The following is a 72,089-nucleotide window of genomic DNA, read 5'->3' on the forward strand; positions in this document are numbered from 1 at the left end:
GTCGGTACGGCATCCCCGAAAGGATCATCACTGACAATGGCACGAATCTAAACAACAAAATGATTACTGAACTCTGCACGCAGTTCCAGATCAAACATCATAATTCTTCTCCATATCGACCAAAGATGAACGGCGCTGTCGAAGCCGCCAACAAAAACATCAAGAAAATCATACAAAAGATGACAGTAACCTACAAAGACTGGCATGAGATGTTACCTTTTGCTCTTCATGGTTATCGCACATCTGCGCGTACTTCAACAGGGGCAACTCCATTCTCGTTAGTCTACGGTATGGAAGCAGTTCTCCCAATCGAAATCCAGATTCCTTCCTTAAGGATCATGAAAGAAGCCGATCTAGACGAAGACGATTGGATTCAAACTCGATTCGACCAAATACACTTGATCGATGAGAAAAGACTTGCAGCTATCTGTCATGGCCAGCTATACCAAAAGCGCATGATCAAAGCATTCAACAAGAAAGTCAAAAGTCAAGCATACCAAACTGGTGGCTTGGTTATCAAACGCATCATCTTACCACAAGGTGATCCCAGAGGCAAATGGACCCCCACCTACGAGGGACCATTCATAATCAAGAAAATATTCTCCGGCGGTGCCATGTTGCTTACCACCATGGATGGCGAGGATTTCCCACACCCTGTGAATGCGGACATAGTCAAAAAGTACTTTGCTTAAAAAAAAAAAATAAAAAAATACAGCTCGCTAAGTTGAAAACCTGAAAGGGCAACTTAGGCAAAAATGAGCGTCTCGGTGGATTGAAAACCCGAAAGGGCGATCCAGGCAAAAATTAGAGACAAAACAAATACAATCCCGGTAGGCTGAAAACCTGAAAGGGCAGCCTAGGCAAAAATTAGGGAATAAAGCATACAACTATGTCCCGCTCAGCTGCCTACTCACCGACAAGGTTCAACACCTCAAAGACACCGATCAGTCCAATCACTTTCTTCCAACAAGTGAGGGATGAGATGCTCGAAGACAGATTGGCAATAGCAGAATTGAAACTTGACTGGATCGTTCTCACATAGCTATTTCTTTTCATAAATACTTTTCAAAACTTTCTGACAATTTCCTACTTCTAGGATTGTTGTCTCCCTATACTAATCCGCCTATCACGGCACCTTTTCAAAAATCAATGCAGCTTATAACTAACATTTTCATTTTTTCTGTTTTGAATACGCGAGCATCCCAATGATATTTTGAATGAACATATGCATTTGAATATGATTGATGTTTACCAGGAAAAACAGGAATAGCATTCCGGACATGTCCCAATTATTTGGACATTATCCTAAACCAGCATCAGAAGGAAGTTTCCCCAATGGAGACACATTCCTCAACAAATCCCTCAAAAAGATTTTTCTTTCGAAAGAAGTCTTATTCCCCAGCAGGGTTGTTCCAGATTACTGTCTTCAGAAGGTGTGATCTCCGCACCCAAACTTGGTCAGATAGTGCATCGGAGGATTATGCATCTTCCTCATTCCCACTCCAAAGGGCGTCACAGTCCGAACTCTCAAAACTACTGTTCATCCCCGAGCAGTAATCAAAGATCCTTCAATAGAACATCCTGGTTCTCAAAGAATTTCCCCAACCCAGGGTACTCAAGCGAGACAGAAGATCATCAACAACCACGATGCCTTCACTTCCAAATGGCTAGCAGGGATTTATTTTCCCAATCACAATGCCTTCATTTCTTGACGATTGAGCTGGGATTTATTTTCCCAATCAGGAGCTTGACACGCTCTAAGCTGCATAAACCATGCATCACATTCACACTCATATTCACATTCACAATCATGCATCATACGCATATTCATACACAACATAACTTGCATATTTCTCCTCTAGCTCGAGGATCTCATATCATACATGCATCATAGACATCGCATATTATTAACTTGATTTTTTTCAGGTAGACAGATGTCTTCAGCAAAGATGTTCTCACTCACATGCAGTGTTCATCCTGAATCTTATTCAGACAAGCAGTCCTTTCAGATACAATCAAACCAAAGATTCACTCTAAAGAACTCTCATTCTCAACTCATTTATCATCTAACATTGCTAGTCTAAGGCGATACCTCAGACGGTTCCAAAACGATCTAGCATTTCAGATCTAAGGCGATACCTCAGACGGTTCCAGAACGATCTAGCATTGCAGATCTAAGACGATACCTCCGACGGTTCCAGAACGATCTAGCATTGCAGATCTAAGACGATACCTCCGACGGTTCCAGAACGATCTAGCGTTGCAGATCTAAGACGATACCTCCGACGGTTCCAGAACGATCTAGCATTGCAGATCTAAGACGATACCTCCGACGGTTCCAGAACGATCTAGCATTGCAGATCTAAGACGATACCTCCGACGGTTCCAGAACGATCTAGCATTTCAGATCTAAGACGATACCTCCGACGGTTCCAGAACGATCTAGCATTTCAGATCTAAGGCGATACCTCCGACGGTTCCAGAACGATCTAGCATTTCAGATCTAAGGCGAAACCTCAGACGGTTCCAGAACGATCTAACATTGCAGATCTAAAGTGATACCTCAAACGGTTCCACAATGATCAACTTTCAAATCCTTCATCAAGATATAATCAACAGATTCATTCTGATGAACAAACCATCAACACATTGTCCAGGTGGCATCCGAAAGCCCATCTCAGGTAATGTTTCAATCTGCCAACAACATTTCACAGACAACATTCAAATGCAACTTCCAACATCTCTGCTGATCAAGGTAAGTGCAAATTTTCAGGGCATCTATTTATTCAATCATCTTCTACCTTCAGATTTCAGACAATCTCTTCAGGTTTAAGAAGATTGAATAGGGGCAACTGTTATACCCCAAAATTTGCCCACATCTTTTTTCAAGAAAACTCCAATCTGAAAATTAAGAGTTTCATATAATCATGGATTTTTATTTCAAATATCCTAGCATATGAAGTACTTAAATTTCAGAAACTTTTCTTATACAGTAGCTTGGCTTACAGAGGAATTTATTCTTACGCAAACGCCAAATACTGTTCATTACATCACAAATACTATTTATTTATTTACAGATAAATAGTACTAACACAATCATGCAGAGTTAATTCTTTTTGCAGGCGCAAAAGCAGGAAACTCACACTGTACTGGTAACAATTGTTTTTGGTTTCCCACTAATTTTTGTACTATATTCCATTATTTTCAAAATCTTTTCAAATCTCTTTTTCAAAAATCAAATCTTAACTTGTGTGTTTTCTGCCAGTCAAATATTTCTATTTCTGTGCAGTAAACAATTTTCAGGTTATTATCGGTAATTTTGCCCGCATACCGTAAATATCAGTTATTTATTATGTTTCTGTTTCTAACAAGTCATGTAAATAAATTTTCATGCTTCACACAAAACAAAGACAAAAATAACAACAAAAAAGAAAAGAAAATTAACTTTGACAGTTGACTTTTTCACTTTAACTGCTGTTTCAGTACACGAACAGTCAGTTGACAGCCAGACTGCAGACAGTACAATTCTCAGTGATTTGTACAATCAATCAAATCAATCATTCACAATTCAAATTTCCAAGATTTTTGTGTTAGAAGTCTTCTGAATATCACGCGATTAGCAGAAACTCAGCACTGCACAAAAATCAGGTACGCTTAACTGCCTCCTATACAGACAGTCCCTAATCAGGGTTTTTCTTGTTTTAACAGGAGCAACAAGTTTTGAGAGCTCAAATGGATTTCATATACATCCATACATCTCAAAGTACCATCATACAAATTTTCAAACTTCAATTCACTCAGACGCACCGTCAGCAGCTCAAACAGTCAACAGACGACCCGTTTGACCAAAAAAGTCAACTGACAGTCAAAAATGAAATTTTTTGCCAAAGTCCATATTTTGTCAAAGGATTCAACATTTGATCATTGGATGATCACAATTCATCAAGGAAAGATCAAAAATCAACAAAACCCTAAGATTCAAAATTAGGGTTTTTGCCTGAAAAGTCAACTCAACTTTGACTGATCATAACTCTCTCATCCTTCATCCAAAAAATGTCAACCAAAGCTCATTTTGAAGGAAATTCAATTATCTTTCAAATGCAATTGATCCCATGGTCATAGCATTCACCATTTGAAAAATATGGCCAAAGACATTACAGGTCATTTTCAAAGTCAACAAAAAGACACTTTTTTCAAATGGACACACAAGGAGAACCAAAAATCATTTTGATATGAGACCAAAGACATTGGTTAGAGGACTCTTTGAGGTTTCCAAAAAGTGCAAGATCTCCTTCATATGACAAAAATTGAAGGATTCACACCTTGTTGAAGTTGGCTAAATTTTGGGAAAATGCATGAAATCAACATTGCTCAAAAATGTTTTTTTTCCAAAAGATGCCAAGTTTTTATGGTCCAAACATCTTTGCCATGTTACTATGGGCCTCCCACGACCAAGACAAAGCCCACATCTATATTATCCATTTTTGACATAATTTTATCTTATTTTAAGATTAAAATTAAAAAGAAAATGCATGGATAATGGTTGCTTGGTCTCCAAGCATGACTCACCACAAAGAATCTCTGATTTTTGCAGAAGATTGGAGAGCAAGGCAAGTGCATTGAAGGCAAGTCAAGACTTGGTCAAAAATTCAAGGTTTTTAATATTTAAAAACCAAACTTTCAACAAAGGCAACAAGGCAACTTAGCTTCAATTATAAGCATTCAAATGCTTATATATAGCTTAGCATACTTCAATAACAGAAGAGAGACAAGTTCAGAACCAAAGAATAGTGTATAACATACTTGTACTCACTTGTTCTTTTTTCAAGGAAATTTAAAATTCGAATTTTAATTTCCAGCTTGTTTCAATTCAAACTAAACACTTAAACATCATCCTCAAGTATCATTGAACGTATCTCAATCATTTCCAAGTCCTAAAACTCACTGAATCGAGCTATATAGGCCACGGTTTGTTCAAACAAAAACTTACTCATATCTGATCATACACGCATATTTAACAAGATGTAGATATATAATCATGTTTGGTTTGAAGCTCTGGTCGTTTCTGGAGCTTTAATTAGGTTTTCATGGTTGTTTGAAGCATGTACCATTTTAGGGTTTTATGACCTCAAAACGGGGGTTTTCTTTCAAGGCAAAATCAGAAGAAAATAAGGCCATAGTTGTGTTCAGTGGATCATTTGCAGTTGATCCATGGTCTCATATTGCATTTATCTTGCCTATTTCGTAATTTTTAAGTTTGCAGGGGCTTTAGCGACGGAAAATGACTGTAGGTAAAGGTTTTACCTACGGTTGCAGAGATTTGAACGAAGAAGATGATGCGTGGCAAGCTCTGGTTGGCCAGCCAAGCGCGCGCGTTTTTTAAATCTTTCTCTAATCACGTGTGTTGCAGGTCCACTGAATCCCATGCCCCCTCACAACCAGAGCCATCTGATTTCATTTAAATCTCATCCAACGCATCACAACACGCCTACACACCATGGACTCTCAGCCATACCACACCAGATCATATCCTTTTTATATTTTCTATTTTATTTTATTTTTATTGCAAAAATAATTAAAAATAGTTTTAAATTCCAAAAAATTCCACAAAAAATATTTTAAACTTCTAAAATAATATATTATTTTCTGAAATAAAAATATTTTATTTTTCTTCAAAAAATCAATATTTTATATAATTAATTAGTATGTATTTATATATTTGCTTATTAATTATTTTAATTAGTCAAAAAATCACAAAAAAAATTATTCTTTGTGTTAAATATTGTTTATATATCATGAACTAATTTTGTACATATTTAGAATAATTTTCCCTTTAAGTTTTAATTATTTGTGTAATTATTTGCATAATTATGTTTTAATTAAACTTAAAAAATCCAAAAAAACAATTTCAAAAATTCCAAAAAAATTAATTTTGTTCTAAAATCAATTAACAAACCTTTTGTACATATTTTTAAACTTATTTGCTAGGTTTAATCATATTTCCATCTTTTCTTTATTTTAAATTAATTAATAATGCATTAATTATATTTAAAATAAATCACAAAAATACAAAAATATGCCTTTTATTTCTTGCAATTTAAAATTCCTAGATAAATGTATAGGATGTCAAATTCATGTAAATAGGCTAGTTTACATTTCCCGCACAATCGATGTAATAGCGTAGATTTACTTTCCGCACTTTACATTTCTGCATTTTAATTTCCAGCACCCATATAAACTGCGTGTATGTCAAAGATAAAACTGAACCGTCAGATCACTAACTTCAAAGATAAATACCTGAATTCAATCACAATCACATTTGCACCTCCTAGGGTAACCCCTTTTCACTCTTTTCAAAATCAAAGTTACATTTCTACTGTTTCGAGTACAAAATCGAACCTTTTGTTTATATCCGACGAATGGATAGATTTTTAAAGGGAACAAGGATAAAGACCTCCTAACTCAGGGTAGACCTCCTAGTTTGCTTGCTCAAAAATCAAAACAAACAAAATTCTCATACACTGTTGTTTTTTTAAAACGAATTTTCCAAAAGACAATATTTTGTATACATCCAAACACGGATCATTACAGAATTAACGATCTTTTCAAAACATCTTTCGAAAGATAAACAAGCATTTGTATATATCCGCACAAGGATCATTACAAATTCTATTTGCAAAGGTATTTCAAAAACACAGGTAAAGCATTCCGAATCAATTGAAAAGTAAAGCAAATGAGCTAAGCAAACTAAAGAGCCCATGGATAACCATGGATACAAAGGGTGCTAACACCTTCCCTTTGTATAACCTACCCCCTTACCCAGAATCTCTCAAAGGTCTTTTTTCTGTTTCTTTTATAAACCTTTCCTTCATTGGATAAAATAAAAGGTCGGTGGCGACTCTGTAAACTTTTTTTCAAAAGCGACGCGAAAGCGTCCGATCGACAAAAAAGAGTCAGTTCACGTATCCCACCCACGGGAGGGGGGTATGGCCCGAAAAGACGGTCCACAGGTTGTTTTAGCCTAAATTTTCTAAAAGGGGAGGTTGTTAGTTCTATGGTTTTGGGGTTGGCAACAATTTTTCTAAAACATGGTTCTTGACAGATGCTAAGCAAGATGTCACAACATCTTGATTATACTGATACAACACAATTTGAGCTTATATTGAAGACAGATGCTCTAACAAATGTTATGACATTCTGAACCAGAACATCAGTACATGCTGTTTTAAATTTTGACAGATTTGATTTGATTTTGTTATTTCTTTCAGATATATCTCAATAGTATTCGCAGGTCAAGAAGATTTAATCTGGAACTAAAGAACAAATCTCCAACATAATTAAAGTTTCTAAATATGGATGATTGGACAATTTAGGAAGCTTGAAGATTTGTTCCAAGATTAGAAGAGATTTCTCTGCAGACTTGTTGCAGTTCTCAGCGTGTGCGTCAAGTAATATTTGGGCAAAGGTTTCGAAGTCCATGAACTACTGAACATTATTTAAAGAGAACCTTAACCTAATGTAAAAACAACTTACACAATTGTAAAATTAGGGGAAGTCCTGGGTATGCAGTTTTGAGAGTCTCTGGTGAGTATGCAAGTCACCGTTGTATCTTTTAATACTTGTGGTAGACGTTATGTTCCCACTCAGAAGCCTTTAGATGATGAGTTGAGTAGCATTCTCATTCTTGAAGCTTTTAAGCAAGAGAGTTGAGTATTGTTCTTGATCGAAGCTTTTAAGTAAGATCAAGTATTGTTCTTAGTTGAAGCTATGAAGCAAGACTAAGTATTTTGTTTGAAAGGGTGGTCTTCTTTTATCACTAGTTTGTGATTGATTTTGTCACTGGAATTGTGACTTGTTTTGAAATAGTCATTTTGATTGGGACTGTTTTGTTTATCACTACAGTGATTGGAGGTGAGATGTCAATTTCTCTTATCTAGATGCTGATTTCTAGGTAGAAGTTGCATGTTAAGTGCCAAAATGTAGTTATTTTGTATATATGTTTTGTCGCACTTATCGATACTTTTTGTTAATACCGTTCGAATAATACCCCGTTTTGTGTATAAATACGTATACTTTGTGAATAGATGTATTTTCATATACTTTTATACTTTTTGATAGTTTTCTATTCATTTTGTAGGTATTGAGGCGTATTTGGAGCATGAGCAATAACGTGTCGAAGACACGGCTTCAAACGCGCGTTTTTGAGCGACGAAACCAACTCGTCAACGAATAAAGCTCAAAATCAAAGAATAATAAATCACCAATTTGGTTTATATGTTGTCATTGTTAGATAGTAAATTGAATAAGCTTTCCAACGCTTCGAACCGGGCACAAATCAGAGTTACGGTTCTCAAGTTACGTCATTTTTACTAAAAGCTATTTTTTCAAGTCCGCGTGTTTGGCGCGACGCGCGCTGGACAGAACTCAAAATTGTATCAATAGGCGAAAATCAGATTTCTTAGGTTATGTTTTGGGTAATTTTGAACCCCAACTCATCTTAGGTCATTTTTGGGTAGATTTAGCTTGGAAACACCATTGGAGCTTGCAATCGGATGATCCGGAGTCGAAGCTTCTTTGCTCGTGATTGACACCGCAAAAGATTTGGTTTTTTTCTTCTTCTCTTCTCTTTGTATTTCTCTTTTGGTGAGTTTGTATGTAAATACTCTAAACCCATGGATGTTTGTTACTCTTTCTACTAGTTGTATAAAGTTTGCTTTACAAATCTAATCGGTGTTTCCTTGATCTTTTTGCTTAAATGTTTTGGATTTGTGTTGTTGTAGAAATAGACATCACAAATCTTGATTAGGGGGATATCTGTTAGCTTTTGATTCTAGACATAGGATTGGGGTTAACATCCACTTAATATCTGAGTTCAATGCTTCTGTGTTGTTCGATCGGTTGAGACATCGTCGAAAGAGCAATATAGTTGAACTCTGTCGGTGTTGCAGACATGAACATTGATGTGAGGGATATGTGGTGATTCTGACGAGTATTGTAGATTGAGTACGGCGGAGTGATAAATCTAAGTTTGTGAGGAGTAGTTTAGATTCGAACCAGATAAGTTATTCTCTATCAAGAATGTATTCTTTTTATGTTCATATGTTATATTTTTCCTTTTTACTTAAAACCCATTGAACCCAAACTCAAGAACTAAGAATCCGTCGAACGGCAGTTCAATAGCACTAATCTCTGTGGACACGATAAATTCCCGGATAAATAATTCCAAAACTTTTGTTGCTTGCCGCTTTACCGCTCCAACATTGCATTGGGTAGGGATTAAGCGAGAAGTTGTAAATTGAGACTGTTTAGGCTTTAAACTAATACTACTAATAGTAGATTTCCTTCTTGGCTCGGTAGCCTCCAAATTAGGTGTTGGTGCACTGAATTGGATTAACAATTCCACTATGTTATTTATCATTCTGCAAGTGTTTTCTACATATCTCTCTGTTTGGTAAATATGTGTTCTGTCGCCAGATAATGTCAAGACATCTGTCTTGACATTATTGTTTGAGTTGAGACATTGATCTTAACTTATGATTTTTGTTGGTTTCCATTCTTTGATATATTTGTTTGCAAAAGTTACAAGTGAATGTTATTATTCTGTATCTGGAGCAGATGCCATAACGTTTGTCTTAATGTCATGTTCTAATGTTGGAACATCAATATTAACATGTGTTGACCCTGTACTCGATAACTTCAGCCTCTACTTGAAATCTCACACAAAAACATCCTTAACCCAAGTTCCAAAAGACCAATCACCTAAGTTTTTTGCTTAGAAATAAGAAACATCCTTTATAAGGACTCACTTAAATAACTCTGACACTTCTATAAATTTAGCCAAAAGCGGGTTTGTAGACTATTACCCATCACCTTATTGATATTATTGGCAGACCAATTGTCACATCATTCCTCTTGGAGCCAAATATGGAAACGTCTCCCCACCACAAATAAGCTCTCCTGATACCTTTAATGAGACCACAAATGGACGACATGGCCTTTAGGGAGCCATACCTAGAAAAAAATAAAATCACTTCACAAATTAAGGCTTTCCACAAGAAACCTTAAATGTCACCTACACAAAAGGACTAGGTTGACATGCCTCAAAACCCTAACCCTAAGCTACTTAGTGCCATAGTGTTACACATATCTTATCACCTAACCCAAGTAACCATCTCCCCTTCTTTGGTGCTACCCTAGAGAAAGCGCCTCTACAGACCAATAATCTTCCTTTAGACCAAACTGACATCTTTATAAAACAGAGAAAAAAATATAGAAATAACAATCAAAATTAATTTGAGAAGAATGATCATCCCGCCAAGTTTGAAAAACGTATTCCGTCGGGAAGAAATTCTATTAGTGAAAAGTTTGACCAATGACTCCCAAGTCGCTGCCCTCATTGGATTTGCACCCACCAGCATGTATAAATACTTTAAAGGGAGATAACTTACTCTACAATGAAGGAAAATATCATCCAATTCTAAGAAAAATCCTTCCACATTAATACCATAGAGACAATTCTTAAAGAAATTCCCCCTTCAACTCCATGTCAGCCTAAAAAATTTGAAGATTTATTTAATAGTCCAAGATTCTCAACAGACACCTCCCCCACAAAATAACTAACAAACTTTTTTTAATATGGATAAAATGTATCTTGGAGTTTTTTATATAGAGACAGAAGATGTACTACGATAAATAATTGTGAATAGTTTATCCAATAACAATAAAAATTAATGGCAAAATACCCTTTTATGTCCCTTAACTTTATCTCGGAGTCCAATTTGGTCCCTTAATTTTTAAAAAGACCAATGTAATCCTTTATGTCTTTAAATAGCGTCATTTAAATCTTTTCCGTCTAATTTTTACAAACGCTGTTTATGTTTGTATGTGTGACATCCAACGTGGCATCTGACACGTCATATATTCATACCAAGGTCATCAAAATTCCAAGCAAAATGTCAAAATTTTGCCTCAACCAAGAATCAAACTAGTGACTTCAACCAAGAGACGAAACACCTCCACCAACTGGGCTATTGCACACTTGTGAAATAAAAAACTCATTATATTGAATTAAACTATCCTTCAAAAGTTTCACCAACTGAACATGAACACAACATTATGTTTTAGAAATAATTGGAAAACGCGATAGCTACTGCACCATGAGTTTTTCTAGAATTTGTGCCTTCATGTGATACGTTGTTAATAATATTCCATCAGACAAAGCTCCCAAATTTCGACACATTTTAAACATGTCTCACATCATTATGTATTATTATGGAAAATTTATCTTTACCTTTAAGAAATCTGGGTCACCATGAATATCAAGAGCAGAGAAGATTTCTGGTATTTTACTTCGTAGGAACACTTTTTAGCATAACCTTCTTTCTCTTTTCAATAATCTTTACTTGGTGGTTCATGTTTCTTATTCTAAAAACCACCTCCACCACTAGTACCACTTTGTCAACATCGCCACCACATCAAACTCACCGCCGCCAAAGCCAATACCGATCAAGCCGACGTCTTCATTCTTATCGCTCCCGTCGAAAGCTTTTAGATTTCAACATCACAAATATGAATCACCATTAGATCCAGATTTGGATACCATGACTATAAATTTTCAAATCTGCAAGTGTTCTAATAAATTTATAACTAAATTCAATCAATAGAACTTTGAGATTCAATTAAAGGATTAAGGTTGAATACTTGGGAACTTGGTGTTTGAATTTGGTTTCTAATAGTCTGTATGTAGTTTAAAGGATTAAGGTTGAATACCAAAACATTAGAAAAATATTAAACAGACTAAAAAAAATAACGATGACCAAAATGAAAATAGTATTATTTGGAACTTGGTGTTTCAATTTATGGGTTTGTTTGTTTCAATTTCAGGGTTTGTATTATTAAGAACACTTGGTTTCAAATGATTTCTAACATAGTATAATTTCTTGGTTTCAAATAATATCAAAAAGGGTGAAGTGTCTGAGTGGTATAATATCTTGTCAAGCAACCAACTTGACAGTGGTTCAAATCCATGTGGAAGGCAACATTTTATATTTTTTCTTCGAATTTTGATGGCCTGGTAATGAGTGTCATACCCTAATTTTTGACCCCCCTGAGATGGCATATCTTCAGGATTTTTCATCAGGTCAAGACAAGTTCCCAGAGCAGTTACTTCTCCATCTGGTATCTAATTGAGGATGCTCAAAGACAAGAAAGCTCAGGCAAAGGATCAATCAATACAAGGATTAGTCCCTAATACAATCATGGGGCTCAAGGACTTCATTTTTCTCATCTATGATTGATTAGACATCCAGTCATCTGAGTACAGGTTTACTCAGGTCACCAAACTAGGGTTTTGAGCCTATCAAGGACTGAAATCAGGGATCACATTTGGGAAGCCCTAAAAAACCTCAGGGGATCATTCAAAGACATCAATCATCTTCAAATATCTCATATTACAAGATCCACCGGACATCACACTTCAATTCAAAGTCTACAGTCATTATTTTCACATGGTCGACAAATTAGGGTTTTGACCTAATTCACCAAGATAGTGGACTTTTAATCAGGGCATGAATCCAAAACTCAAGACATGATTCAAAAATCTCTACTACCTCAATATAATCCATTTACATCATTCATTTGAGGAAAAGATCTTGTTTCTACACAAAAGCCCAAAAATTCACTTTGTCAGGGAAAAGTCAACTGTGAAGGATCATCATTGACTTTTAAGGTTTTTGGTCAAATAATGATTTTCAAAGATCAATATCATCAATATATGGATGTCAAAGTCATTTGACCAAAGAAATTCAAAGAAATTCATCAAGGAACAAAAAGTCGGGAATTAGGGTTTTTGAAGGCATGGTGAGAACTCAAAATTTCACCTACACAACTCAAAAAACTTCCAACATGAAAGTTGTAGATCTTGCAAAATAAAACAACATCTTACAAGGGAACTTTTTTCAAAAGATCAACCATTTATGAAGTTTTGGAAATTTTGAAGTTTAGGTCATAAACACTTAGAAATTTTTCTAAGTGTTTTAACCTAGTTTTCATCCAACTTTGGGCTCATTTTTCACAAATTTCCCAAATGATTCTGAAGAAGACATAAACTAATGATTTGAAGTAGATGTTTAGGGCTTTCCAAATTGTGTTCAACCTTCTCCAAATTCAATTTGAGCTAGGAGTTATGCTTGTTCAAAGTTGGCCTCATGAAGTAAAATTATAGGTCATGTGCAAATTGGAACTTTGCAATTTTGTGCATTTTGCTTCATGAATGGATGCTACACGACCCATAACATGTCTGAAACAATACCATGCATTCATTTTCACCATGGCATGAAAATTGAAGAAGATTCCCAAAAGCAAGAACATGTGATTATGTAATCATTACTTTTGAGAATTTATGATAAGCAATGATTCACCAATTGGAATCTTCTCCTAAGCCAATAGAAACTTGCTACATATCAAAAATGTTCCCTAAGATCCTGCAAGATCAATGGATAGGGGAAGCTAGCCCGAAAATGCATCATTGCATTTTGGAGATTCTTTGAATTTCTTCATGGCTAAGAAACCAAACTCACTACACTAAGCAAGCTCACCACAGCCAATTGATCTGCATCCATTTGCCTATAAATAGAGGCCTCATTCTCATTCAAAAAACACACCAAAGCAACAGAATTCTTGCTTTCTCTTTTCTTTCTTCATACTTAGTTTTTTCAAAGGTCCTTTGGCAAGAAGACTCGGATTCTTCAAACCAAAGCTCTCTCTTTGAAAATAAGTATTCAAACACATTGAGGGAGGCATTTGGAGGTGATCCAAACCTCTGGAACACTGCCGGGCGTGGAGAATCATCATCTCCACCTCTCATTTGGAGCACTTGCAGTTGGAGGACCACAGAACAATTCAGGAGGTTTCAAGCCAAGCCAATCATCCAGGCACACTCCTCAGGTCATAGTGAAGCTAACCAGATGGCTGCAGCTCATCTGTAACTCCAAATTCAACAACCTCCATGTTCACTTGAAGCTGAAATCGAGGGAGGTCCATAGAACACTTCAGAAGGATTCAGGCTACAATAAGCATCCAGTTAGCATCATTGAGTCTCAGGGAAGCTATTGAGATCATTCATTCAAGCCCAGGTGGTCTCTATCATCCTCACGACCTCCATTTTCAGAGGTAAGTTTCTGAACCTCACTTCTCTAATTTAAGTACTCTTTGTGAAATAGCTCGATTCTATCTTGTTCAGCATCATCAGAGGATTGAAAACCCTCTATCATCATCCATTTATCTTTCAGTATAGTCATTTAATTTGATTTTGAAATTTTAGGGTTCTTCACGATTTCTGGTAAATTAGTTAGATGTAGTTAATATTAATTCATGTTAGTTACATATTTAGAATCGTGAGTGAATTTAGAGCAAGTTTCATGTTTACATCATTGCAAATGGTTGAGAGTTGAGAGAGTTCAGAAATTTGAATTGATGGAGCTTGAGGTTGAAGACGAAGATGGAGGGTGGCGCCATTTTTCAAATCTCTGAGCGAAGTTTGTTTTATTTTTAATGATAGGCGTTTCCTTAACGAATGAATAACTTGCCCTAGTGGCCACACATGCGCTCTTAGTCTCCTCATGCCCAAGGTCTGGGGTTCGAATCCCCCTCGCCTCAGACCTTTTGATTTTATTTTCTTTTTTCCACTCTATGCACTAGACAACACACATATTGCAATGAAATGCCCTCTATAACACCATGCGCGCGTTGGCTGGTTGGTGTGTGTTTTGATTTTGGGCTTCAAGGGCGTGGGTTCAAACCATGGTGAGGCCAAAATATTTTTTTATCACTTTTTCTTTTCATTTTCTTCACAACTTCACATAATTAATTCACTTATCAAATTAAATCATTTTCACTTCATTTTTCACACACTTTTTATTTAACATATCTATTTTGTGAATAATCAAAAAAATCATAAAAATATTATTTATTTCATGTATTTTTATTAAGTTTAAAATAGTATGTTTTAGGTGTTTTCTTAAATACTTTAATACATATTTTCACTTTGTTTTAACCTAAATCATTTTGTAAATAAAGTTTATGATAAAACCCTAATTGTTTAGGTCTTAATTAAGTAAAAAATCTTTATTTTTACCTTAATTAAGTTGACTTTTGTCAATTCTCAAAACTGTTTTCAATCTCCGAATAAATCAAATGATTAGGGTTTTCAAACAACAAAACCTTGTATCATTCAAAATCATTTTCAATTGCTTTTACACCAGTACTGTAAAGTACTGGGCCTCTAATAGAGTGTAAGTCCCAAAAACCTTCTCTTCTTAGCTTGTTTTCAAAACTATATTTTCAAAATCTTCTTTCTGTTTTCAAAACATTCTTCTGGTATTTGAAGGGCATTATTCCCGGTGAAACTCTTCAGATACCTATGTGACCTTTGTCCATCTTCACTTCTTCTGTTTTCAAAAACCATTAACTGTTTATCATATATTCAACTGTCATCAACAAAACAACAAAAATTACTGTTGAGGCTCTGTACATACTTCTTCAATGGCCTCCACTCCATCCAGGTTAGGCTTTACAAGCTTTCAATTTACAGTCTTTATTTAAATTACTGTCAAATATAAACTGTGCATATATATATTAGTTTAGAACTACGTTTGAGTATAAACCCTAGGACAATTAAACTATATATATATTATAGGAATATGGCCTAGGATTGAGAATGTCTTCCCGGTGAAGGCTCTTTCCTAATTAGAGATCTGTAGTTCAAACCCCCAAGATGAATTATTCCCGGTGAAACATCTTGGTAAAAACCTTAGAATCCAAATAATAGGACACATCCACCCAAAGAGGAATTATTCCCGGTGAAACCTCTTACCCATTTGCTTAGAGCCAAAATAAGTTCAAAACTACATAGCTTTCTCTTGTGCTATAACAAGGACCCTCGATTAGCCTCCTCTTGGGCTTTGTACAAGGACCCACAGGCTTCTTAAAAGCATTTCCAGCTTCCTCTTGAGCTTGTATACAAGGACCCATCAGGTTTCTTATAAACATAGGAACAGGTCTTTAGCCACCTTTTAGCCTACCCTGGTGAGTTTCTTCCAATTTAAACCAGACTTTAAACAAGCTAAGTTTGTCTCAATTTTGCATTGAGTACACCTTTTGGAATGAGAGACATGGACAGTCTCTGTCACCCTTATCTTCATCAATCTTCCTTAGCAGAGTCTAGGATCCATGCTTTGGGTCATCCTCAGCATTGAGTCAGCCTTCATCTTGGGCTTTAAACAAGAAGTCTCCATTAGATAATCTTTCTGCCATTCATTTTCAACAAAACCCCTGGAAAGGGTTAGCCTCCAAAGTCAATTAAAATCAACCTCCATTTCAATAAATCCCTGGAAAGGGTTAGCTTCCACACATTCTTTCATTTTTAATAATACCCCTGGAAAGGGTTAGCCTCCAAAGTCAATTAATAAAAACGTCAAAAAAATAAAGATTCATTTCTCTTAGGAGATAATTTCCCCAAAAGAGTCAAAACCCCTGGAAAGGGTCAGCCTCCAAAAAACATGATAAAGTCAGTCTTTTAACAGACAAATTCACCAGCTGTGTCAAAATCCCTGGAAAGGGTTAGCTTCCAAAGAAAAACAATCTTTTAATAAATAAAATCTCCTCAGTAGAGTCAAAACCAACAAAAACAGTTAGCCTCAACCTTGGGCTTCATACAAGGCACCCAAACAATAAAACTCCCCTGTTAAGAGTCAGCCTCAACCTTGGGCATTGTACAAGGCAGATAATAGAGTCTCCCCAGTGAGTTCTTCATCATTCAGTAGCCACAACCTTGGGCTTTGTACAAGGCAGATAAACCATACTTTCATGTGTCAAAGATTCCTAACACCTGGGATCTTTTCCCCTTAGAGTCATCCATACTCAATTCATTTATTTAAGAGTCTGCCACAACCTTGGGCTTTGTACAAGGCAGAAAATAATGTTTTCCCTAGCTAGAGTTAGCCACAACCTTGGGCTTTGTACAAGGCACACAAAATAGAGTCATTCATAGTCTCAAAAAATTCAAATATCCTCAGCAGTCAGCCACAACCTTGGGCTTTGTACAAGGCACACAAATAGAGTCTCCCTAAGTAGAGTCAGCCTCAATTCTGGGCTTTGTACAGAACACAAAAATACCCTGTAGTTAATCCCCAGTGGAGCCATCTCCCAAAGTCAATAATAATTAATAAGTCAATCAAAAAGCCTCAAGCTTGGGCCTCATACAAGCCAGCTAAAGTCAAAACTTTCATATAGTAAATAGACATAGCTTATCTCTATAGAGAGATATTTTTACTACTCTACCACATTCAAACAAACAAGCATTTCAATTTCAATTTCAATCAAAGTCTCCCATTTAGGACTCTGAAAGACATGCTCTGGCACATCCCCAGACTTGTACACTTTCCCTAATTTGGATGAGCATCTTTCTTTCATTTTAGAGGCACGATGGCTGTCATACTTGATCAACCAAGTAGACTCCCCTCTTGAATGAAATGAATCCAGTTATTCTGTCACTCCTTTAAATGTTTGTGGTAGAATAGTACAAATACCTCTCTGTAGAGATGATTTCATGTCTCTTTACTGTAAACAGAGATTTAATTCCAAGCTTCAACCTTGAGCTTCAAGCAAGGCACAAAAAAAACAATTAATTTCCCTAGTTAGTTCCCCGAACTACATTAAGCTCTGACTTCCACTAGGGATATGTAGGCATGAGGTTCACAAGGAATCTCAGCGAGCTAATAAAATACCAAAAATAGTCAGTCAGTCTGTCTGTCTGTCTTTTCAAATCAAATCAATTCCTTCTCCTAACACAAAGGAGAAACTTTCCCAATCATTAGCAGCAAACACAATCACAAATGACACAGAGAAGGTTCCTGTAGAGTACTACAGATATGTAGGGTGTTTAAACACTTCCCTATGTATAACCGACCCCCCGGACTCCAGAATTTCTAGTCTAGGTGAAATCCCCACACTTAGCAAACTCCTAGGGTTTAGTTGAGATCTTTTTTCCCCTTTCCTACTCGTAGGACCAATAAGAAAGTTCATGTGATATCGTAGGAAGAACTGAAATAAAATTCATCCCACCACGGGCGCATTCTCCTTCCAAATTTCGCGTGAAGGGTTTAGCGTGCCGTCCTCCCAAGTGAAACGGGGAGGTAAAGAAAACGACACCACAATGAGCATATGCCACATCAGCGCCAAATTGTCCTTTATTATGACTTTGACTAACATACCTGACGGAAAGCACTAACGTGGAACTCTTTGAAAACTTAAGGGATCAAATCGGTATTTAAAAAAATTAAGGGACCAAAATGAACTTTTAGGTAAAGATAAAGAATAAAAAAGGGGTATTTTGCTAAAATTAATCGTTACTTGTAATTTATAAATATGGTAAAGATAAAGAATAAAAAAGGGTGTTTGCTAGCAACACTCTCTCAAACATTCACTTTCTTATTAGTTGAAACATGCGTGGATCCCTTGCTTTAGAAATAGGCCCCACATAAAATGGTAGGACCTGTCATACCCCAATTTTTTATCCTAAGATTTCCTAATCATTTGCATCCTTACCTCATGTCAAGATCACAATCTTTAGGTTCAAACTTTAGCTTTGTGTCCACCACACTTTTAGGGGGATCACCAAGCACCCATGTTTGTTTAAATTTGTGAATATTTCCTTGTTATGTTATACTAACCAAAATACAAAAAATATGTCTTTTCCTTTTAAATCTTTGTGTATTGTAGGTGATTGAATCAAGTGCATCCACACCTCTCCTAAAGCTAGGGTTTGGAGGATCGACCCTTAACCAATTGATCATTCTTGGAAGCTAAATGACTTAGACCTCAAGGGAAATATCCTCATCATAAAGTGTCATATCTCAAGTATCTCTCCACTTCATTTGATCAAGTATATCTCAAGATCATTTGGCTTGATTCATCAAGAAACTACATAGGTTCATGTGTTTATTTCCATGCCTTCTTCGACAAGTTTCCTCAAGCCATGAGCCTTACAATCAAGTATACTTCAATGTAACATCATTTCAAGGTCTTATGTACCTCCTGATGCTTTATCATGCATTAAAAGTTCAAGAGATTCAAAGTTGATTAAAGGTGTTTGGCCTAATTTGACAAGTTCTTGATCTTATGATCAAAAGGGCATAAATCCTTCAATTTTCAACATTTTTTGAGTGCTTATTTTTTCAAATTATTATCCTTGACATCTTCAACAACTTCTATTCACAAGTCAAAAGAAAATTTTATGAAGAAAGTCATCAAAAGTGAAAAGACATCATAGGTCTCCTTTGAAAGTTCAAGGAATTGTGTGTCCTCTTCAAAGGATCATAACTTGCTCATTTTTTTAATCATTTTTAGCCTATTATTTTTGCATAATAATCTTGAATTAGTCTACTTCAATAATCTTTTAATATCAATAGAAAAATCTTAGTGAAAGACCATGAAAGAATGCAAAACATTATAGGTCATGTTGTGGACTTAATGGATTTTTCAAGTATGGCATGCCAATCTTCAAAAGTTCATAGCTCTCTCAATTTTCAACATTTTTGGGAGGTTATTTTTGCCAAATGTTCATCTTGGATAAAAGAACATTTCATATTCAAATTTCCAACCCAAATTCATGCTCTAAGGCATTCAAAAATTGCAAGCCCTTTGTGCACAAAACTTAGGCATGACCTGTTCGATGCAATGCATAGCCCAAGCTTTCAAGGTTTTTCCTTAAAACCTTATGATCATAACTCTCTCCTTAAGCATCCAATTGCTTCAATTATTTTTGCATTGTGTTCCTCATGACAAGGAGAGTGTTTGGCTCAAAGAAAATCAAGTAACGCACGGGCTAATTTTAAATAGCCTTGGTTCAAACATGGTACCTTAACTCTAAAGTAAACACATGATCAGTTTGGCCAATACTCAAATTAATTGAAATTAAACTAATGTGACCTTCCAGAAGTTGTTTAGTGCACTAAAACACAAGTTTTGGTTGAGTTTTGAGGAAATTACAAGTAACACATTTCATGCTTTGACCTTCACACAAATTCACTCAATTCTTGATCATTTCACTCGCTTTTTGATTCCATGAGCTTAGCTATAAATAGAGGATCACATTCCATTCATTTCCCAAGCTTTTGAGAGCCAAAATAACCATGTTCAGATTCCACATGAACTCTGAATCCGTATTTCCGTTTTCTTCATTCCTCACCTTAATTCACCAAATTCTCCACTCTGTTAGCTTCCTCGACCTTCATTGAAGCTAACCAGATTGTTTGCAAGTCAAATCGTGTCTCCATTTAAGCTTCTCACTTCAGTTTTCAGAAGCTTTTTAGTGAACTTCACTCAGGTAGAAATCTCTACCAAATCAGCTCAAATTTGTTGCTAACGTGAAGCTCTTGACTCACTGAAACTAATTACACAATTAATTTCAAAGTTTGGTTTGGTTTAATGCATCTATTCTTAAGATTTTTTAGATTTTAACCTGTCTGGTTTTCTTCAAATCGAGTGAGCTACACTTTAAATAAATGTTTCGTGATGATGTGGTTGAGATCGTCCAAGAGAGACGAATCCAATGATACAACTAGCATTTGATTTGGTTACGCTTTAAGGGATTCACAAATCTCTGCAGATTCCTTTGAATCTTTGAGGCTTAAGGTTGAAGATGATGAGTTGTCACCATCTGACCAATGATAGCGTGGCATTTGTTTTATTTTGATTGGTTTGACCTTTTAATACAACCTGCACGCATTTTGACTTGTTTCCACCATGAACCATAGCCTGAGCGCCTTTGGATCTGTCATCTCAATTAATGAGTGTAGATCTAACGTTCCAGGTTTTCTCAGATTTAATTTCTTTTTCTTATTTTTGTTTTATTTTCATTTAACTTCAAAAATTCATATCTCCTTCATTTTAATTCCAAAACTTATGAAAAAATACCAAAAATATTGTGATTTATTTCTAATTTTATGATAATTTTTCCATATTTTTATTTTATCATTTGATATTTTTAATATTTTTCCTTATTTTCCTTGAGTTTTAATTGGTTTAAAAATTGTTTTGAGCATTATAAAATTTTGAAAAAAATTTGGAAACGATCCCATGATAGGCCTTGACTTATGGTGATCCTTTATCTTAGAACTCCATATAAGACAAGAGAACCTATGCTCACTCCCTAGTGATACCTAACTGCTACAACCCTGCAACAGCTATTTAAACAATTAACAACTAACACTAACTTGATCTTGCTTCACAGCTTCTATCAAGAACATAATACTCAACTCTTACCTACAGGTTTCGAGTGAGAACACTAACTTCTCTTACCTACAGGTTTCGAGAAGGACATGGCAGCCATCCCACAGCCTGGGTGGTCTACCTATACAAACCCTAATGACTACATCTTTCCAATACAAGGTTTGCTTACATTCGTCTTAAACTACGTTACAAAGGTTTCTATTTATAACCTATTCCTAATTGGACTTGGGCTTACAAATCGCATCACTCCTGGCTGTTACAAATCTTCAGATATCTTCTGCAAAAAGAAAGGTCTTCAATCACAAGTTTCCTAATTTATCTCCTAAATTAGAAACTGCTGAATCTTCAATATTCTGATTTGATTCTTTAATATTCTGACTTGATTCTATTGACCTTTAAATCCGCGCCACATTAGATTACATAATATTCATAGAATATTCTGTATTTGTTGAGAATCAAACTGAATCTTCATTCCAGTTCTGCAGGCACGATGTCATGATTTGATGTCATGATTTGATGTCATGACATTCCATATAACATCTTGCTTGTACGTGTTTTGTTCTTTTAAATTTGCAAGATTTATACATTGCATTATATTTTGCTGCTATTATGTTTTAGCCAAACATATATGTCAATCAGCCAATAAAAACATCAACATTAATATTTTATTTTATTTTCTCCCTCCCTCTATTTTCTTTTGATTTGTGGGTGTAAGTATTGATAAATCTATTGTGTAGAGGTTATGACTTTATCATTCTTTTGATGGATTATTAAGATAAAATCCCATGATGATCAAAAGAATTCATCTGGACATCTTGGTTTTAATTTCAATCCATTCCCCTCCCTCTTCATCTCAATCCCATTTTTGTTTTGTTTTTTATTTTACATGTGTTGCAAGTTGTTAGAGAACTATCTTCTATATCATTTCTCTAACTTTATCTTAAATATGTAAATTGTTATTGACCGGCCTCGTTGTAGGGTGACTTCTATATACGTTACTTGGCGATTGCTTTAGCGCTAAATTTGTCCCGTGTCGAAAAATGATCATTCATGGCAAAAACCTATGTTTATAAGCCTAAGGATGGTTGTTTATTTGACAATTGGTTCAAGACCTTTGGAAATTTGTTGTGTAGAGGTTTTGATTCTATCAATCCTCTGGTGAATTTTCATTAACTTTGACCTAAGTTCATTATTCAACCATTATTGACCATTAACATTGAGAATCAACTTTTAACTTTATTTTATGCTTCATTTATTATTTTTCTTTCTTTTATTTCTGAATTTGCTTTATGCTTTATATTACCATTCATCATCCCTTATCATGTTTATGTTTATGCTCATTTTTTCTTTGTCCATTTGGACATATGTTTATGCTTATGCACTTTTACTTTGTAAATTTGGACCTTTTATCTTGTTCTCAAAACATTAATAATCAAACTTGAGCCATAAAAAACTTAATGTGGACTTGGACTTTGGTTACTATACCCTGAACATGGAGGATGGACTAGTGGACTGAGACCTTGATACTTTGATTGTATTATGTTTGTATTCTAGAAGTCCTTGGAGTTTACTCCAAAATATTGGACTGTTTTTCTTTGTGTGTGGAAGTTATTATGTATAAAGTCCTTGAGGTTTAATTCTAAGGCATTATGATTGAGAATTCATCTGTACACAACTGTTACTCTGACCAATTTTTGTCTCAAGTTCTTATGGTGTATTTCTAAAGCTTTGTACAGGTTATACATATGGAGATGTTCTCATCTGATATCTTGGTATTGTGTTGTTTGGTTGGTGAATCCAAAGGGTAGGAATTCTACATTGAGTTCTTAATGTCAAGTATTGACTTCTTGTTTGGTTAGATTGTTCTTGTCTTTAACTTATACTTTATGCTTTAGGATAGTCCCTTCATCTCCTCACCATCTTCTTAAATTTTCAAAATCTTCTCTCTTTTTCAAAATCTTCTTATGTTTGCAAACTCTTTCAAAACTCTTTTTAAAACTTTCTTTCAAAATCTTTTGTCTTTTCATGGCATTTCTCATTAAAAAGCCTCTTCTAAAAGTTTAGGCATTGATTAATCTTCATAGTGGAGTTGTAATCCCCTAACCCTTTGATATTGATTGATCCTTTTCCACTTGGAAGAGTTAGTGACGTACTTGTTGATTTATCGAAGTTGTAGTCCTTTTTTCATTTGTGATGCAAATGATCCATATGTTCTCATGTTCAAGTATGGTTGGCTGAGTTTTCTCCTCTAAGATGATAAAGTGTCTATTTAGTTTTAAACCAAAATCTTTTGTTTCCCTTTTGAGTGAAACTAAATTTGCTCTGGTTTCTCCATTGCACCAAGGAGAAATGTAGGCACAAGATGTTATGTCTTGTCGAGCATATTTTTAAAATCAAACAAACCCTTTTCTTTCGCACACTTTCTTTTTCTTTTATCAACAAAGATTTTCAAAAAGGTTCCTGTGGAGTACCACAGATGTGAGTGGGGCTAATACCTTCCCCTTGCATAATCAACCACCATATCTAAGATCTCTGTTTTTTTATTAGTTTTTGATTTGAAAAACGTTTTTGGGATTTACTTCGTTCCTTTCCCTTTTTCTTTGGAAACAATACAGAGCGGTAACGACTTTCACTAAAATAATGAATTAAGTCAATCAATAGCTTTGGTCTCACTTTTTCCTCGTTACAGGACCTACGCATATTTCAACCAATAAGAGAGTGAATATTTGAGGGAGTGTTAAAAAGAGAATGTTCTTCAAATTTCTCATAGTATGAACTCTCTTGTTCTAAATTACAAATCCCTTTATAAAAAAAATTATTTTAAATTATAAATCATTTTATATTACCAATACAACATTAATGATTATTTTTCCTCTTCTATCTTTTACTATTTATTACTTTTCATCATTCTAATTCTTTTAGTTTTTTTCATTAATAAAAGATAATTTTGTAAAATTACACATGTTTTGATCATAATTTTTTTAAATCACACCTCTTTAAATTAATATTACCTCCGATCTCATTTATAGGAAAATATTCATTTTTTGAATAAATAATGTATTTGGACAATATATTGTCCCGATACATTATTTATTTAATGTATTAAAAAAAAATACTTTCTTATAAATGATACTAGAGAGTATATGAAATAGACAAACATCATATAATTTGAGATGCTGAGAGTATTTTCTTTTTTAGCATACAATTCTTCAAAGTACAACCTAAAAAACGCCTTAATTATACCTCAATCTAGATATTCTCAAATTTCTTGCTTTGCCAAATATGTCTAGTGGTTGGACAACAAGGGCCGTACCACTGATTAAATGAAAATTTAGAGCAAGTCAAATGAAAAACTTGGGACTCAAAAGTCAGTGAAAGCTCCATGCATCCCAAAATCTAGCCCTCGATTTGAACCATAATTTGACCTAGGGTTTACAACCCAAGCGTGTGACAAAAGTTTAAAACATAGTCAAACTAATTAACACACCTCTTTCTACGTGAAACACACCGTCACCACCAACTCTCTCAATAAGAGGCCAAACTCCAATTACTAAAGTTTCATGAATAACTTCAAAAATTAATGCTAACAACGAGTTGCCTCATGGCCTCATTTAAACATGTTACGAAAATGGATGCACCTTAAAGTAATAAAATAATTGGGTTGTCATGTGTTTCTCGTTTCTTTGTCGGAGATAGATAGGGGGAGTAAACTTAGCGAAAAGAAATTGAAGATAAAAAAGAAAACCATCAAGTGTATAGTTTTGAGTATAAACCACTGGGACACCCGTGCCTTCGCACGGTATGGACGTCGTACTCTCATTTATTTTAGATGGTTTATTTCATATAAAAAATTAAATAGAATATTTAAATAAAAAATATATGCAAAAATAAATATGAAGACAGGAAGAAAGATTGATACATATATTGATTCCTAATATATAATAAAAATAAAATAAATTTTTTTAAAAAAATAATAAATCGGTGCCTATAATTCTCTCAATATAATATTTGAATCATATATATATATATATATATATATATATATATATATATATATATATATATATATATATATATATATATATATATATATATATTATAAATATTATTTTTGTTTTGAAATTATTGTAAAAAATATTTAAACCAATAGTAAAGTTGTTCTATTATTATTAAATATTTTTATCAGTAACTTTATGTTCCTGTTATTTTTTAATATTTTGATCAATAATTTTATGTTCCCGTTATTATTAAATATTTTGATTAGTAACTTCATGTTCACGTTAATATTCAATATTTTGATCGCTAACTTCATGTTCCCGTTAATATTCAATATTTTGATCAGTAATCTAATATTTTCGTTAATATTTAATATTTTGATCAATAATTTCATGTTTCCATTAATATTCAATATTTTGATTAGTAATTTCATGTTTCTGTCCATATTCAATAGTTTGATTAATAACTTCATGTTCCTATTAATATTCAATATTTTAATTAATAACTTCATGTTCTCGTTAATATTCAATAATTTGAGCAATAACTTCATATTCCCGTTAATATTCAATATTTTTATCATTAACTTTATGTGAAACAATTGCATGGATGCCGCTGTATTACGCGCAATTTTTAAAAATATTGTATATTAAATTAAAACAATGCCAAAACAAAGCTATTAGTAATATAAATAATTAAAAAATATTGTATATTAAATTCAAAATTCAAAATAAGAAATAAAAAATTTTAATCACATTAAATCAGAAATTAAAAGTTGCAATCAATCAATGACTCATAAAGATAATTATGCTATTTAATTTTTTTTTATATGTAAATGATTTATGTCTTTTCATTTATAGACTCTTTACTTACCTAAAAATATATACTGCTTTTTCTTTATTCTTTGATTCTATTTTCTTATACATTTCAAAATTATGTATACATTTTTAATTTGTAATATTTTATTATATTATATCTTTATTTTTTTTTTGTTTTGTTCGACCTTACAACAAATAAATATCAATAACATTTTATAAAACTAAATTTATAAATTTTATTTATATATATATATATATATATATATATATATATATATATATATATTGATAAGCTTAATTTCTTAATTTGACTTAACTAAAATATTCTTTAGTTCTATGAATTAATATTAAATATTATGTTATTTACATGGATAATGCTACTTATCGCGAAATTTTAGTTCACGAAGGCAACACGATAACGTTGTAAGTTTTAATTTATAACTATAGCCATTTCATTATTTTTATCCAACCACCCATGTTTTTTGCTCAAGGCAATCCAACGAAGGCAGCTACTTCGTGAGTTGTTCGTGAAAATTTTGTTCGCTACAAATAGCAGTGCTCTATTTACATATTATAATATCTACAATTTTGATAATTATTAAGATTTAATATATATAATATCACTCAAACATACAATTAATGAATGAGATTTATTTATTAATTTTTGCACTTAAAATATAAAAAATTAAAGGTTATTCAAATATACAATCAACATAAAATCAATCAATGAATATCAATTAATGAATGAGATTTATTTATTAATATATGCATTTAAAATATAAAAAATTAAAGATTATTTTTCAATAATAGACCAATTAGTTCACAAACAATTTCCATAACCACGTGCAAATAGACCATAATGCTTGGACTATTATTAATAACCACGTGCAAAATTATATTTATTATACTTAATCTCAAAATAAAAGATATATGTTTAAGTAAACTATTTTTGATTCTTAAAACAAATGAGGCTATGAAAGTGTTAGTCTATAACACTCCATATGCACAAACATCTAAGGCCGGACACAAAAAAAAACATTAACCATCAAACAAAATTCGATAAATATATTTTACATGACAAAACAATAGAAAAAAAACTCAATTTTTTTGACAGGCCAGGCTTAGGCTTGGTAAAGCCTAACTCGGCCCAGCCTATTTCCACCCCTAACAAGATGTAAACATTTCCCCCCTGAATATTGTTCAGGAATTAGTCAAATGATATGTTTGGAATCGGATGATGAGCTGGAAAATTCTCGATTTGGAAATTGGAATGATAATGGAGCAAGGGAATTTTCTTCTCATGAAGAAATTATTGGAAGTTCAACATGACTTACCATTCAATTGGCTGTGGAAGTTCTCCTGGTAAATGCTTGTTCAGTGCTAACAAGTTACACTTATTTTTAACTGCATGATATGCTTTATGTATTTGTTATGTTATTGATAATTACAGACAGACATGTTTCATGTAAAGATGTTACTCGAGCTGAAAATTTCGGGTACAATCCTTCAAATCCAACCTCCTCACAAGTGGTTAGTCCTCAGAACACTGCAAATTAAGTAAAAGGTAGTTATGCACTTAATTTTACAGGTAAATTCACTTAGAGTATCCTAAATCTCTTAGGATTACTTTAAACTCACTTTATAGGACTTAAATCTTGTATGATTATCTTAAAGACCCATGTATGTCATTGCTTTTGTTCGACAGCTCAGTCTGAAATTTGGTAGGAAAAACAACCCTTTCGGCGCATTGAAGTTACACGTGACCAGGCACTTGAGATATTTTCGGATAATAAGTTTACGACAAGTACACTTACACTTTTGTTTCTGACATTAGTTTTCTTATCTTTTCTAACAGGTAGTCATATTAATATGAACTATGTTCCTATTTTTGTTCACCTATAATTAATGACATGACAATTTGCTGTGTGGCAATTGTTATCAGGTCGAAATTTTCAATGAATTCCCCGCTGACAAGACCATAACAGTGAACAGATGTGGACCCCTAATTGATTTATGTCGAGGACCACATATTCCTAATACATCCTTTGTCAAAGCAATTGCATGTTTGAAGGTATGTATTCAATATGTCTTATTAAACCTTATTATAATTGAGTTTAGTTTATCCAATAACTCATATCAATGCAAACACTTCGGTTTTTGGTTTTACAATTCCAGGCTTCGTCAGCATATTGGAAGGGAGACTAAGATTGAGAAAGTTTACAAAGAGTTTATGGCATATCTTATCCTAATCAGAAGAGTTTAAAGGTGATTTCAATTCGTATGTTATTTCTCTAGTAAACCATCTAGCTATGCCATATCACAAACTGAGTGTTTAGTGGAATAAACTTTTAAGAATAAGAAAATGCCCAGTTGTTGATAACAATGTGCTATAGCGTTTATCAGTGCCTTAGATTCTCTACCATGTGTAACTGTAGTATTTTTGAATAATGTTTGGATTATGCTGCTATATGTATTATGCTTGTAGAATGCCATGTTAAATTCTATGGTGTTAATCCCAGATAGTGTCGCATAGCACCTACCCCCTAAAATACTATAGTGGATAACGGGATAGAGGCTATTGCAAAGTAAACATAAATACTAAAAAAAATACACAAAATTAAGTTGACCCTCATTTACTAATTAAAGAACATAAAGTACATAGCAATAAAAGTCAAACAGAGAAGAAAAATATAACAGAGCTGAACCAAAAGTAGGAGGAACATAACAATTGTTTGTGAGCATGAACTTAACAGAATTGAAAACAGAATTGTACTTTTACAAGTGTTTGAATCGGCATTTTTAGCCTTAAAAAAATACAAAGGTTTAGAAGAAAGGCTTTGAGAAATTATGCCTCGAAACCCTAATAGCGGTTTGAGCCAGAAATAGCAACTGCTAAACCCGCTATTGCTGAACCTTACTGCCCCTCTGCAATTCCGCTGTAGTGCGCTATTGACGCAATTCTTCAATTTGAAACTGGACAATTTCTTTATTGTATTTTATGAATCTTTGTAGTCAAGTAATTGGATTGTGGTTTGTGGCCATGCCATATGGTTGTTTATGATTTGATTATGTTTCTTTTTCTCTTCTTATTTCAGGAATATTTGCATCGCCTTGAAGAGGCTAAAAAGTACGATCACAATATTTTGAGGGTGAAACAAGAGCTTATTCTTCATCACGAGCGGAGGTATAGTGGGTTCATTCTTTCTTATTTCATAATTTAGTAGGGTTTTCTTACTGCTGTCTCTAGGCCTGTCCTGTTTATGTTAGCCCGGGAAGCTGGTTTTTTCTTCCACACGGTACTCGTGTCTACATCAAACTCATGAACTTCATTCAAAATCAGTACAGAGATAGGGGTTATCAAGAGGTACAGTTTAGTATAGAAGTTTTTTGATATGACTGAAAGCATTCTTTTTGCTAGTGCTTACGACTACTTGGATGGAATCATCAGGTTATATCACCGAATATGTATAACATGGAGCTGTGGAAGGAATATGGTCATGCAGAAAAGTATAAAGATGATATGTTTGTTTTGGAGGTATAGATTATTTCTGTTTGCATGTATTTTTCTAAAAGAGTTAGTCTTGGGCGAAGTGTCTTTTTATCTTGCTAGATTATTCCATATACATGTCGGTTGTTGGCTCTGTATCGTGTGTGTTTAATTATTTTTGTAAAAGTTATAAATAAATGATTTAATTTTTTACTGTTTTTAATTGGGATAACTGCATTAGTTTACATTTTAATTCCTTTTTGCACTTATAGATTGTAATTTATGCTGATAAGTTTATAGAGCTAGTGGGGCCCTCACAAACAGCTAGATTTTCTTAATTTAAGTAAATGAAGCAATTTCAATAGAATAGTGATACCTATTTGAAACTAGAAGGAAATACAAGTAAGAAAACAAAGAAATATATGCAAATTATGTGTATGATCACATGTGGTACATGATATTTTTTCCAGATTTTGTGACTATAAGCTAATTATGTCTAAATGCTAGAATACTGCATGTGATACATGATTTTTTTCTTCCAGTTTTACATATTTTCTCTTTAATATCTATGATGGCAAGTCAATTGTGATTAATAAGTACATTGCTTTTCTTTAATTGTTTAGTTTAGTTGCTTGGAAGAGACTGTGAATGGCGTGGCATTCAAATAAGTTAACAGTGAATGGAGAAAACATCTTAAACAAACCTAACGAGGTTCCACCGTGCCGGTTTTTGCTCAGGCAGCTGCATGTTTATCTTTAATCATGGTGAGTATCCCCATTTTTAAACTTCTGGATTTTGTGTTGTGTTTTGAAAACTAAATTTGTGTTGAAACTCTTTTTTCCAATTTTGATCTGTTTAGAAAAGTTCATTTTACAGATGTGCTTAAAATTTGCTCATGTCATATGTGCTAGGAACCATGTATAAGAGGTAACTTGCATATAAGGTTACTTGATATGCTTTTACATACGAAATACATGTTACACCATCTCAGATTTTTAGAAATATAACATGTGGTTCTGATATATACTTTTTTTTATCAGCAAAAGTTTAGTGTTTTTGGAATTTTTGTGTGCAGATTTTGAAATTGACTCTGGTTACAGACCATTGTAGGCCTTAGGAAATATTCCTTTGGAGAGCTTGACATAATAAAGCTAAGAGGGTATAATAGATAAAAAGGAATTATTTTTATTTTATCTGTTTTTCAAGAATCATTACTATGAAAGGGGAGTTCTCATTTATGCTTCTGCTTTTCAGAATGCTGCAAAGGGTCAGACTTCCAACTCTAGCACGTATGAATTATTTTTTTCTGGAAATTCAGTAACCAGTGATTTTAAAGAATTTCTGAGTAGTTTTTCCAAGTTAGATTATGATTTAATTATGATTTTTAATTATTTTTTCAGGTCTGTGCCTCCAAATCTGGTCAACAAAATATGAAGTCTAAGCAAGATCGTTAGTGATATTGCATTGATAATCATATTCACTTAGTAATTTTCCCTTGTACCTTGAGTATGTGAAACAGAAATACTTTCCTTTCATATTTTGTATTTCTTTTCTAAATTACAAAAATTTGTGATGACAAGTATCAATTATGTTTCAATATCAAAAAGATATATATTTTTTTTTAATTTTAGAAATATATCAACTGCGGACTTACTTGCAAATTTGGAATTTCTGAGAATTTACTTGCAAAAATATATGTGATATTACCTGCGGATTTGAAAATTTTTGAGAATTTACTTGCAAAAATATTTTCGATATTACCTACGAATTTGAAAATTCCTGAGAATTTACTTGCAAAAATATCTGCGATATTACCTGCGGATTTGGAAATTCCTGAGGAATTACTTGCAAAAGTATCTGCGTTATTACCTGCGGATTAGAGTAATAACAAAACATACCTATAAAATTACGTTAGTTCCAACCGTCAAGATATCACATTCACGACAGTTTCAAACTGTCGCGAATAACAATGAAAAAAAATCAAAGGCATATTCACGACGATTTTTAGCTGTTGCCATTTCTTGTTTAAGTCAGTTTCAACCCGTTGTGTACTTGTGCGACGGTTGGTGTGACGGTTTTGGAAACCGTCGCGAAACAGGTTGGGGACACACGATTCTGCGACGGGACAACAACCATCGTAGATTATAAATTGTGACAGTTTTAACTGTCGTAATATGCCAAAATAACCGTCACAATCAGTAAATTTTCTTGTAGTGTAAAGCACTAAAGAAATTTATTGAAAAAGAAATAAATGATAGAGATGAGAGTAGAAAAGTGAGAAAGTGTATGAAATTATAATTTCGGGTGTATTTTGAAAGTGACGCGGAGCTCTACATTTATATGTAAAGATCTGAATCCAAAAGGAAAATGATTTGCGGGCTTTTAACACTTATAATTGATTATAAGCTAGGTTTAATCAATTATGTGCTTCACAAAAATGACAACCCTAATTCTTAAAAAATGAAAACTTAAAATGGCTAGTGTCTTAATCAGTTATGAGTATTCTTCATCGATTAAGAAGCTTTATTCCTTGCTCTAATGCATTGGCTAAGGACCTTAAACGATAGGGAAATGTATATAAGCTTCCCTAATATTTAGGAACACTGTTGATCAATCCCACAAAGTCCTTGATGGTTTCTCTAAGAGTTTTAAGGAGTTTTATCAAATACAGAGGCTAAAAACACTTTTAGGTGAGTGTGAGCATTTCCTAACTTCCTCAGACACGGACCATGCAATCTTTCAAACTTTCTCTCATTCAAAGACTTAGAAGCTTCAAAATCCCTTGCTTGACTCATAAATAACTCAAAACTTCATTTGAGACTTGACTTCTTCATACTGATGAAACTTAAAAATAATTATTGAAAGAAATCATCATCACAAATTGTTGATGATTGTCATACCCCAAAATTTGCCCATCATATTTACTCATATTTCAGTCCATCTGACTTTCAAATACTCAAAGATACACAAGAAAGAAGCATGCAGTCTCTCTCCTAAACAACAAACCGTCCAACTAGGGTTTTTACTCTTCTCAAAGGAGACTTAGGTTCTGATACCTCAAATGGACCCCATGGTCTCTCATATGCCACAAAGGATCCTCATGCCAAGTTTCAAGCTCTGACTCATAAGTTTGATCAGTAGTCGACTAGTTTGACCTAAAAGTTAACTGTAGTCAAAGTACAGTCAAAACTCCTGATTTTTTGTCAACAACCTTATTTTGAAGTATCATTCATCATTTGGTCAAGGATTGATCATGATTCATCAATAAAAGATCAGAAATCACAAAGCCAAAAGTTTCTAAATTAGGGTTTTCATAGGAGAAAGTCAACTAAACTTTGACCAGCCATAACTTTCACATGGAACATTAGAAATTTCCCATCCAAATCTCATTTTGAAGGAAATTGAATTCTCTACAATTTTGTCTCTCACAAGCCAAGTCTAAAAATGCTTCATTTGAGAGATATGGATCAAAAGATTATAGGTCCTTTTTGAAAGTCAATCAAAAGCAGTTTTTTGTCAAAGCCCATATCATCAAGATAAAATCCCCAAATGAAAAAATAAAGCTTCCAAAGTGGCTTGTAGAGGACATCTTGAGGTTTCCAAAAAGTCCTAGAACTCCTCCATACCTTAAAAATTGAGGGAGATATGCCTTGTCAAAGTTGGACAATTTTGAGAGAAAAAATGTGAAACAAAAGGCTTCAAAATGGATTTCTTTGCAAAGAGGCCCAACTTTTTATGATCCAATCTTGATCCTCAAGTTATCTAAGTGTGGTGTCGTTTTCTTTACCTCCCCGTTTCACTTGGGAGGACGGCACGCTAAACCCTTCACGCGAAATTTGGAAGGAGAATGCGCCCGTGGTGGGATGAATTTTGTTTCAGTTCTTCCTACGATATCACACGAACTTTCTTATTGGTCCTACGAGTAGGAAAGGGAAAAAAAGATCTCAACTAAACCCTAGGAGTTTGCTAAGTGTGGGGATTTCACCTAGACTAGAAATTCTGGAGTCCGGGGGGTCGGTTATACATAGGGAAGTGTTTAAACACCCTACATATCTGTAGTACTCTACAGGAACCTTCTCTGTGTCATTGTGATTGTGTTTGCTGCTAATGATTGGGAAAGTTTCTCCTTTGTGTTAGGAGAGAGAATTGAATTGATTAAAGAAAGACAGACAGATAGACAGACTGACTATTTTTGGTATTTTATTAGCTCGCTGAGATTCCTTGTGAACCTCATGCCTACATATCCCTAGTGGAAGTCAGAGCTTAATGTAGTTCGGGGAACTAACTAGGGAAATTACTTGTTTTTGGTGCCTTGCTTGAAGCTCAAGGTTGAAGCTTGGAATTAAATCTCTGTTTACAGTAAAGAGACATGAAATCATCTTTACAGAGAGGTATTTGTACTATTCTACCACAAGCATTTAAAAGTGACAGAAAAGCTAAAAAAAAATGATGTTTCATTAAGAGGGGAGTCTACTTGGTTGATCGAGTATGACAGCCATCGTGCCTCTAAAATGAAAGAAAGATGCTCATCCAAATTAGGGAAAGTGTACAAGTCTGGGGATGTGCCAGAGCATGTCTTTCAGAGTCCTAAATGGGAGACTTTGAATGAAATTGAAATTGAAATGTTTGTTTGTTTGAATGTGGTAGAGTAGTAAAAAGATCTCTCTATAGAGATAAGCTATGTCTATTTACTATATGAAAGATTTGACTTTAGCTGGCTTGAATGAGGCCCAAGCTTGAGGCTTTTTGATTGATTTTATTGACTTATTGAAATGATAACTCTACTGGGGAGTATTTAAACTAAGGATTTTTTGGTGTTCTGTACGAAGCCCAGAATTGAGGCTGACTCTACTTAGGGAGACTCTATTTGGGGAGATTATCTCCTAAGAGAATGAATCTTTGATTTTTTGAAAGACTGATTTTGGAGGCTAACCCTTTCCAGGGGTTTTGACTCAGCTGGAGAAATTGTCTGTTAAAAGACTGACTTTATCATGTTTTTTGGAGGCTGACCCTTTCCAGGGGTCGTGACTCTTTTTGATTAATTGACTTTGGAGGCTAACCCTTTCCAGGGGTTGTGACTCTTTTTGATTAATTGACTTTGGAGGCTAACCCTTTCCAGGGGTTGTGACTCTTTTGGTGAATGGCAGAAAGATTATCTAGTGGAGACTTCTTGTTTAAAGCCCAAGATGAAGGCTGACTCATGCTGAGGATAAGCAAATATGGATCCTAGACTCTGCTAAGGAAGATTGATGAAGATAAGGGTGACAGAGACTGCCCATGTCTCTCATTCCAAAAGGTGTACTCAATGCAAAATTGAGACAAACTTGGCTTGTTAAAAGTCTGGTTTAAATTGGAAGAAAACTCACCAGGGTAGGCTAAAAGGTGACTAAAGACCTGTTCCTATGTTTATAAGAAACCTGATGGGTCCTTGTATACAAGCTCAAGAGGAAGCTGGAAATGCTTTTAAGAAGCCTGTGGGTCCTTGTACAAAGCCCAAGAGGAGGCTAATCGAGGGTCCTTGTTATAGCACAAGAGAAAGCTATGTAGTTTTGAACTTATTTTGGCTCTAAGCAAATGGGTAAGAGGTTTCACCGGGAATAATTCCTCTTTGGGTGGATGTGTCCTATATTTTTGGATTCTAAGGTTTTTGCCAAGATGTTTCACCGGGAATAATTCATCTTGGGGGTTTGAACTACAGATCTCTAATTAGGAAAGAGCCTTCACCGGGAAGACATTCTCAATCCTAGGTCATATTCCTATAATATATATATATATAGTTTAACTGTCCTAAGGTTTATACTCAAACGTAGTTCTAAACTAATATATATGCACAATTTATATTTGACAGTAATTTAAATAAAGACTGTAAATTGAAAGCTTGTAAAGCCTAACCTGGATGGAGTGGAGGCCTTTGAAAAAGTATGTACAAAGCTTCAACAATATTTTTGTTGTTTTGTTGATAACAATTGAATATTTATTATAAACAGTTAAGGGTTTTTGAAAACAGAAGAAGTGAAGATGGACAAAGGTCACATAGGTATCTGAAGAGTTTCACCGGGAATAATGCCCTTCAAATACCAGAAGAATGTTTTGAAAACAGAAAGAAGATTTTGAAAATACAGTTTTGAAAACAAGCTAAGAAGAGAAGGTGTTTGGGACTTACACTCTATTAGAGGCCCAGTACTTTATAGTACTGGTGTAAAATTAGTTTTGAAAATGATTTGAAATAATATAAGGTTTTGTTGTTTGAAAACCTTAATTATTCGATTTATTCGGAGATTGAAAACAGTTTTGAAAATTGACAGAAAGTCAACTTAATTAAGGTAAAGAAAAAAGATCTATGCCTAATTAAGACCTAAATAATTAGGGTTTTATCATAAACTTTATTCACAAAAATAATTAGGTTAAAACAAAATGAATATATGCATTTAAAGTATTTAAGAAAACACTTAAAACATACTATTTTAAACCTAATAAAAATATATGAAATAAATAATATTTTTATGATTTTTTTTGATTATTCATAAAATAGATATATTAAATAACAAGTGTGTGAAAAATGAAGTGAAAATGATTTAATTTGATAGGTTAATTAATTGTGTAAAGTTGTGAAGAAATCAAATGGGAAAAGTGATAAAAAATAAGGTTTTGTCACCTAGAGGGATTGAACTCACGCCCTCCAAGTCACACACCCAAAACCAAACCACTGGGCCAGCGCGCGCATGGTGATAGTAAACTGACTCCTTTGCAACTCATATGTTATTCAAGTGTATAGAAGCAAAAAGAAAATAAAATCAAAAGGTCTGGGGCGAGGGGGATTCGAACCCCAGACCTTGGGCACGCGCAACACACAAACACTCTTTACCACTGGGCTATCACGTTTTAGTCGTTTATGAAACAGGTATCATTCAAAATAAAATAAACTCAACCCTGAATTTGAAATTTGCGCGCCACCACCATTGTCATCTTCAACCTCAAGTTCTCAGATTTTGAATTTATGAACTTGCTCATTTCTCAACCATTTGCAAAGATGTAAAGATGAAACTTATTCTAAATTCACTCACGATTCTAAATATGTAACTAACATAAATTTATATCAACTATATCTAACTAATTTACCAGAAATCGTGAAGAACCCTAAATTTTGAAAATCAAATTAAATGACTATACTGAAAGATAAATGAATGATGATAGAGGGTTTTCAATCCTCTGATGATGCTTAACAAGATAGAATCGAGCTTTATCACAAAGAGTGCTTAAATTAAAGAAGTAGAGTTCAGAAACTTACCTCTGAAAATGGAGGTCGTGAGGATGATAGAGAGCACCTGGGCTTGTATGAATGATCCCAAAAGCTTCCTTGTGGTTCAGTGATGCTAACTGAATGCTTGTTGTAACCTCAATCCTCCTGAATTGTTCTATGGACCTCCCTCGATTTGAGCTTCAAGTGAACATGGAGGGTGATGATTCTTGAGTTACAGATGAGCTGCAGCCATCTGAACAGCTTCACTACCTCCTATGGAACATGCCTGGATGCTTAGCTTGATTGGAAACCTTCTGAATTGCACTATGGACCTCCAACTGCAACTGCTCCAAAGTGAGAGCAACAATGGTGTTCCTCCACTTACAGAAGTGATCCAGGTGCTTGGATCACCTCAAATGACCTCCTTTGAGATGTTAGAATGCTTACTTTCCAAAGATGAGCTCTGGTTTGAAGAAAACGATTCTTCTTGCCAAAGAACTTTGAAAAACAATAAGCATGAGAAGAGAAAGAGAAAGCAAGGAATTGAGTTGCTTTGGTGTCTTTTTCTACTGAAGTATGCTCCCCTATTTATAGGTAAATGGTTCAGTACTGATTGAGAGAGTGAGCTTGCTTAATGAGAGAGTTTTGGTTTCTTAGCCAAGAAGAAAATTTGAAAAGATCCTAAATGCAATGATGCATTTTCGGGCTAGCTTCCCCAACCATTGATCTTGTATGATCCAAGGGAACATTTCTGATTCAGAGGAGAGTTCTAATTGGCTTAGAACAAGATTCCTTGATGATTCATCATTTGCCATAAATTCAAAAATGCAATCATTACATAATCACATGCCTTTGTTTTTGGGAATCTTCTCTAATCCTTATGCAATGATGAATTTGGATGTGTGGTATGGTTTCAGATGTATTAGAGGTCGTGTAGCATCACTTAGTGAAGCAAAATGCACAAAATTGCAAAGTTTCAAATTGTACATGACCTATAATTTCACTTCACGAGGCCAACTTTGAACAAGCATAACTCTTAGCTCAAAATGAATTTGGAGAAGGTTGAACACAATTTGGAAAGCCCTAAACATCTACTTCAAATCATTAGTTTGGAGTTTCTTCAGAATCCTTTGGCAAATTTGTGAAAAATGAGGCCAAAGTTGGAAGAAAACTAGGTTAAAACACTTAGAAAAATTTCTAAGTGTTTATGACCTAAAACTCCAAAATTTCCAAAACTCTTAAATGATTGATCTTTTGAAAAAAGTTCCTTTGTAAGATGTTGTTTTATTTTGCAAGATCTACAACTTTCATGTTGGAAGTTTTTTGAGTTGTGTAGGTGAAATTTTGAGTTCTCACCATGCCTTAAAAAACCCTAATTCCCGACTTTTTGCTCCTTGATGAATTTCTTTGAATTTCTTTGGTCAAATGACTTTAATATCCATATATTGATGATATTGATCCTTGAAAGTCATGGTTTGACCAAAAATCTCAAAAGTCAATGGTGATCCCATACAGTTGACTTTTTCCAAATAAGGTGAGATTTTGGACTTTTGTGTAGAAACAAGATCTTCTCCTTAAATGAATGATGTAAAGGGATTATATTGAGGTAATAGAGACTCTTGGATCATGTCTTGAGTTTTAGATCCATGCCCTGATTAAAAGTCAACTATCTTGGGGAATTAGGTCAAAAACCCTAATTGTCGACCAGAGGACAATGATGACTGTAGACTTTGAATTGAGGTGTAATGTCCAGTGGATCTTGTCATATGAGTTATTTGAAGATGATTGATGTCTTTGAATGGTCCCCTAGGGCTTTTTAGGGTTTCCCAAGAGTGTTCCCTGATTTTAGTCCTTGATAAGGCTCCAAACCCTGGTCTGTTGATCTGAGTAATTCTGTACTTAGATGACTGGGTGTCTAATCAATCATAGGTGAAATAATGAAGCTCTTGAGTCTCATGATTGTGTTAGAGACTAATCCTCCTATTGATTGATCCTTTGCCTGAGTTTTCTTGTCTTTGAACACCCTCGATTGAATGTCAGACTGCTCTGGGTACTTACTTTGACTTGATGAAAATCCTGAAGATATGTCATCTCAGGGGGGTCAAAAATTAGGGTATGACACTAAGGCCCTAAATTTAGTTGCCACGAATTTTTGGATTTTTATATGATTTTATATGAATTTTTAATCATGTAAAAGTGATATTAATTTATAAAAATCATGTAAAATTCAAATATTCAATTAAGGATCTTATTCCAATTTCATTCAATCGCCATTTATACCATATATCCAATATAATTTCGTGCTAAGTGAGATTGGTGAGAGAAGATTAAGATTGAGACCAAATTAGAAGGTTTTCAAAACAAATTTCAATCAATATCCAATCTTTGATTCAATGGAGATTTTATGCCAATTTGTTAACCTATTCTACTCCATATATAAGCATAAACATCACCAAGTGCAGGGGACAAATTCACAAGGATTGGAACTCTGAAAACCGTGTGCAAGCTTCAAGAAGTTCAAAGGAAGGGATAAATCGATATTGGCTTTGGAGGACTAATCAAGGCCGTTTGGGGATCAAGAAAATTCCTTCGACATACTCTGAAACGAATTGGAGGATCTCCGGAGCCTAACACGCCTAGAAACGCACCTTCCATACTCACGGTTTTGCTCCCTTATTTTTTAAACTCTATCTCTCAATTTATGTATTTTAAACGATCTTTAAGCATACATACATGTTCATGTGATTGTTTGGATCGTATTTGAATCGTTAATTGCAAGCTTTGGTATAGGAATCACGATTGGCCATGGTTAGGGTTTAGGTTCGTGATTTTGGGGAAATTTGATTATACCCGATTTCAGACCAAACTAAAGGCCTCATAGGATTCGCAAGGCTATATACAATCGATCTATACTGTTTTATTGTGTTTATTGGTGTTAATTTGCAGGTTGTAAGGTTGAATGGATATGGCCACGCACTAAAAACCGTGGGCAATAGTCCTTTTCCAAAAAAGCAAAGGTTGAAGATGAAGGGGGCTTGGGCGCGGGTCTTCTGGTTTTAAAATTTAAATGAACTAATGTTTACATATTTAGTGTTTTGAGTGTGTGTCTTACAGGGCAACAAAAACGGCTCAGTGGCAAGATGAAAGAGTTTAAAAGTCATGGTACGCAGGGGGCGCGGGTTCGAGTCAGCCCTCCTGCAATATTTTTTTATGAAATAACATGCCTATTGATTCCATACGCATGGCCTAAGGGAGATATGATGCACCCTCGTTCTCAGAGCCCTAGGATTCCCTCATTTCCAGATCCAAGGCACAGTAAATTGAGAATCCACCATGGAACCTCAGAAGCCGTCCACACCCAATCGCACCTAAGTCTTCCTAATTTTTTATTTTTTTATTTTTTATTTTTATTCATTCTTTTTATTATTTTTTTATTTTCTTATTATTTTTTAATTAAAATTCTTTTAAAGATTAGTTCTTTATGTAACTTTTATTTTAAAAAAATATGATAAAATACTTTGATGATTATTTTAATTTAATTTAAATAATTAAAGTATTAATTAACTTGTTAATTTAGAATAATAGTTGAAATTATTTTGTTAATTTAATAACAATTTAAAATATGTTTATTTGAATTAGCAATTTAAATCAATTCATTAATTTGATTATTTTTTAGTTTAGGGTTAATTTAATCAAAACCTAGTTTTTGCCGAATTAATTAATTAGGTTGAAAACCAATAATTAATTGATTTAAGGTTTTATTTCATTAACCATGGTTAACTTGTGCCCTAATCAGGCTTGCGAGGTTTGTCATTAGATCATTCCTACACTAACATTTCTCTTCTTTGTGCCCAATTTTCAGGGTTAATCAAAGATCCTTCAGCCATGCACCATATCAGATCAAAAGCTAAGTTTCTAATTCTTTTCTTGTTTAAATATCATTTTAATTTTTATTTTGCCTTTTTCCCAAAATAGGGTTTACTTCAAATAGTAAATGAATCCCTCCTACACTCACCCCTTTTATTTTTCCTTCATTGATTTTCAGGGTTAACCAACCGATTAAAGCTCAAACCTTCGGTAACCCTAAACTCGTTCTTGTTTAATTTCTCCGATATTATTACTTGTGTTAAACCTATTATTTTATTGGATTATATTATTGCTTTTTCCCTTCCCCATGGCTATATATTTTGTAACTGCTCCTGGTTTGTATTGTTTGGCCTTGAAGGCACTTAAACTGTTATTATAATTGAGTGGTTAGTAATTCTAGGGAGTGCAACTCTGAACAGAATTAGAATATCTAATTTACAAGATAATATATCTGAATCAACCACGTGATTGTGCACCCACACACCTTTTATGGTAACCCCTTTTGTTGCCTGTTGCCTGTTGCCCTGTTGCCTTTTCAGTGCAGAATAGTCAAGTCCCTCGGATACGAGGACGCCTCAGCAAATGTTGCCCTCAGTTCATTCTCATCACAAAAGATCATAAGTCCCTACGATGCTGCCTTCGATTATATGATCTCGTCCCTCGAGGTTGCCTACAAATGATGTGATAGTCCCTTTCGATTGCTGAGGTGTCCTCTTGGTTGCCTAATAATGACTATTCTTATTCTTCCCTTAGACTACTTGCCCCCTGTCATACCCCAAAATTTGCCCACACTTTTTAGTGGCAAAAATTTTCAAAATTACTTTCAAAATTGGATTTTTATAAAATCTCGGGTTCATTTACATTGACATCCTAAATTTTATAAATATTCGATTTAAGTTCTATTTTAAAATATAGTAGTTTACTCTTAAAATTGCTTATATTTTAATAAATAAAAAACGCCGGCCGATGTTTCATATACTTTCAATTGGTTTTTTATTTCAAACAAATAATAAAGCACAATTGGTAAAGAGGTAAGACTTGCGAGTACATAGTCTCGGGTTCAAATCTCACTTCTAACACTTTCTCCTTTTATTTGTTTCTAACTTAGTTTTAATTTTATTTTCATTTATATTAAAAAATTAAATCACAAAAAAATAAGTTTTTTTATATATTTAAATATTATTTTCTTATTTATTATTTATTAAAAAAATTGAAAAGTAGACGCCTCTTTTTATAACTTCTAGAGACCAAATCAAACACTCATTCAAAGTCTTCAATTACCATCAAAGCCATGGTCTCACATGTATGGAAAGTTTTCAAAAATCACAAGGAAAGAATCTTCTTTTTTATGGTCATGAATGACATGTTTTCTTGGCTTTGAAAAAGGATTCTTATTCTATAAAGTGAGAGGACCCTCATTCCCTCTCACGATACAAAAACATTCTCAAGACACAAAAATTCTGTACACGTACTAACTTTTTTCAAATTTCTTCTAACCCTTATTTTTAATCCAAAAATCTTCTTCCAATTTGGTTTCACGTATGAATTTTGTTTCACAAACATCAAACACTAAGCTTCACTCATACAATTAAATAAAAAAAACTCTATTCCAAAATCCCTTCACAGCAACCATTCAAAAATCTGCATCATAGCAATTTTTTTTTTCACACAAATTCATCATCCTTAAGCCACCATAAAACCTTAAACAATAACTCACCCAAAACTTCAATAACCATCTCAATAACTTCACAAACCTTGAAACACCAACAATTGACAAGAACAACATTGTATTTGTTTTTATTTACTACTAACATCATAACTTGTTTGTACAAAGTTTGTATTTTTTGCAGAAAAAAGAGAAAAGGAGAAGGACATCACACATCCCTCCAACCACCGGCCATCACTCTCCGACGAAGTTACGGCCGATGACCACTCAGATCCGAAGTCGACACCTTCAGCCGCGAACACAACCACTGCCGCAACGGAACCCTCCACCCGAACCGCATGGTTAGCCGCTTCCACCGCCGTGCTCCACATCTCCCTCCGCCATCGATCTGATCTCCGAGAACGCCACACATCAACAACAACATCCACGTCGCACCTTCGGATCCAACAAACGCAACGGATCTGTTTCGAGTTTTTTCTATGGAGAAAATAAAGCTGAAGCAAGGTAGGAGAAAGGTATGGAGATAGAATTGTCTTCAATTTTCTTGTTTCTATATGTTTTACTACTAGATCTAGCCTTTTCTTTTCTTTATTATTTTTATTTTATGGCTTTGCCACATGTTTTGTTTCCGTTGGTTTTCCATCATTTATAATTTTGACCAATTCAAACTTCAAAATTAGGTTCTGTCACGTTAAGTTTACATGTAGTGGTAAATAAAGAATTTTTCTTCTTGTGTGTAAAAAACAAATATAATATGTATATATATTAGAATTAGTTTTCATTTTTTTTAATATTAACCATATTAATTAATTAGATTTTCATTCTATATAAAAAGATACCAACAAATATTTTATTGTTAGTTTTCATTCTCACATAATAAGAAAATAATAATAATAAAGTAAAAAAAAAAATCTTTTTCATGTATTAGTTTTTTTAGGTTAGTATAATTTGATTAGATTTTTTTCGTATTTGAGTTTAGTTAATTTAGTTAAGCTTGATTAATAGTTTAGATTTTCACTAAAATAAAATTAAAAAAAAACATAAAAAAAACACTTTCTTTTTATTACGTTAATTTATTTAGATTAGTTTTTTTAAATGATTTAATTTAATTGTTACTTTTTTTTATCAAATTAATTTTGTTTAATGTCATCATTGAAAAATCCAAGAAAATACTAGAGAGCCTTACTCATTTCATGTATTAAAAAAACACAAAAAAGATTTAATTACTTTCTTTCTTTTAGAATTTTGATATATTCATTTTTATTCATACTAACACTTTCTTGATTCTTTGTGAGGTACTATCTCGAGTCTTTAGACTATGGTGGACATTCGCGAATTCCTTTTATAGTTTGTTAATTTTCGTACATATTTTATTTTCAATTTAAATTTTATTTGGGTTTGTAATAATTTCTTCCCCCCATTGGTTTAAATCTGTAATCCCCTATCCCGAAGCCATGTAATAGCCTAGGAACCTTTACTTTTCCGCAATTTATTTCCTGTAAATATATTAACTGCTAGCTTAATAGGATTGTATGGCAAGACAATTAACTGAACGCTAGCTCACTAACTCAGAATAAAATAACTGAATACAACACACCTTTCACGCACTCACCTCTAAGGTACGCCCCTCTTGGTTGCTTTACGAATAAAGGTCGTGTCCCTCGAAATGTGGAGGTATCCATTAGCAAAAGGTCCCTCAAGATAAAATCGTCACTACGTCCCTCGATGACCCTCGATTGTTGCCTACGATAAAGTGACGACCGTCCCTTCGAATTTGCTAGAGGTACCTCTGCTTGTTGCCTTCAAACGACCTCGATGACCCTTCGATGACCCGCACGTCCAATATAACAAGGACTACCTACTCCTATATAGTATGGATAGTCCTGGGAACTTTAAAATTACGGAAAAGACCAGTTTATTAGGGTAGTTCTCTTAACCTGCCTTGCTCAATAAAAGAAATCTTCTCAAAAACTTTTTCAAAGACAAAGGCTACGCATTTACGCTAAAGTCCTTACGTCCCTTTTCAACTCAAAACAAACAAACATGAGCTAAGCAAGTTAAGAGCCCGTAGAAAACTACGGATGAAAAGGGTGCTTACACCTTCCCTTTTCATAACTTACCCCCCGAGCCCGTTTCTTTCAAATAAGGTCTTTTTCTGTACTTTTTGCCTTTCCTAACATTGGACAAAATAAAAGTCGGTGGCGACTCTTGCTCACCGCAACATTGTTGCATACTAAAAATAAATGTCAGTTCACCGAGTTACAGAACTGGCGACTCTGCTGGGGAGTCTTTAAGAGGGGTTTACCTTAGGGCTTAGTTCTTTATAAATGTTTTTAATTGTTTGTTTGTATGCTTTATTTTTAAGGGAATAGCTTGGGTTTGTTATTGTGTGAAAGGTCCTACACCCGGATCTAGTGTACCTTAAGTATGTGGCATGAGACCAGGGAAACTGTACGACATGTATCGTTATGGTTGAACCGGTGGCCACCGTTAGTGCGACGCTTTGGTTTGTCCTGATGGCCCTTGAATCTGATCGAGGAGACATTTGGCTACCGCGTGGTGTCATTAAGCACTAATTCGCCCTTAGAACCTTAGTGAACTTGACTTTGGCCTATAGGAAGTAGTGAGATGGCTGGCTTTGGATTCCTGACTGAAGCCAGTTGATACTCGATGCTACACTCATTGAGATTGGACTCAAGGGATGCTTTTGGCTGGCCGATTGAGTGCTATGTTGAGACAATGCCCACGAGAAAGATCAGGGATATGAGCACCCTAGAACCCAATCTTTATCTAGGACAGGTTGAACCAACTAAACTTCAGTGGGGAGGGTACTTACCTTTGAACTTCATGCAAGCCTTTAAACCTAAGGCTACTTGTGTGACTTGTTTGTATTCATTATCTAACCGTTTGGTTTCCTTGCAGGATTTGTTTATACACTAACCGTTTGGTTTCCTCGCAGGATTTGTTTATACCCTAACCGCTTGGTTTCCTTGCAGGATTTTTGTGTACGCTAACAAATTAAACTCTTTACCTAACTAACCTTTTTCAAGGATCTCATGTATTTAGGGTGCGCAATTCCAGGTGCCATCCTCAAGAGCCAGATTCCTAACAAGGGGCAAGAGGATTTATTTTCCTCTAGCCATATGTCTTCAGTTTATAGGCACCATACCTATCAAGGGGCAAGAGGATTTATTTTCCTCTAGCCATGTACCTTCAAATTCAGAGGTATCCCGAATCAGAGGCTATGACCCACTGGATATGGTGAGCTCGATTCTTGTAGAAGGATGTTCAAAGACGAAAGTCAAAAGTTTTCAAACAAAGCTGCAACCAAGTTCTATCTCTAATGTTGCAAATTGGGTTCCAAAAAGATCCTTGAAAACATTGCATATGCATTTGCATACATATCATTGCATAACAGAATCTTCTTCTTAAGAAGTAATCTGTAGTTCAGATACGAACACTTGGTTTGATTTCCTCTCTAGGGCACTTGGTCAGTCGATCGATAATTGCCAACTAGTCCGAGATAAGGTACAAGACCTGATTGATGCAAAGGCTATCATATTCACACCTGCAGGCCAGATTTGAAGTTCTCCTTCGACTCAATGGACCTTCTGAAGCAATAAGTCCATACGGAGAAAATCTCCTCAATGTTGGCAATTCGTAATTTCTCATGCATTTTCATGCGTAATCTTTCTTGTTCTTGTTCAATACTGTCTATTTGCAATACTTGTTTGTTTTTGAACTATAATAATGATGCATTGGATATGTTTGTCTTGAAAAAATTCATTCGTTCTCGCTCTAATATGTTTTTATTTGCTTGTGATACCAAACTCTCAGTGATAAAGCATGATGACTCTGAAGGGAGAATGACGAACACATAATACCAATAATCTCAAATGGTGTGCTTTCGAGTAAAACCCTGTTGATGATGTACAGGCATTGTTTCAAATTCCCAAACACTGGAGATATAAGGAAGTTAATCCCTTGCCAACCCCTTTTGAGCCTTGAAGTAGGAGTTTCTTTTCTATACGAAAAAACCCTCACATTTAACCTAGGGGCAGGGTAGTGTTCAGTTAACCTGATTGGGCATTCAAAATTCATCAGGAGCACGCATCTAAGGATACAACAATAGTTATCTTTCAAAAGGTTGAGGAAAAGTCAATACCACAATGGTTATCCCTCGTCAACCAAGAAATGATGCAGTTACAATCTTTCCAACAAATTGAAGACGTGTCAGGATCATACGACTTGTTCAAAAAAAAAAAAAGAACGAATAAAAAAAGAAAGAGAAAAGAAAGCCCGCTAAGTCAATAAATTGAAAACATATGACTTAGGCAAAAGTTATGGCATCCCGCTGGACTTCAAACCCAAAATTCAAAAGAGTTTGTCCAGGCAAAAGTTAGGGAAATATAAAAAAAATCCTCAACAAAATGGGAAAAGCCGTGTGACTATAAATTCAAAGAACAAGTCGTGTGATCAAAACACAAAATACGAAAGGTAAAGTGACTGCCATGTCCAGACACCTCATTGATTCCTCAATCATCTCAAACTCCTCTTGAAGGATGAATGCTCGCATTGAGTTAACTGAACTTAGGTCGAAGAACATCACGAAGGGGGTGGGCACCAATAAAATTTTGAGCCTATATATCTTTTTTTTTCTAAAACCATTAACCTGGCCACGTTACAACCCTCAAAAGTCCTAATTGAAGCAGGGTTAATTCGAAAGCATACTGTAAACGAGAATACGGTAAACCGACTCCTAGGAGTTTTGCTAAACACTTGAGTTGGTATCACACCATCTTTAAAAAAAATCGATGTTTTGACATCCTTTCAAAAAAATCTTTTTTCTTTTAAACTTCAAGACAAACATGAACTTTGCATTAGATTTATATTTCTCATACTAAACATTCTTTGCATATGAACAAGTACTTGACACCAGGAAAGCTTCCATCATGAGCTGCAGATGAAAAGTTTAATCCTTTCAAGGGACAAGTTGTCTTCAGAACTCCGTTGAGTTCGAGCGAGAATACCTCAAGTTCTGATCACCCTCAGGGGCACAAAAGCAGTTGGAAACTCCGTTGAGTAATAGTTCAGTCAATCTGGGGCAATCAGGTCAAGATTCGAAGAATCTCTCAAAAGTGTTGAACAATCAGGGGCATGCACCCAAGCATAGTTGAAAATTACCTCCGACCCAGATTAATTAGGGGCATTGTTCCTAAGTTCATGATACTGGGGCAGGTTGCTCAGAAAGTCCTCCAGACAGACAATGTTGCTTCAAAAGCGCATCAAAAAGAAAAAATATTTCTTACGCTAGACTCGGTTGGCTAAAGGCCAATATACACAAAGGACGTGACATGGTATTATCCCATTCATCTGGGGCAGTCAAGTCGAGATTCAAATAATCTCTCAAGAGTGCTGAACAGTCAGGATTTATTTTCCCCGCAAAACACTGATACAATTTACTGTCATCATTAAACAACATTTTGCATTCATACATCATATACCTCACAGCATAAGCATAATACTCTCATTCATTTAAAGAAAAAAAAACATACCATACATACATGCATCATGACATTGCATAAAGATTAACCTTACCCTTTTTCAGAATACAGGTACAAACAAATGAACGAAATCTCCAATTTTCCAAGATCTAATTCAGCTACTACGAATGGTACTGACACGGTCAACGCTCGAAGATCTAATTCATTTACCACGAACGGTAATGACACGATCATTTTCAAAGATCTAATTCAGTTACTACGAACGGTACTGACACGGTCAACTCTCAGAGATCTAATTCTATCATCACGAACGGTGTAGACACGATCACTGACCTTCCTAGTCTAATTCAGTTACTACGAACAGTGCTGACACGACAAGAGAATCTAATTCTATCATCACGAACGATGTAGACACGATCAACTCTCAGAGATCTAATTCCATCATCACGAACGGTGTGGACACGATCGACTATTTCCTAAGTCTAATTCAGTTATTGCAAATGGTACTGACACGAAGAAAAGATCTAATTCTATCATCACGAACAGTGTAGACACGATCATCTTCCAAAAGTCTAATTCAGTTACTACTTACAGTGCTGACACGACAAGAGAATCTAATTCTATCATCACGAACGATGTAGACACGATCAACTCTCAGAGATCTAATTCCATCATCACGAACGGTGTGGACACGATCGACTATTTCCTAAGTCTAATGGTACTGACACGAAGAAAAGATCTAATTCTATCATCACGAACGGTGTAGACACGATCATCTTCCAAAAGTCTAATTCAGTTACTATGAAAGGTGCTGACACGACTAACTCTCCAAAAAAATCTAATTCATCTATTATACGATCAACATACAAACAACTGGTTCTCAACACTCCAAGTTCAGATATAGTCTAACGTGAGACTCATTCTGACGTTCAAAAACTTATCAAGACAGGTGGCATCTTCAAACCCATCTCCGACAAAAGTCCCTACCTCAGCAAGGGCAAATTTCTTGGTATTCTAGTGTTCAATCCTCTTCCACCTTCAGATTCCGACTGGCATACAAACCACTCTACATCTTCAGGTTTAAGAAAATTGAACAGGGGCAGCTGTCATACCCCAAAATTTGCCCACACTTTTTAGTGGCAAAAATTTTCAAAATTACTTTCAAAATTGGATTTTTATAAAATCTCGGGTTCATTTACATTGACATCCTAAATTTTATAAATATTCGATTTAAGTTCTATTTTAAAATATAGTAGTTTACTCTTAAAATTGCTTATATTTTAATAAATAAAAAACGCCGGCCGATGTTTCATATACTTTCAATTGGTTTTTTATTTCAAACAAATAATAAAGCACAATTGGTAAAGAGGTAAGACTTGCGAGTACATAGTCTCGGGTTCAAATCTCACTTCTAACACTTTCTCCTTTTATTTGTTTCTAACTTAGTTTTAATTTTATTTTCATTTATATTAAAAAATTAAATCACAAAAAAATAAGTTTTTTTATATATTTAAATATTATTTTCTTATTTATTATTTATTAAAAAAATTGAAAAGTAGACGCCTCTTTTTATAACTTCTAGAGACCAAATCAAACACTCATTCAAAGTCTTCAATTACCATCAAAGCCATGGTCTCACATGTATGGAAAGTTTTCAAAAATCACAAGGAAAGAATCTTCTTTTTTATGGTCATGAATGACATGTTTTCTTGGCTTTGAAAAAGGATTCTTATTCTATAAAGTGAGAGGACCCTCATTCCCTCTCACGATACAAAAACATTCTCAAGACACAAAAATTCTGTACACGTACTAACTTTTTTCAAATTTCTTCTAACCCTTATTTTTAATCCAAAAATCTTCTTCCAATTTGGTTTCACGTATGAATTTTGTTTCACAAACATCAAACACTAAGCTTCACTCATACAATTAAATAAAAAAAACTCTATTCCAAAATCCCTTCACAGCAACCATTCAAAAATCTGCATCATAGCAATTTTTTTTTTCACACAAATTCATCATCCTTAAGCCACCATAAAACCTTAAACAATAACTCACCCAAAACTTCAATAACCATCTCAATAACTTCACAAACCTTGAAACACCAACAATTGACAAGAACAACATTGTATTTGTTTTTATTTACTACTAACATCATAACTTGTTTGTACAAAGTTTGTATTTTTTGCAGAAAAAAGAGAAAAGGAGAAGGACATCACACATCCCTCCAACCACCGGCCATCACTCTCCGACGAAGTTACGGCCGATGACCACTCAGATCCGAAGTCGACACCTTCAGCCGCGAACACAACCACTGCCGCAACGGAACCCTCCACCCGAACCGCATGGTTAGCCGCTTCCACCGCCGTGCTCCACATCTCCCTCCGCCATCGATCTGATCTCCGAGAACGCCACACATCAACAACAACATCCACGTCGCACCTTCGGATCCAACAAACGCAACGGATCTGTTTCGAGTTTTTTCTATGGAGAAAATAAAGCTGAAGCAAGGTAGGAGAAAGGTATGGAGATAGAATTGTCTTCAATTTTCTTGTTTCTATATGTTTTACTACTAGATCTAGCCTTTTCTTTTCTTTATTATTTTTATTTTATGGCTTTGCCACATGTTTTGTTTCCGTTGGTTTTCCATCATTTATAATTTTGACCAATTCAAACTTCAAAATTAGGTTCTGTCACGTTAAGTTTACATGTAGTGGTAAATAAAGAATTTTTCTTCTTGTGTGTAAAAAACAAATATAATATGTATATATATTAGAATTAGTTTTCATTTTTTTTAATATTAACCATATTAATTAATTAGATTTTCATTCTATATAAAAAGATACCAACAAATATTTTATTGTTAGTTTTCATTCTCACATAATAAGAAAATAATAATAATAAAGTAAAAAAAAAAATCTTTTTCATGTATTAGTTTTTTTAGGTTAGTATAATTTGATTAGATTTTTTTCGTATTTGAGTTTAGTTAATTTAGTTAAGCTTGATTAATAGTTTAGATTTTCACTAAAATAAAATTAAAAAAAAACATAAAAAAAACACTTTCTTTTTATTACGTTAATTTATTTAGATTAGTTTTTTTAAATGATTTAATTTAATTGTTACTTTTTTTTATCAAATTAATTTTGTTTAATGTCATCATTGAAAAATCCAAGAAAATACTAGAGAGCCTTACTCATTTCATGTATTAAAAAAACACAAAAAAGATTTAATTACTTTCTTTCTTTTAGAATTTTGATATATTCATTTTTATTCATACTAACACTTTCTTGATTCTTTGTGAGGTACTATCTCGAGTCTTTAGACTATGGTGGACATTCGCGAATTCCTTTTATAGTTTGTTAATTTTCGTACATATTTTATTTTCAATTTAAATTTTATTTGGGTTTGTAATAATTTCTTCCCCCCATTGGTTTAAATCTGTAATCCCCTATCCCGAAGCCATGTAATAGCCTAGGAACCTTTACTTTTCCGCAATTTATTTCCTGTAAATATATTAACTGCTAGCTTAATAGGATTGTATGGCAAGACAATTAACTGAACGCTAGCTCACTAACTCAGAATAAAATAACTGAATACAACACACCTTTCACGCACTCACCTCTAAGGTACGCCCCTCTTGGTTGCTTTACGAATAAAGGTCGTGTCCCTCGAAATGTGGAGGTATCCATTAGCAAAAGGTCCCTCAAGATAAAATCGTCACTACGTCCCTCGATGACCCTCGATTGTTGCCTACGATAAAGTGACGACCGTCCCTTCGAATTTGCTAGAGGTACCTCTGCTTGTTGCCTTCAAACGACCTCGATGACCCTTCGATGACCCGCACGTCCAATATAACAAGGACTACCTACTCCTATATAGTATGGATAGTCCTGGGAACTTTAAAATTACGGAAAAGACCAGTTTATTAGGGTAGTTCTCTTAACCTGCCTTGCTCAATAAAAGAAATCTTCTCAAAAACTTTTTCAAAGACAAAGGCTACGCATTTACGCTAAAGTCCTTACGTCCCTTTTCAACTCAAAACAAACAAACATGAGCTAAGCAAGTTAAGAGCCCGTAGAAAACTACGGATGAAAAGGGTGCTTACACCTTCCCTTTTCATAACTTACCCCCCGAGCCCGTTTCTTTCAAATAAGGTCTTTTTCTGTACTTTTTGCCTTTCCTAACATTGGACAAAATAAAAGTCGGTGGCGACTCTTGCTCACCGCAACATTGTTGCATACTAAAAATAAATGTCAGTTCACCGAGTTACACCCCCTTTATGGTAGGGACAGTCTTATGGCGAACGATACTCTCGATGACCCGTTCAAATCCAATGAAAGACTTCCTGCCCTCTCATGGTATGGATAGACCCTTTCGCCCGAAAGACTTAAAGAATAAGAAAGACAATCTTAGGGTAGGTGTTCTTAAATGCTTGCTCACATTCAATTCAAAATTCGAAATGCTTTTCACACCTCCTTTTCAAATCAATTCAAAAAGGCTACGTTTATTTAAAAGCTAAAGTCCTTACTCAAATCTTTTTCTTTATTCACTGCAAACATTTTTCAAACATTTCAAAGTGAGCTAAGCAATTAAGAGCCCATGGATAACCATGGATGCAAAGGGTGCCTTAAACCTTCCCTTTGTATAACCTACCCCCCGAACTCAAAATCTTTCAAAGGTCTTTCCTGTTCTTTTTGCCTTTCCAATTGGATAAAATAAAAGTCGGTGGCGACTCTTGCTTAACTGCGACATCTCATAAAAGTCAGTTCACCGTATTACAGAACTGGCGACTCTGCTGGGGATACTTTCGAATAAAAAGAGGGGTTACCTTAAAGTTTAGGATCACTTAATGTTTGTTTTGCTTGCTTTATTTTTTAAAGGTTGCTTGGAATTTAAATGAAGTATGAATCCTATACCCGGATTCAAGTACACTTAAGATAGGAGTGGCATAGTCATGGCGACCTCTTTCACATATGTGGGAGATGGGTCAATATGAAGTTCACACTTAAGTTAGGATTCCATAGATATATGCACACCTTTCTCAAATGAGGGAGGTCTATGTATGTAACTTTGGGTGCACCGGAGCTTAAGGACCTTTAGTTACCCTTTAACCCATCTTGGCCTTTAGAACGTAGTGGGGGGGGCTACTCTTGACAAATGTTAAGGGCCTAGTCGCTACCTCATACTACAACTCAAATAGGTTCTTTCTTAAAGTATCATTGCATGATACGAATGCATCATGTCCGAGGGTGCTTTAGAAGGGCTGACAATTCTGGGTAACCCGGTAGAACCTGTTGCTGATTTCATCCTTATCCTCAGAAGTACCTATTGGGGAAGGGTAGTTACCTAGTCAAACTCCATGCAAGCCTTTAAACCTAAGGACATTTGTGTGACTTGCTTGTGTGTGCTACTAACCCTTCTATTTCCTTACATGATTTGCTTGTAGGACATTTCGTCCTTATTACCTTATGCTTTGCCTGATGCATTGCATCCGCATAACATCATATCATCATGACATCATAACATAGCATATTAACTAACCCTTTCAAGGATCTTAGGGATTTAGGGCGCACAATTTTAGGTGCTCTTATCAAGGATTGAATTCCTAATCAAGTGGCAAGAGGATTTACTTTCCTCTGGCCATTTGTCTTCCAAATCAAAGTCACCGTACCTATCAAGGGGCAAGAGGATTTATTTTCCTCTAGCCATGTACCTTCAAATTCAGAAGTATCCCGAATCAGAGGCTATGACCCACCGGATATGGTGAGCTTGATTCCCAAAGAAGAACATCCCAGAATCAGATTTCTTCGAACGAAGATGCGACCAAATCATTCTCTAAACGTGCTAACTATATTCCTTAAAGAACCTTGAAAACATTGCATCTGAATTCATAACATCGCATCACAAGTTTCTACCACAGGTTTCTCACCTCCTCGCTGTTTATTTCAGCATCATGAATCTCGAACAATCAATTAAGGATCTCCAAGCTCAAAATGCCGAGTTCCAAGCCTTGATTCTGAATTTGACCAAGGGGCAAGAAGAGCTGAAGACCATCCTTACCAAGAAGAAGAAGGGCAAGAAGACTCTGGGGAAAAAGCTTAGACCGATCTTGCAACTCAGGGAAGCCGAAGTCTCTGAAGACAGTGACGACGAAGAACAACATGATGATGATGCTAGTATCAAAACTGATGCAAAAAGTAACCATGATTCTGCCAAGCCCTCCAAAGAAGAGGAGGACTATTACCATGAGGATGAACATCCTGATGACAAATACAAGTTGCTGGAAGAACACATGAAAGCCATGGAAATTCAAAAGGTACCCGGGCTAGACTTTGAAGAACTAGGACTCATCCCAGGGGTCATTATTCCCCCGAAATTCAAGACTCCGACCTTTGCTAAGTATGATGGAGTCTCTTGTCCTAAAATGCACTTGAAATCCTATGTGAGGAAGATTCAGCCTCATACTGCTGATAAGAAGCTGTGGATCCATTTCTTCCAAGAGAGCTTGTTTGGAACTCAACTCGAATGGTACTATCAACTGGACGGTGCCAACATTCATACATGGGAAGATTTGGAAACTGCTTTCTACAAGCAATACCAATACAACGCTGATCTAACGCCAACTCGTACACAATTACAAAGCATGTCCATGGGTCCTAACGAAAGCTTCAAGGAGTATGCTTAAAAATTGAGAGACCTGGCCGACAGAGTTCAACCTCCCTTAGCTGACAAAGAGTTGGTAGATATGTTTATGAGTACACTGACTGGTCCTTTCTATAGTCATTTGCTGGGAAGTTCATCATCTGGATTCACTGAACTTATACTGACTGGGGAACGTGTCGAGAGTGGCATCTGAAGTGGTAAGATTCAAGTGGCTCCATCCTCAGGTGCTACAAAGAAGCATTTCAATGGGAAGTCAGAGTCCAATGCTGTGTATGGGCAGAAAAGGAGAAACCATGACCAATCTATTGGGGCAGTTCTGATCTCCACACCGGCGCCTCAACAAGGTCATCAAAACAAATAAGACACACCCAGGCGTCAATTCACAAAGATCAATATGTCGCTAGCTCAAGCCTTACAACACCTGCTAAAGGAAAATTTGGTTACCCTGAGGGATCCTCCTAAGAATCCTAACACCTCTGCTCCTAGCTACAAACCCAATGCGAGGTGCGCATATCATTCTAATAGTTTTGGACATGACACAGCGAATTGTTGGCCGTTGAAGAATAAGATCCAAGATATGATCGACGCAGGCGAAATTGAGTTCGACCCTCCTGCAACCCCAAACGTGATCACTGTTCCCATGCTTAATCACAACAAGACTGCTGATGTTGTGGATGGCTAGAAGGATGTCTTTTGAATCATTATATTTACTTTCATTTGCAAATTTCTATTCTGTTTGTTTAAACATTTAACTTATGATAGACATTATCTATTTCAATAATCATCATTAGTGCATTGCATATGTTTGTCTTGAATAAATTACTTCACTTTCACTCATTTAAATTGTGTCTTTACTTTTTATTTATGTTGTGATGTTCAACTTCTGCTAAGCTGTAAGTCTTTTAAGGTAGGATGACGAAAACGATACCGCAACCTCATACAGTATGCTTTTGAACAGACTATGCTGCGATGTGTAGGCATTGTTTCAATCCCTAAACAGTGGAGATATAAGGATGTTAATCCCTCGTCAACCCCTTTGAGCCTAAGGAGTAGGAGTTTTCTTTCTCATACAAATTAAACCCTTAATCATAACCTGGGGCAGGGTAGTTGCTCAGTTAACTCAATTGTACTAGCTGTTGTTTAGATAAATAATGATGGGTTCCCGCAACCAGTAAGTCAGGCAGTCAATATCCATAAAAAAGAAGAAAAAAAATTGTTAAGTCAAAACCTATGAAGGAGACTTATTGAAAATCGAAATATCTCGCTGACTGTAATCTAAAAAATAAACAGTTCAGGCAAAAGTTAGGGACAACAAAGTCAAAAAGAGGTCACTACAAATCCTCGACAAAAGAAAACATTTCAAAAGAGGTCACTACAAATCCTCGACAAAAAGAAAGTATTACAACAAAGGATGACTGCCTGTCCAAAATAAACTTCCGGTACTTTAACCATCGTCAAATGTCAATATTACGACTTCAAGCTCTGCTAGGACTTAAACGAAAGGTTAACTGAGCATAGGATCAAAGAACATCACGAAGATCGGGATGGGTACAAATAAACTTTGAGCCATTATCCTTTGTTTCTTAAACCGTGAACCAAGCCACGTTACAACCTTTGAAAGTCCTAACTGAAGCATGGTTAGTTCGAAAGCATACTGTCACCGAAAAGGTATCCTGACTCCTTAAGGTTTGCCATAAATGCCGAGTTGATATCATGTTTTATACAAATATCACGCTTTTACATCTCCTGTTTTAATGTTTTTCAAAAACCCAAGACAGACATATGCATTGCATCTCATGAATTCATTATTAAACATATTCTGCTACATATTTTCGAATGTTAGCATCATGAAGAATCTGCATAGGGTACGACTAATGACTAAAAATCATCCCGACAGACGAAGCCACTTCAGCAATAACATCTCTTACACTGACTCAGTTGATTAGAAATCAATGAATACAAGGGGCACGACGTGCTTTGTCCAATCAATCTGGGGCAATCAGGTCAAAATTCCGAGAATCCCTCAAAGAATACAAATCAATAAGGGGCATGCACCCAAGTGGGTCTGAAGCTACCTCTCGATCAGTCAGGGGAATCATCCTCAGTTTATGATTACTAGGGGCAGGTCTCCCATAGTACACATCTCATAAGGTCCTCACAAGGCGAATCTATTCAAATTCCCTACTAGTAGAGGCAAAGCTGTGCAAAACCTGTTTGACACTTCAACCAACATTCATTACAAATCCAGGAATGGCAGTTACTATAATACTGGGGGCAACGTTCAAAACATCCATGCCTTCTCACAGTGTCGGTTTCACAGGATCATATCCCCACAGAGTAGTCCTCGAGAAGATATCTTCAAATGTTCTCTTCCCAACAGAGACTTAGTTCCTCAACGGAGTTTTACATCTTCGACACTGCCGATTCCCCGACTCTTTTCTCTTCTCCAAACAAGGTTATTCATCTCTCTTATCCCCAGTCAGGGTACATCAAGATCAATCATTCAAATGGCTCTCATCCCCAAGCAGAAGCCAAAAATCCCCAGCTAAGTATCCTCGGGTTCTGTATTCTCCACAACAGTCAAGGATTTATTTTCCCCGCCAGACGCTGCTACAATCTTCTATCATTATTAACAAACATTTTGCATTCATACATCATACGCCTCATGGAACACACATAACATATATACGCCTCATGGCATATGCATACAATCTCATTCATTTCAAAAATAAACATGCATCACGACATTGCATAAAATTAATACTGCTTTTTCAGTCTATTCCTACAAACCAAGTGAATAGTATCTTCTAGATATAGTGCAGAGATAATCAAGTCAACGATTTAATTCTGACGCTCATTCAAGACAGAGATTTAGTTCTGACACTTAATTATGGATATCTTCCAAAGATAGTTCAGAGATAATCAAGACAGAGATTTAATTCTGATACTTAGTTCCGGGTATTCTCCAGAGATAGTTCAGAAATGATCAAGACCAAGATTTAATTCTGATACTTAGTTCCGGGTATTCTCCAGAGATAGTTCAGAAATGATCAAGACCAAGATTTAATTCTGATACTTAGTTCCGGGTATTCTCCAGAGATAGTTCAGAGATAATTAAAGACCAAGATTTAATTCTGATACTTAGTTCCGGGTATTCTCCAGAGATAGTTCAGAAATGATCAAGACCAAGATTTAATTCTGATACTTAGTTCCGGGTATTCTCCAGAGATAGTTCAGAGATAATTAAAGACCAAGATTTAATTCTGATACTTAGTTCCGGGCATTCTCCAGAGATAGTTCAGAGATAATCAAGACAAAGATTTAATTCTGATACTTAGATAGTTCAGAGATAATCAAGACATAGATTTAGTTCTGATACTTAGTTCCGGATATTTTCCAGAGATAGTTCAGAGATAATCATCTTCTTAAGATCTAAATCAGTTACTACACAAGGCGCTGAGACGATCGACATTACAAGATCTAAATTGGTGACCCCAAAAGGTGCTGAGACGATCAACATTATGAGATCTAAGTCAATTATTATACACGGTACTGAAACGATCAAATATTTAAAATCTAATTCTATCATCACGAAAGCTGTAGACACGATCATCTTCCCAAGATCTAATTCAGTTACTACGAACGGTATTGACACGGTCAACTCTCAAAGATCTAATTATATCATCACGAACGGTGTAGACACGATCATCTTTCCAAGATCTAATTCAGCTACTACGAACAGTGCTGACACGATCGACCTTCAAAGATCTAATTCTATCATCACGAACGGTGTAGACACGATTATCTTTCCAAGATCTAATTCAGCTACCACGAACGGTGCCGACACGATCGACCTCCAAAGATCTAATTCTATCATCACGAACGGTGTAGAAACGATCAACTTTTCCAAAGTTTAACTCATTTACCACGAACGGTGATGACACGATCAACATTCAACAACTACTTCTCAACACTTCAAGTCCAGATATAGTCTAATGTATGACTCGTTCTGGTACTCCTCTTCAGATATTGTCTAATGAATGACTCGCTCTGACATCTTTCATCAGATATGGTCTAATGTACGGCTCGTTCTGATATTCTCCTTCAGATATGGTTTAATGAATAACTCGTTCTGATGTCCTACTTCCAGATATGGTCTAATGTACGACTCGTTCTGGTATTCCTCTTCATATATGGTCTAATAAATGACTCGTCCTAGCACTCCCTACCAGATATAGTCTAACGTATGACTCATTCCGACTTTCAGCTTATCAAAGCAGATGGCGTCTTTAAGACCACTTCATACTCCCAACACCTGGACGGCATCTTTAAGCCCGTCTCTGGCAAAAGTCCCTACTTCAGCTAGGGCAAATTCCTGGGCATTCTAGTGTTCAATCCTCTTCTACCTTCATATTCCGACAGGCACACAAGCCAATCTACATCCTCAGGTATAAGAAAATTGAACAGGGGCAGCTGTCATACCCCAAAATTTGCCCATCATATTTACTCATATTTCAGTCCATCTGACTTTCAAATACTCAAAGATACACAAGAAAGAAGCATGCAGTCTCTCTCCTAAACAACAAACCGTCCAACTAGGGTTTTTACTCTTCTCAAAGGAGACTTAGGTTCTGATACCTCAAATGGACCCCATGGTCTCTCATATGCCACAAAGGATCCTCATGCCAAGTTTCAAGCTCTGACTCATAAGTTTGATAAGTAGTCGACTAGTTTGACCTAAAAGTTAACTGTAGTCAAAGTACAGTCAAAACTCCTGATTTTTTGTCAACAGCCTTATTTTGAAGTATCATTCATCATTTGATCAAGGATTGATCATGATTCATCAAGAAAATATCAGAAATCAATAAAGCCAAAAGTTTCTAAATTAGGGTTTTCATAGGAGAAAGTCAATTGAACTTTGACCAGCCATAACTTTCACATGGAACATTAGAAATTTCCCATCCAAATCTCATTTTGAAGGAAATTGAATTCTCTACAATTTTGTCTCTCACAAGCCAAGTCTAAAAATGCTTCATTTGAGAGATATGGATCAAAAGATTATAGGTCCTTTTTGAAAGTCAATCAAAAGCAGTTTTTTGTCAAAGCCCATATCATCAAGATAAAATCCCCAAATGGAAAAAAAGCTTCCAAAGTGGCTTGTAGAGGACAACTTGAGGTTTCCAAAAAGTCCTAGAACTCCTCCATACCTTAAAAATTGAGGGAGATATGCCTTGTCAAAGTTGGACAATTTTGAGAGAGAAAATGTGAAACAAAAGGCTTCAAAATGGATTTCTTTGCAAAGAGGCCCAACTTTTTATGATCCAATCTTGATCCTCAAGTTATCTAAGGCCCTAAATTAAGTTGCCACGAATTTTTGGATTTTTATATGATTTTATATGAATTTTTAATCATGTAAAAGTGATATTAATTTATAAAAATCATGTAAAATTCAAATATTCAATTAAGGATCTTATTCCAATTTCATTCAATCACCATTTATACCATATATCCAATATAATTTCGTGCTAAGTGAGATTGGTGAGAGAAAATTAAGATTGAGACCAAATTAGAAGGTTTTCAAAACAAATTTCAATCAATATCAAATCTTTGATTCAATGGAGATTTTATGCCAATTTGTTAACCTATTCTACTCCATATATAAGCATAAACATCACCAAGTGCAGGGGACGAATTCACAATGATTGGAACTCTGAAAACCGTGTGCAAGCTTCAAGAAGTTCAAAGGAAGGGACAAATCGATATTGGCTTTGGAGGACAAATCAAGGCCGTTTGGGGATCAAGAAAGTTCCTTCGACATACTCTGAAACGAATTGGAGGATCTCCAGAGCCTAACACGCCCAGAAATAGGCCTTCCATACTCACGGTTTTGCTCCCTTATTTTTTTAAACTCTATCTTTCAATTTATGTATTTTAAACGATCTTTAAGCATACATACATGTTCATGTGATTGTTTGGATCGTGTTTGAATCGTTAATTGCAAGCTTTGGTATAGGAATCACGATTGGCCATAGTTAGGGTTTAGGTTCATGATTTTGGGGATATTTGATTATACCCGATTTCAGACCAAACTAAAGGCCTCATAGGATTCGCAAGGCTATATACAATCGATCTGTACTGTTTTATTGCGTTTATTGGTGTTAATTTGCAGGTTGTAAGGTTGAATGGATATGGCCACGCACTAAAAACCGTGGGCAATAGTCCTTTTCCAGAAAAAGCAAAGGTTGAAGATGAAGGGGGCCTGGGCGCGGGTCTTCTGGTTTTAAAATTTAAATGAACTAATGTTTACATATTTAGTGTTTTGAGTGTGTGTCTTACAGGGCAACAAAAACGGCTCAGTGGCAAGATGAAAGAGTTTAAAAGTCATGGTACGCAGGGGGCGCGGGTTCGAGTCAGCCCTCCTGCAATATTTTTTTATGTAATAACATGCCTATTGATTCCATACGCATGGCCTAAGGGAGATATGATGCGCCCTCGTTCTCAGAGCCCTAGGATTCCCTCCTTTCCAGATCCAAGGCACATAAAATTGAGAATCCACCATGGAACCTCAAAAGCCGTCCACACCCAATCGCACCTAAGTCTTCCTAATTTTTTATTTTTTTTTATTTTTTATTTTTATTCATTCTTTTATTATTATTTTATTTTCTTATTATTTTTTAATTAAAATTCTTTTAAAGATTAGTTCTTTATGTAACTTTTATTTTAAAAAAATATGATAAAATACTTTGATGATTATTTTAATTTAATTTAAATAATTAAAGTATTAATTAACTTGTTAATTTAGAATAATAGTTGAAATTATTTTGTTAATTTTATAATAATTTAAAATATGTTTATTTGAATTAACAATTTAAATCAATTCATTAATTTGATTATTTTTTGGGTTAGGGTTAATTTAATCAAAACCTAGTTTTTGCCGAATTAATTAATTAGGTTGAAAACCAATAATTAATTGATTTAAGGTTTTATTTCATTAACCATGGTTAACTTGTGCCCTAATCAGGGTTGCGAGGTTTGTCATTAGATCATTCCTACACTAACATTTCTCTTCTTTGTGCCCAATTTTCAGGGTTAATCAAAGATCCTTCAGCCATGCGCCATATCAGATCAAAAGCTAAGTTTCTAATTCTTTTCTTGTTTAAATATCATTTTAATTTTTATTTTTCCTTTTTCCCAAAATAGGATTTACTTCAAATAGTAAATGAATCCCTCCTACACTCACCCCTTTTATTTTTCCTTCATTGATTTTCAGGGTTAACCAACCGATTAAAGCTCAAACCTTCGGTAACCCTAAACTCGTTCTTGTTTAATTTCTCCGATATTATTACTTGTGTTAAACCTATTATTTTATTGGATTATATTATTGTTTTTTCCCTTCCCCATGGCTATATATTTTGTAACTTCTCCTGGTTTGTATTATTTGGCCTTGAAGGCACTTAAACTGTTATTATAACTGAGTGGTTAGTAATTCTAGGGAGTGCAACTCTGAACAGAATTAGAATATCTAATTTACAAGATAATATATCTGAATCAACCACGTGATTGTGCACCCACACACCTTTTATGGTAACCCCTTTTGTTGCCTGTTACCTGTTGCCCTGTTGCCTTTTCAGTGCAGAATAGTCAAGTCCCTCGGATACGAGGACGCCTCAGCAAATGTTGCCCTCAGTTCATTCTCATCACAAAAGATAATAAGTTCCTACGATGCTGCCTTCGATTATATGATCTCGTCCCTCGAGGTTGCCTACAAATGATGTGATAGTCTTTTTCGATTGCCGAGGTGTCCTCTTGGTTGCCTAATAATGACTATTCTTATCCTTCCCTTAGACTACCTGCCCCCTTTATGGTAGGGACAGTCTTATGGCAAACGATACTCTCGATGACCCGTTCAAATCCAATGAAAGACTTCCTGCCCTCTCATGGTATGGATAGACCCTTTCGCCCGAAAGACTTAAAGAATAAGAAAGACAATCTTAGGGTAGGTGTTCTTAAATGCTTGCTCACATTCAATTCAAAATTCGAAATGCTTTTCACACCTCCTTTTCAAATCAATTCAAAAAGGCTACGCTTATTTAAAAGCTAAAGTCCTTATTCAAATCTTTTTCTTTATTCACTGCAAACATTTTTCAAACATTTCAAAGTGAGCTAAGCAATTAAGAACCCATGGATAACCATGGATGCAAAGGGTGCCTTAAACCTTCCCTTTGTATAACCTACCCCCCGAACTCAAAATCTTTCAAAGGTCTTTCCTGTTCTTTTTGCCTTTCCAATTGGATAAAATAAAAGTCGGTGGCGACTCTTGCTTAACCGCGACATCTCATAAAAGTCAGTTCACCGTATTACAATGATATTTTGATGGAAAGCTTTAAAAAGATAGAGATCAGTAAGATTTAGGAGATCTTGAATGGTGAATTTAAGATGAAAGATCTCGGTGAAGCCAAAAGAATTATGGGGATGGATATCATGAGAAGCCGTAAGAAGAGTTGATTGTTCTCATCTCACTTTAGTTACTTGAATAAATTGGTGGAGCGGTTTAGAAAGCAAGATGCTAAAAATTTTAATACTTACTTAGGCCATCACACGAAGTCTTCGGTTAAGAAATGTCCTTAAACAAATAAAGAGAAGAAAATAATGAAGAGTACTCCCTATGAAATTGGGTTTGGAAGAATTTTGTATGGTATAGTTTATAGTACTCTAGATTTAGCATATAGAGTCATTATAGTAAGTTAAATTTTGGCAAATCTAGGTTAGATTCATCAGGAAGTTTTGAAGTGGACATTGAAATATTTGAATTATTCTTTAAAAAATGGTTGAAAGTAAAAAAATAAAGTAAAGTCCAGGGGAAGACACTTTAAAGGGTTTTGTAGATTCAGATCATACGGGTAATGTGGACGGTATAAAATTCTATAGGGTTTTGTATTTATGTTATTTGAGATAGTTATAAGTTAGAAGGAAAATCAACAATCAATGTTGGAAATATGTACTACTAGCAAGAATATATTTCCCTTGTTGAATGGGTTAAGGAAGCCATATGGCTAATAAGCCTTCAGGTGCAAGGAAACCCTTTTTAACTTTATACATGGATAAAATACCATGGAAATATGTGTGTCATACCCCAAATTTGTCCTACCCTTTAATTTCTAACTGGCTTTAGCTTCGTATTTCATCTGCATACCTCCATTAGGACATTAAATTAACTCATGCATCATTAACGAATAACTTTGGCTTGGGATCAAAGACCTTGAAAAGTGTGGCATGATTCATCTGGTTCTTCTTTGAATTTTGACTTATGGATGCAAGTTTCTATCATCATCATCAGAGGCTTAATGGAGTCGGTTGGTTCAAGTTGGTTTTACTATCATTTGAGATATTGGGCCACTTCATTACAAGGTCATAAATCATTAATTGGCTTTGGTTCTTATGCAAGAGAAAGAAGTGGATTCGTTGGGATTCATTTTGTCAATTCAAGTTGATTCATCTTTAAGTCAACTGATTGGGCTATCTGCAAGTATTGGATAAGAGATACGGCATTGTTTCAAGTCTAGGGGTTTATGGTCACGTTTTGACTAAGTCCATCTTAGGATAAATTTTGGGCATGTTTGTTAATGCTAAGGATTCAAACTTTATTCAAGACACTAGAGGCCCTTACACTCAAGGAGTTCTCATTACAAGTTCCAAACCTTTTGTTACTGCAATATCGTGTTACAGTATCCACCTTCATGATCCAACCAAGGTTGCAATCAAAAGATAAAAAATAATAATAAAAGGGCTCAAAGCAGTTGGCAATACTAATTCATCAGATTCCAAACGGTTCCATAAGCCAAAGCATAAACATTACATGTCCCTACAAAATTCACATACAGTATCTCCCTACACCATTCAGCTACCATCCCATTACAAAACAAAGAAAACCATATTTCAAAGTCCAAACAGAAGTCCATCTATGAATCACAATTCAATACACAGTCATAAAGCACTCCCACCAATCCACTTCAGTTCACAATAAACTCCAAGTAAATACATTTACACTAACAGGAATTGCTAAACTCATTTTCTAGCTATCAACACCCTGACTGTATAGTTGATTCTAATTGATTCACCGATCCATCCGCGGCATCTCATCGCGCCAAGAGCAGTCAGCATTCAGGAGCAAACTTACATCAAAACAAAATATGCACTAAACAGTCCACGCAATAACACATCCGAAGCCGCCCTGCATTAGTTCAGAAGATGGGAAAGCAAAAAACAGTTAGAATCGGTCCCTGCATGCATCAAGAAAAGCCATACAATTTCACACACAATGCAGTCATGTATCAATTCATCACTCACATACACCAACACATTCAAACCATATCACACAACTATCTTCATTCAAAACAGTTCCGCAAACTAAACCAAAACAATCCCATTCCGTATCATTTTCAAATCAATTCATCCTAACTTCAACAGAACCTAACTCAATTCTAACCATACAATTCAAAAACCAAACCAAAAACAGTCATAGATATCACAAACAGCCATTCACTTGTAGATACAAATTTCATGAGTATCGAAACAAAATTCAAATAAACAGCCCTGCACCAAATACAGAAAAACGGATCCATAACTATACATTTTCAAACCAATTCAGAAGCACAGAAAACAAAAGAATGATTACCAACTAATGCTTTTACACTTCAGCTCATAACAACAACTAACAGCCGGCTTCGCATTTTCGTTCATTCAACAGAAATCACAAACTAGCTAGTAACGGGTCGTCTTTGCGAACATCTCTTTGATTGAACTAACCTATCACCCTACAAATTGCTACTGCTAATTACTAAACAGTCTGTTTTAATTAATCTTTAACCTTCGTCCATTCACCACTATCCAATCATAATTCTAATTACCTTTAACAAAATCATAACTAACTAACTTCCTAACTGTCAACCTATAACCGACTTCAGTTTTCATCTAACTGTCTCTTAACTGTTTTAACCATAACAAACTTTCAGATTTGTAACCAAAGCCCTTAAATAACCTTCAATAAACTGTGCCAACTCAGCATACCATGTAACTAACATCAACAACCCATAACTGAATCCAAACCTCCCTATAACAACCTCCAATCCTAGTCAGCAATCTCCTAACCTCACCTAACAGACTCTGAACCTAATTCCAAGCCTCACACTCAACCGAACCTAGCTCATCACCTCCTCTATATAATCTCCCTTCCCTCCATAGTTCAAATCACGCCATTTTCTGATTCATTTCATAACACACTCCATTCCCCATGATTCACCTCTCTCTCTGCAACTTCATCTCTCCCAATCCCTACTACCCGCTCTCACACCATAGCTGATAGAGCTTCAACATCTGAAGCTCTAACAGTTGAGCCAAACCACATCGCATACTCATAAACGCAACAACACGACTCATCACACACAAGACTCAGAGAAGAAGCAAAGAAAATCACAAAAAGAAGAAGAAGAGAATTGGAGGAATTAGAAGAAGGAGAAGATACAAGAAGCGCGAAATCAAACATACCTGAAAACTCCTTCAAGCTCATTGCGTTTATTTCACCAAATAATCAATAAGCTCGCCTTTGTTGTCCTGTTCTCTATCTTCGAAGCTTCGCTCCATATCGGTGTGGAAAATTTGGATTGAGAGGCGAAGAAGAAGGACGCGTTTGGTTTATCACGGCGGCGCTGTGAAAGTTTGGATCGGAGAAGAATTCATCATAGGCGAAAGAAATCTGAGAGATAAGAGAGCATGATCGAAGAGATGAGATCGGTGCGTTTCGTCTCTGTTCACGGCGATGCTTCAAAGGTTGATCGGAGAAGAGGATCTCCACCGCGCCGCTGAATTCGCGAGTGAGGAAGAAGAGAGTTCGTGAAACTTCAAAGGTCACATGTCTCTTGACCTAATTCCCTTTTTATTTTTCATTTTATTTTTATTTATTTTATTTAATCAATTGTTTTTACTATTGTTGATAGCAAAATGATAATAACAAAAATCTGAAAATATGGACCTCTCCCCTGGGCCTGCGAATTGCTTCTGGTTCACCCCCCTTGGCCCATGACACTGCACCAGTTTTGGCAAATCAATCTACAACAAAAATCCCTTAGGGCCTCCCGGTTGGGCCTGCATCCGATTTACTAATCACGCCCATTAATCCAGTTTGCACCCCCTGTTTCCATTAATAGATTTAGGTTTTAACTAGATTTTTCCTATTTCTTTTAGATAATAAAAATACTAATTTTCTTCCTTTTACTTTTAGACTTCAATTCTAATTTTCGTCATATGAAAAATGTTCATAAAAAATATTAGTTTTAAGCTATTTGTTTTTTAGTCTTTTTACTTGACTTGTAATTCAATTTCTCTCATAAAAATCAATATAAAAATAATAGTACTTTTAATTCACTTTGTGCTACATTTTGACTTGTTCTTTTCCATGCCTTCATGCTATTTTCAATATTCTACTTAATGCTTTAATTTTCATATTTCTTTTAAATCCTAACCTTAGGTAGAAACCATGATAATATTAGGTAGAAATCCCTTTTTCATTCTTTTTCTTTTACAACATAAAACATCTAATAAATGTCCGAATAAAAACCCCTTTAAAAAATACAAAGAAAATACTTAAAACACTAATAATCAAAGTGAAAATTCTTAAAAAGGGAATGGAAGCTTGAACGTCCCTTGCTTAAGGGAATGTTCGAGTGCTTGGATCTCCCTTGCTTAAGGGTCCCATTCAGGCGTAAGTTCCCAACGTTAAAAGACACAAACCAAAGAGTAACTCGAGTTTCCCTTACTTTAGGGATTTCCTCGAAACACTCAAACTCTCTCTCTTCTCTCTTTTCTTAAGGGCATCGTTATCTCCGCTCCATTGCATTCTAGGCGATCCCTTATGCAAGAGCGCGAGCGTTAACTCCGCCCAACTAAAAAACGCAAAAACAAACAGAAAATCGTGAGCCGAACTACGGCGCTCTGATTCCTGAAAAGGATACGTAGGCATCAAGTCGCGGGGCTTGAACGAGCACACTTGTAAATATTCCTTCTTTTCCCCGTATTTCTTTTGCATGCATTCGCATTTAGATTTTATACATAGATACACACCCTTTAGATGGAAACAAACATAGGTGGATACCATCGAGTACGATGGGCGCGAGGGGTGCTAATACCTTCCCCTTGCGTAACCGACTCCCGTACCTTGATTCTCTGGTCGCAAGACCCTGTTCCTTCCTTTGTTAGGTTTTCTGATATTCCTTTCCCTTATGGGATAAATATATTGGTGGCGACTCTGTTCATTTTTCGCGAGCGTGCGACAGCTGGCGACTTTGCTGGGGAGGCCTAAGCAAGTCGATCCTAGCCTTTGTTTGTTTTATTTTATTGGGTGTTTATTTGTTTTTTATGTCTATATCTTGTATATATGTTTGCATGTTTATTTTCTGCTTGCATATCATGTTTATTTCTGCTTGCACATCATGCATCTGGACTATATTATGGGTCCCTGTGGGGGCCACATATTTTTCTGCTTTGTTTTGCAGGTGGGGAGTTTTGTGAGGTAAAAGGCCCACTACCCAGGCCAGTGACACATAGGATTAGCGTGGATGCTCATGTTGACTCCCGTAGCGCTTGCTATGGCTGAGTTTGACATGGGGTACCACAACTGGGCGAGGTTCTTTCATGGAACACTGTGTCTGGCACGCTTGTTGCCTCAAACACTTTGTACCCCATGGGAACTGTAGACCCTAGTGACCATTAGGGACCACTTGTCCGTGTCTAGACTTCATACCCGTGAGATTGGGGTGGGACAGGAAACCTTGACTCCTACATACCACTGCTTCTTCATATTTGAGGTCGAACCTTTATTTGGTCTGTTCTCATGGTGCTTGATATTCTGGTATTCAAAAAGGCGTCAAACCTTTGATCCTGTGACATTTGGCCTGCAAGGAGGTTTTATATCAGTCATTCAGAGGATTGTACATATGCTACTAAGATTATATGGACCTCGATTCCGTGCTTTTGCATTGCATAACATCATTGCTTTATCCACTTCATTTATGGGGGATCCTAAAGCCTATTTCCAAGAAGAAGAAAAAAACAAAAAGAAAAAAGGAAATAGAAAAGCAGAAAAAAGAAAAGAAAATATACTCCATATAAAACAAAGCTTGGATTCCAAAAGAAAAAAGAAAAAGGAAAGTGTAAAAAGACTTTAGGATCTCTCATAAATGAAACATGCATTCATACTATCATGCATTTCATGGTTCTCTCAGAGACTTATGGGACCCTTTCTGCTCAGATTCCAAGATCAACAACAGATTTGACTTCTCACCGCCACAAGCTCCTAGATCAACTATGGAACAACTCCGTGCGGTTTTTGATTGAGATGAGACCAGAAATGGGGATTAACATGAATCAATGTATGGAGGTTCTTCAAGTTTTTCTCTTAGACACGAAGAGTTGAGACAAGTTCCTTAGAAGCCAAATGCAAATGTTAATCTCACCTCAAGAGAATGTCTTATGGATTCAAATGTCTGAAGCATAGTTGAGATTCCTATCACTCTTAAGGAGGAAACACATCATGAGAACAATTTGGAAATTGAAGTCTTCAAGTTTCCGATTAGTGAGATTGACAAAAGGCTCCACCTCTTGGAAAGAAGATTGAAAACCATAAAAGTCGTGACGCCACTGATTCAGATGTTGTTGGTTTGTGCCTAATGCCTAATATCAAGAAATGCAAGAATCATCCACTCTCACTCCTAATGATGGATATTGAAGCTAAATTGGTAATCATCTCCTGTACATGTGTGGAAGTTGCTTGGGGCTCCCGATCGAGGGATAAGCAAGACGTACTCTTATCTTGAGCATTGTATCATTCGCATTGCTCGAATCCCTTAAAGCATTACAAGTTCCTGGGTGACTTCGTTAGAATCTTCTTCCATGTGGTAATCAAGAGTGTTCTTCACAACGCTTCTCATTCTCAAGGTTCTACTTCATATATCAGTTGCCTTTTCTCAGGATCTCCTTCTCAGTGGCCTTGCTTAACAGAGACAAGAAGAATATGAGAAACAAATTGATGTGATTCTATTGCCTTGTGCTCATTCGTTTCCTTGTTTGTTGGAATCACAATTGGTTAAGATTCTAATGTTGAGTCTTCTTCACCACAAGTAGCTCTCTTAAGTTGATGATCATACAAGATTCTTTCCATTTAGGATGACGATTACTACTCTAGCAACTATACTTGGGGCTCCCGATTGAGGGATAAGCAAGACGTACTCTTATCTTGAGCATTGCATCACTCGCATTGCTCGAATCCCTAAAGTAAGGCAAAATTTACAACTCTTGGGTGACTTCGTTGGAGTTCTCTTTTGAAGTAATCTGAAGTGTTTGGAAAGAACTGCAAAAAGTATTCAAGATCAATAAGTCCAGATGTAACACCCTTCTAATACCCCGCATAAATAATAAATAATACTCAGAGTAAACATGAAAAAGGGCATTACAACTTCCAAATAATTAAACAATAATACTCATGTCATGCCATAAAGGAGAACGTCAACCAAATTTATTCAGATCATCATGTTTAACACAGCGGAATTATCTTTAACATCGGAATAACAACCGGCCAAGTTACAGACTTAAAACGTTAAACATAAAATCCATCCAAAATAAAAAGTTTAACAAGTAACTCTAAACGACGCCCCCAGTGTTACACGACCAGAGCATGACACGGACCCCACTGACTCTAACGAACTACTTGACGAGTTAATCCTCACCAAGTACGAGAGCTACTCCTTAATCTGAAAAATAACAACAGTAAGGGTGAGTCTCATTCACATTTAACTAATGTTATAAGATATAGATAATAAAATATCATTTCACATGCCATTCACCCAATTACAGTTATGATCAGATTCAAACCATACCATCAGCAAGCAAACAATCAAATTAACACATATTATAACATTGGACAATCTTCCATTCATGTTATAATGGCAAAACAGCCTAATGCAATGCAACTACATGCATGTGGTACCAAAATCTGGGATAACCCAACTCACCGATCCACCATCATCAAGGATACGGTAACACCCACTCACTAATTCCACACAATGGGAATTAGCTACCACTGATCCACCATCGTCAAGGACCAGCCACCAAAATGATTATGAATGCATGCATCAACCATAACATGCTCATCACCCACATACATCAATTAATGTCATAATCATCAATAAGACACATATTTATACCAACAATACATGTACAATAGACACCAATTACAACCACAACATTATACAGGTAAACATTCATTAGTGTACCTACAAGCATATCCTACCACAAACAAATAAGATCGAGTGTTGTAAAAATAATTCAAGCCACAACTCAAAACACCATTTGAGTATATAAATTATTTGATTAGCTTCACTGTACTCGAAACGGCACCAAAATCCGGCTTACGGTTTAAAAGTTACACTTCTTTAAAACTTTTCAAAATGAACAGTCGCAACAACTAACAGCACGCGGCGCCACACACGGTTCGCGGCGCGGAACGAATCGGAACAACGCCTTCGCGGCGCAAACAAGGCTTCGCGGCGCGGAACGAGAAGAAACTACGCCTTCGCGGCGCGGCCATACTCTCGCGGCGCGTACTGAGCACAACAAAACTTCCTGGCCTTCTGCCACGCAGTTCGCGGCGCCAACTCCGGGACGCGGCGCGAACTGGCGAATCCCAGCGCTCCGAATAGCAGAAAACAGCCTGCGATTTCGTCCCTCTTTCACCGAATCACTACCAAACCAACCTCACTCCAACCAGATTCCGCATACAGTGAAATAACACATATTATAACACATTTATAATACATTCAACCATCCAATTATCACCATACATGATCAACACAATTCATTATAAATCAATTCTCCCAAAACCTAGCATTTCTACAACCTAAGCATAACCCAATTGATCCGAATAACATGATCAAATTCTATCCTACCACCTATAATCCCATAATAGAAGATAAACGGAAGAGTCCCCCCTTACCTGAAGGTTGATTCTTCGCTCTTCCTCGGTCGCACTTCTCCGTTCCTCTTCTCTTTTCACGTTCAGCCTTCTTTTCCCAATACTGTAACCTTCTCTATTCTACCACTCCTTCTATTTTATTAAGAATAAAATAAAATTATTTTAATTAGTAACAGGGCCTACCAATGCACCCCCTCCCTTACTAACCACAACTCAAGCCCAATTGCTTAATTCCTCATAATTCAATTAATTTAATTAAATTAAATTATGAAAAAATAAATGGAGTGTTACAACTCTCCCCCACTAAATAGTTTTCGTCCTCGAAAACATACCTTAGGCAAATAACTCTGGATAGGAATCCTTCATCTGACTCTCCAATTCCCAAGTCACATTCCCACCTGCTGGTCCTCCCCAAGCTACTTTGACCAGTGCTATCTCCTTGCCACGCAATTGTTTCAGCCTTCGGTCTTCAATCCTCATAGGCAAAGTTTCAACTGTCAGATTGTCCTTTACCTGTACATCATCGACTTGGATCACATGAGATGG

At 35.4% G+C, this 72,089-nt stretch overlaps 2 long non-coding RNA genes across 2 annotated transcripts; both read left to right on the top strand.

Annotated features, from left to right (window-relative positions):
* The first annotated feature begins 27,306 nt into the window (after positions 1-27,306).
* Positions 27,307-27,897, top strand: LOC131643118 (uncharacterized). Its single transcript, XR_009296137.1, has 3 exons — positions 27,307-27,461; positions 27,550-27,663; positions 27,805-27,897. It is a non-coding gene; the product is annotated as an uncharacterized LOC131643118 (long non-coding RNA).
* Positions 27,898-28,039: 142 nt separating this feature from the next.
* On the top strand, positions 28,040-29,685 carry LOC131643119 (uncharacterized). The gene is made up of 4 exons (XR_009296138.1): positions 28,040-28,170; positions 28,275-28,364; positions 29,195-29,463; positions 29,548-29,685. It is a non-coding gene; the product is annotated as an uncharacterized LOC131643119 (long non-coding RNA).
* Positions 29,686-72,089: the final 42,404 nt, after the last annotated feature.

This window comes from Vicia villosa, unplaced genomic scaffold (assembly GCF_029867415.1).
Source record: "Vicia villosa cultivar HV-30 ecotype Madison, WI unplaced genomic scaffold, Vvil1.0 scaffold7, whole genome shotgun sequence".
NCBI classification, from domain to species: Eukaryota; Viridiplantae; Streptophyta; class Magnoliopsida; order Fabales; family Fabaceae; genus Vicia; species Vicia villosa.